The sequence below is a fragment of the Xenopus laevis genome, chromosome 7L (assembly GCF_017654675.1).
Source record: "Xenopus laevis strain J_2021 chromosome 7L, Xenopus_laevis_v10.1, whole genome shotgun sequence".
In the NCBI taxonomy this organism is placed as follows: domain Eukaryota; kingdom Metazoa; phylum Chordata; class Amphibia; order Anura; family Pipidae; genus Xenopus; species Xenopus laevis.
In genome coordinates this window covers 127474823-127546911 of record NC_054383.1, presented here as the reverse complement: position 1 = coordinate 127546911, position 72089 = coordinate 127474823, and the positions used below count along the sequence as shown (strand labels likewise).

At 39.0% G+C, this 72089-nt stretch overlaps 2 protein-coding genes across 3 annotated transcripts in view; one reads left to right on the top strand and one right to left on the bottom strand.

Annotated features, from left to right (window-relative positions):
* The window catches only part of LOC108697053 (phospholipase A2 inhibitor and Ly6/PLAUR domain-containing protein), a 14250-nt gene extending 13856 nt beyond the window's left edge, over positions 1 to 394 (top strand). Inside the window, exon 5 of the mRNA XM_018226725.2 lies at positions 1 to 394. This exon is cut by the window's left edge and continues 213 nt beyond it. The gene's annotated coding sequence lies outside the window, so the exon portion shown is untranslated.
* A 14497-nt stretch (positions 395 to 14891) lies between these two features.
* Positions 14892 to 57582, bottom strand: LOC108695927 (phospholipase A2 inhibitor subunit gamma B). 2 transcript variants are annotated; one of them, XM_041569676.1, is made up of 8 exons: positions 57477 to 57582; positions 56586 to 56666; positions 52840 to 52947; positions 50730 to 50879; positions 48121 to 48228; positions 46382 to 46522; positions 18964 to 19080; positions 14892 to 15781 (listed from the first exon to the last, which is right to left on the bottom strand). In XM_041569676.1, the coding sequence occupies exons 1-8, from the start codon at positions 57526 to 57528 to the stop codon at positions 15648 to 15650; spliced, it is 891 nt and encodes a 296-aa protein (XP_041425610.1). In that variant the 5' UTR covers positions 57529 to 57582; the 3' UTR covers positions 14892 to 15647. The 2 variants fall into 2 exon arrangements, with proteins under 2 accessions (XP_041425610.1, XP_041425609.1); XM_041569675.1 differs by lacking the exons at positions 14892 to 15781; positions 18964 to 19080 and adding exons at positions 38852 to 40150; positions 41625 to 41741.
* Positions 57583 to 72089: the final 14507 nt, after the last annotated feature.

Below are 72089 nucleotides of genomic sequence, written 5' to 3'. Positions count from 1 at the left end.
GTGGGTGGTGGCAATAAAATGAATATTGATGGTCTTGTAACAACTCAAAATGTGATTAGTGGGAGAGGGATTTTAACTAACTAGGTGATGGGAAAAGTCTTGCTCCAGTGGCAACTGGAGTACCAAAAATGGCAGTGATGGAGATAACTCAAGCTTTATGGCAAATAACACAAGCAACAACCACACTGTTCTGTAGAAAGAAGCCACACTTCAGAGTAAACTGCAACTCAAACTGTCCTTTCAGTAGTTTAATTTGTTCTTATAAATATTGATGAGTGACATTTTTGCCAGGTTTTGCAGCAAAAATAATACCCATAGACTTCAATGGGTGAAAAAAATTGTCGCTTGTCAAAAAAAATAGTTGTAAATAAAATTGGAAGCCTATAAACTTCAATGCTTTTTGGTGCATTTTCACTGTTTTGCAAATTTTTAGCAATTTTCAGACTCGCCCATCGCTACTTATAAAGCAATCCAAACATTGCTGGTAGAAATGAATTAATAGTGCTTGAACTGCGGTAATTGTGATTCCAAAGATTTTGTTTGTGGTAATCAAAGAGCCTAAAATATTTGTATATCTATATACACAACATCATTTTTTTTTATGTTCTCTAAAAATCTTTATAACAATTTTAAGTTTCTTGTTTTTTCCAAACTTTATTATGAAAAAAATTTCCAACTAAAGCAGTTTTTTGTGTACAGAAAGAGTCAGATCAGATTGTTTCATTTATTTATACTACTCTGACTGGGAACTTGGAAATAAAAGTGGCTTTGAATAGAAATGTCCTGGGTTTATGAAAAACCAAAGCATCTGCAAGCTCCAAAAACAATTTCCGTATTGGATCTCTATTAGACCTATTTGTGTCCAAAGGGATAAGGATCCTAGTATCAGCAAAGGTGATAGGGCTTTGCAAAGTTGGGGCCAGAAGTGGGACTGGTCTGGTGGAACAGCTTATAAAGCCACATGATGGCCAAATTGCAATCGCTTGGATTAAACGAGAGAGGAGGAGGAAAGCATGTACACAGAGTAGCAAGTGAATTCTTAAAAATATGTAGACTCCAAAGAGCTCCAGTGGCTCAACAAGGTGATGCAGGACCAGTTGAATATGAGCACAGGCAGATCCTGACACAGACATGTATCTAGGATGTAGGAGGTAAAACCAGACCCCCCACCCAACCCTAACCTGCCCTCCTTCCACCTGCCCGCACCCGAGGCTGACTTCCAGCTTCCATTTATAGACCCACGCCGACCCACCCTGCCGATGACATCACAAAAGGAGCGGGAAGATCAGGCATGCATCTATAAAAAAGGAAGCCAGAAGTCGGAAGCCGGCAGTGCAAGGTGGCAGGCGGGGAGAGCAAGATGGAGAGCTCAACACGGAGCCACCCACCACCCACAAAAAGGGGGTTCGAGATCAGCGTGACCTGCGGGTTTACCTGTAGGTATTGGGCCGGCCTGCACATCACTACAGAACATAGTGAATGCCCAGGGTGCACATATAGTTCAAAATTCCCAGCATATTCCCAGGCAGCCATTTGAGTTAAAAGGTTTATCTAGTACCCTCCCCCATTCTAAGGATGATAGTATGTTATTTACGGATGCACAAAAAAATACAGCACGAATATACTTGAGATCATTCTTTGGAACCCCAGATTTGTTAAAGAATAAAACTGAGAAAAGTCGACAAAAAAAAGCTGGTGAGGTTCCACTGGAATCCATGGGAATTGTCTGTAACAACTTTAATTAGATATTTATTTTCCCAGTTCATTAAAACATTCAGCCTCGTTGAAATAGAATGGAACGATGCAATCTCGCTGATGTGAGAAAAAACATGTGCTGGAAAATTCCGTTGCAGTTTTTTTTTTTTAGGGCTTGTGTTTTTTTTTTCTCAACCTCAAAAATGAGTAAAAAGCCTCCACAATTCTCCTGTCAGCAATAGCTTGACAAAATGGAGCACATCATTAAAACCAGTTATCTGCCTGTTCTGTGGTCTGGAGTAATAAATATGGCAAGAAGTTGATGAAGATGTCACGATATATTATAACTCCTTTAATTCTGGGTAGCCTAAGCAAGAGGTAACATTGATACCCCTGACGTACAAGCTATTTTAATTGACTGTTTAATAATGGCCATGAATCTGAAACATAGAAATTAAGTAATGACTGCCTACCCTGACTAGAGTTGCCACTAGGCCGGTATTTTACAATCCTACCTGGTAAAACACCAGCCATGGCTGGGGCTTGTATCACAAACTTACTGGCAATATAGTTAGCCAGGAAATTTGTAACATCCTCTCCATTCTCCCCTGGCCTGTACCAATTCTTGTTTAATGTGTCTTCTTTGGCCCTACCAACTGCCGGTGCTGGACTGGACCCTGCCGGCCCAGACATGATCCCACGATCGGGTTCCCCCTAAAAAAATACTTGCACTGCTGCTCCTCCACGCAAGCGTGAGTTGCACTGGTGTTTGTACAGGTGCAAAGAGAGAAGCCACAAGGGGCCCCCAGTGACTGTCTGGAAGGTCCTTCATGTGGCAGTCCTGGTGGGCCCCCATTGCTACAGTCCAACCCTGCCAACTGCCTTTTCAGTTCCTGATCCTCCCCTCACGTCATTGATGCCTTCATATGTAATTCCATGTCATTGACATGCCCTGGCTGGTATTTCATTTTAGAAAAGGTGGCAACTCTAACCCTGAATAGCATGACAAAGCAATCCATTCTCAGCATTGTTATCTTGTTTGGATGCAATTTCAGAACAGGAAAAGCCAAAACGAGTCACGGTAGTTCACCATAACAATGATAATACAGGTATAGGAACTGTTATTCAGAATGCTCGGGAACTTGGGTTTTCAGGATAAGGGGTCTTTATGTAATTTAGAACTTTATCCCTTAGATCTGCTATACATGAAATAATCCCAATATAATTGTTTTCCCAAAATCAGGATTCATTTTATCTTAGTCTGGATCAAGTATAAAGTTATTCTGCCCCAGCAGTTAATTGTTTTATTATGTTCAATATGTATGTTCAATTGCTTATGTCATTATACCCATTGTATGTCTGCGAGTTCAGCTCTCTGGCAATGATTGCCCTCATTGTTACAGCTCCATGCAGCCCATGCAGAGAGATTTCATATGGAAATCAGTCATTATCACAGCAATTGGAGACAGAATAGTCAAAAGGAATATAGTTCTATAACCCGTTGATACAGTGTATGTTCCATCAAGTCCCCACTCACTGGCAAGTCATTTATATTCAATCTGCTGCTTAATGCAGTCTAACAACTCCCTGCAAGCACATCGTTATACAAGCACATGCTGTTCCCTGTGACTGTTCAGAACTGTTTTATGCAACTGGATTGTGTTATTGTGCTGCTTAAGCTGCTGTATACACTGCTTATGGAATAGGACTGTGCACTGCATGTCCATTCTTTGACATCCCATTAATAGTGATGGGCGAATTTATTCGCCAGGCGCGAATTTGCGCGATTCGCGGCAGGCGAATAAATTTCACCGAAATGCGCGCGAAAATTCGAGAAAAACTTCGCCGGCGTCAAAAAAATTTTCAGAAAAAAATGGACGCCGGCTCCAAAAAACCGTTTCGCCGTTTCGCGAATTTTTTTGCAGTTTTTCGCGAATTTCGCACGAAATTCGCACGAAATTCGCAAATTTTTCGGCGAATGAAACGACGCAAATTCGCCCATCACTACCCATTAATGATACAGCTGATTTAAGAGACTGTATATTTCGCTTATCTGCTACCTATGAGTGTTATCAGTGGCTGTCTGCTAAATTACATAAGAGACCTTCTTAAGAGACACTAATATAGAGAAATCCTAAGCAGATATAACCAAAACTGAAGCCTTAAAACAAGAGAGGGACCTTTTGGTAAAAAGCACTGAAGAAAAGGCAGAGCTCAGGATTATACACTTGCAGGAGACCAGGTCTCACAGATCCACATCATGATGGCTCACATTACAATCTTCTAAAACCTCTCATTCTAGGAAATCAACACTTAAGTGACAAGCGTATAGAGGACCATGCTAATATGGCAGCAGCTAAAAGAGAGGCGAGCCTTAAAGCAGAAATGCAAGCTGAGGCTGCACTGCAGTAATCTGAAGCAGCTGCTGAGGCCACACACACAAGCTGAGGCTGCTTGTAAACTGGCAAAAATGGAAGCTGCATTAGAAATTCTTCAAACAGAAAAGGAAAGGGCATTAGTGATGGGTGAATTTATTCACCAGGCGCAAATTCACAGTAAATTTCTGTGTTTCACCCCATCCATCAATTCGCGAAACTGCAGCGAAAATTCAGTGGCAAAATTTTGTCTGTGTCAAAGTTTTTTGACACTGACGACAATTCCGATGCCGAAGACAATTAAACAGCCGCCCTTTGATTGGAATCGGCCTCTGCAGAGACTTAGTAGTGGTGACAGCCCCCTGGACAACAAGGCTGAGGGCTGTCATGTTGATCCTGCAACAGGATTGTCACAGGGCCGACCTAAAATTGCAAAAAGCAGCATCTGCTGCACTTTCCTCCTGCTTGCTTCTGTTTCCTCCTTCATCTGCGACACCCAGTAAAACAACGGCTATCCAAAAGGCGGATCTACAGCTTTACTGCATTGCAGTAAAACAACGGCTATCCAGCAGCTGGATCTGCAGTTTACTGCTTGCACAGTAAAACAATGGCTATCAAGCAGGCAGATGAACTACAACTCACTGCATGTGCATACAACATTCTAGTACAGTGATTCAGATACAGCCACTGCTATCAAGTCATTGCAGCACAGAGAAGCCACTACATCTAAGCAGACAAAGGCTTATTCAGTGTTACACAATGTCACAGGAAAAGACATCCTCATTAATAACCAGATCCCGAGTTTCAGGCTCTTCTCAACGCTCATCTGTTACTAATGCTGCCGCCATTGCCCACGCAAAAGCAGAAGCAGCAAAGGCCTATGCTGCCTTCGCAGAGAGGGAAATGGAAGCACCGTAAAGAAAGCACTGTTAGGAGCAGAGAGTGTACGCTTAGAAGCAGAAAGTGCACGCTTAGAAGCAGAAAGTGCACGCTTAGAAGCAGAAAGGAAAGCAGAGAGTGCACGCTTAAAAGCAGAAAGGAAAACAGAGAGTGCACGCTTAGAAGCAGAGAGTGCACGCTTAGAAGCAGAGAGTGCACACTTAGAAGCATCTCAAGAAAAACTGGTCATAGAGAAGGAAGCTGCAGCAGCTATGGCAGAAGCAGAGGCTCTAGAGATGATTTTGTACCCTGACAGTGAAAGACACAGCAAGGTACCCGATCTGGAGATTGAACCCCAAGATCCACTACAACGCACTAGAGAGTACGTCTACCAGCACTCCAATCAGGACACAAATTCTCTTTCAGCACAGCAACCAGGCCAACATTCTACCCCTAAGCCACCACAAGGATGCCATAAACCTCCAAAGGCTGTCAGCAAGCTGCAATTGCATCAAAGAGACCACGCTGAACAAGGCGATCCCTCTTACAGCACCTACTTCAGCCAGGCACCCAGGCCTATGGTTAACCCTGCACCTGCCTCCTCTGCTATGTTAAAGCGGTATGTCACAGACCAGCCTAAAGGAGAACCTTCAGACAGGTATGACTACACAACACCTTCTCACTATTATATGCAACCACCTACCTATCCTGGTACTAACCAGGTCACAATGGACTTTGCCAAGTTCTTTGCACGGCGCAAGCTAATCACAAAAGGACTTTAAAAGTTCAACGACTGCCCAGAAGGCTTCAGAGCCTGGCGATCTTCCTTTCAAAACACTATCAGATACTTAGACCTTTCATACAGCGAGGCAATAAACCTCATTATCAAATACCTAGGAACTGAGTCTGCCGAGCATGCCAAAAGGATCAGGGTAATCAACATAAATCACCCAGAGACTGGTCTCAGAATGATCTGGCACAGACTTAACGAGTGCTATGGCTCAGCAGAGGTTATAGAAAATGCACTTTTCAAAAGAATTGATGACTTCCCTAAAATTTGTAATAAAAGTTACCAAAAACTTAGGGAACTAAGTGACTTGTTAATGGAACTACAGGTAGCCAAAGCCAAAGGGGACTTACTGGGGCTTGCATTCCTTGATACAGCCAGAGGTGTTAACCCCATAGTGCAAAAGTTGCCTTACAACTTACAAGCATGGTGGATGGCACATGGGTCAAAATTCAAAGAAGTGCACAATGTCCCATTTCCTCCTTTCATTGTATTCATGAACTTTGTATACCAACAAGCCAAGATGAGAAATGACCCCAGTTTTGATTTCACTCTGCCACATTCCACACCTGTAGCACCTAACCCTCGCAAAACTGCAGTAACAGTACACAAACCAAATGTTTTCTCTCCAGCTTCTTCCTACAGGTCTTTGAGACAAAGAACAAAGACCCTGTTAAGCAGTGTCCACTACACCAGAAACCTCACCCCCTTCTAAAATGCAGAGGCTTCAGAGAAAAGTCCATAGTGGACCGCAAAGCCTTCTTAAAAGAAAACAACATCTGCTGCAAGTGCTGCTCATCTACAGATCATCTTGCCAAGGACTGTAAGGTCAGTGTAAAATGCACAGAATGTGACAGCACACAACACAAAACAGCTTTACACCCTGGGCCAATACTTTGTATACAAACACACTGGAGAATGGTCGCCCCTCTCTCTTCCAACCATGTCCAAATTGTTTTCTGATCAAAGAAACTCAGAATAACTCTCCGCTAACCAACTTCTTAGGAAACCCTCGTTGTAACAGCCACACTTGCAGTGAGGATGAGGATCACTTAGGCTGCAATGTCTTCCAGAGTTCCAAAGATGACAACCAGCTGGCTCTATCCTTTGAAGACAAAACCTTCCTAGAGATCATGGAGCAAAGTATGTTTAAAGACAATGCCAACAGCTGGGTAGCTCCTCTTCCCTTCAAACCACAAAGACATTCTCTTCCTAATAATAGGGAAGAGGCACTCAAACGTTTCACTTCTCTCACACGCACTCTCCAAAAGAAACCAGAGATGAGAGAACACATCTTTACATTCATGAGAAAGATATTTGAGAATGGACATGCAGAAGTAGCTCCCAGTATTGAAAGGAAAGAAGAATGCTGGTACTTGCTAATCTTTGGGGTATACCGCCCAAAGAAGCCAGGTCAGATCAGAGTCGTGTTTGACTCCAGTTCCAAATATAACGGAATCTCCCTAAACGATGTACTTTTAACAGGTCTAGACCTCAACAATAAACTCTTGGGAGTACTCATACGCTTTCGTAGAGACTCTGTTGCTTTCATAGTAGACATCCAGCAAATGTTCTATAGCTTTCTTGTGAGAGAAGACCATAGGAACTTCTTGAGATTCTTCTGGTTCAAAGACAAAGGTATCTTAGAGTACCGCATCAGGGTTCATGTGTTTGGAAACAGTCCTTCCCCTGCAGTAGCAATATATGGACTCTGCCCAAGAAGAAGAAGTAGACTATGGCAAAGATGTTAGAAAATTTGTAGAGAGAGACTTTTATGTAGACGATGGTCTCAAATCATCACCCTCTGAGGACACAGCAATCAGTTTACTTAAGAGAACACAAGATATGCTGGCCTGCTCCAACCTCAGACTTCACAAAATAGCTTCCAACAGCATACAGGTAATGAAAGCCTTCCCATCCCAAGATCATGCTAGTGACTTCAAAGACTTAGATTTGGGAACAGACACCTTACCTGTCCAATGCAGCCTTGGCCTAAACTGGGACTTAAAATCTGACACGTTTACATTTCAAGTGAACAAGGATGAGAAACCCTTCACACACAGAAAAGTACTTTCTACAGTAAATAGTTTGTATGACCCTCTAGGGTTTGCAGCTCCAGTGACCATTCAAGGCAAAGCTCTACTCCAGGAGTTAACAACAGAATCTCGTGACTGGGATTCACCGCTTCCATCAGAAAAAGAACAAGTATGGATAGATTGGAGAGATTCTTTAGAGACACTGTTTACCATACACATTTCGAGGAAATACTCTTCTATTCTTCCTGCAGGAATTAAAGAAAGCAAACTCTGTGTATTCTGTAATGCGTCAACCAAAGCAATAGCTGCTGTGGCTTACCTTAAGACAGTTGACTACCAAGTTCGGTGCCTTATAGAATTTGTTATGGGCAAAGCAAAACTAGCCCCACAGCCAGAGCACACTTTACCCAGACTAGAACTTTGTGCAGCTGTTTTGGCAGTAGAAATGGCTGACCTCATCATTTCAGAAATTGATCTTCAACTAAGTGAGGCTGAATTCTACACAGACAGTAAGGTAGTGCTAGGCTAAATCTGTAATGAGACCAGAAGCTTCTATGTCTATGTCAGCAACAGAATTTTGCGTATACAGAGATCAACACACCCAAAACAATGGCACTATGTACCATCAGAACAAAACCCAGCAGATCATGCAACAAGAGCTGTACCAGCAGTGTGTTTAAAACAAACCTCCAGGTTTACAGGACCACCTTCTTGTATACCCCTGAACATAACCACTCTGATGAGCTGTATGAGTTAGTTGAGGCAGCATCTGACCCAGAGAATAAATCCCCGCTGGAGATTCTCCTGAATATAGTCTTTCATGGTGGAGGTCTCCGCAGGAGAGAGAGGATAGGATTTATTCGTCCTTCTACCTCTCCGGCAGGGGCTGGCATCTTCTTTGTGTAGAAGAAGGATGGTGGTCTGCGTCCCTACATAGATTATCGTGGATTTAACAAGATTACAGTTATGAACCGATACCCTTTGCCCTTGATCGCTGAACTATTTGACCAACTGAAAGGGGCAAAGATCTTCACTAAGTAGGATTTACCCGGGCATACAACCTAATCTGCATTCGTGAAGGAGATGAATGGAAGATGGCATTCAACACTCGGGATGGGCACTACGAATACCTCGTGATGCCCTTTGGCCTTAGCAATGCTCCCACTGTCTTCCAGGAGTTCATGAATGACATCTTCCGGGATCTCTTAGGGAGATTTGTGGTTGTGTACCTTGATTACATTTTAATTTTCTCCAAGGACTTGAAAGTCATCGTTCCCAGATGAAGGAGGTACTCTCTCATTTGAGGATGAACTCCCTCTTTGCCAAGATTGAGAAGTGTGTCTTCGAACTGACCAAGATCCCTTTCCTCAGTTATATCATCTCTCCTGAGGGTTTTGAGATGGATCCTGCCAAAGTCTCCATGATCCAGGAGTGGCCCCTTCCTTTGAGCACCAAAGCGATACAAAGATTTATTGGATTTGCAAACTACTACCGACAGTTCATCAAAGGGTTCTCCTCCCGCATTGCTCCTATCCTTGCTCTCATCCAAAAAGGGGGTAAACCCAATTCATGGCCTCCTTCAGCTATAGAAGCATTTCAGTCTCTGAAGGATGCCTTTATCTCTGCTTCTGTTCTCCGTCATCCTGATTCTACGTTACCCTTCTTCACTGAGTTGGACTCATCCGAGGTTGGAGCTGGTGCTATCTTGTCCCAAAGACATCCTGCAGATGGGAAGTTACATCCATGTGCTTACTTCTCCAAAAAATTCTCTCCCACAGAGTAGAATTAAGACGTTGGGAATCGAGAACTCTTGGTAGTTAAGCTTGCTTTTGAAGAGTGGTGTCATCTTCTTGAAGGATCTTCGATCCCGGTCATTATCTATACTGACCATAAAAACGTAGAATTTATACAATCTCTCAAGAGGCTGACTCCCCGACAGGCAAGGTGGGCTCTTTTCTTTCCCATTTTAATTTCGTCTTGACCTTTCGCCCTGGCTCCAAGAATCAGCAAGCTGATGCACTATCCCGAAGTTTCACTCCTGTGGATCATTTCCCTGAAAGGCAAGAACCTATTATTCCTCCTGTTGATTGCATCTCTTTTCCTCAATTTGCCGAACAAATCCTGGCTGGCCAGTCTTCCACTCCTACTGATACTCCTATTGGGATGGCATTTTTACCCTCTGAGCTTCGCTTGCCCATCTTACAACAGATCCATTGTTCTAAGCAGGCTGGTCATCCTGGTCCAGAAAAAAATCTAGAACTTATGCGAAGCCTAGTCTGGTGGCCCACTATCCACAAAGATTTTAAAAACTTTGTCGCTGCTTGTACTATTTGTGCCACTTCCAAAGCTAGCCATACTCGCCCTAGCGGGTTGTTACAACCCCTACCCATCCCATCTCGTCCATGGACTCACTTAGCAATGGACTTCATTGTAGAGCTTCCACCCTCAAGAGGGAACACTGTGATCTTGGTGGTTATTGACCATTTCAGCAAAATGGTACATTTCATCCAACTTCCCTCAGCAGTGGAACTATCCCAGCTCTTCATCCAATTTATTTTCTGGTTGCATGGCTTCCCTGTTGAGATAGTCTCAGACAGGGGGTCTCAATTTACAGCTAAGTTCTGGCGTTCCCTATGTAAAGACTTGGGTATTACTCTTCAATTCTCCTCTGCCTATCATCCCCAAACCAATGGGGCAGCGGAGCATGCGAATCAAGCTTTGGAGCAATTCTTAAAGAATCATGTTTCCCTCTGTCAGGATGATTGATTTGATCTTCTCCCATGGGCAGAATTCGTTCATAATAATGCATGCCACACTTCCACTGGAAGGTCTCCGTTTATGTCTGTGTACGGACAGCATCCTCAAGCCTTTCCACAAGACTTCATTTTGTCTGACATCACTGCTGCAGACGATCATGCAGCTCATATGTCTGCTATTTGGGCTGCAACCAAATCGAGTTTGGAAAAGAGTGCTCTTGTGCACAAGACTTTTGCTGATCGGAGACACAGGTCCTCTCCTCCATACAAAATTGGTGACAAGGTATGGTTATCCACTAGAAACATTCGTTTAAAAGTGCCCTCTCAGAAGTTGGGTCCAAAATTTGTTGGTCCATTCTCCATTGTGGAGATTGTCAATCCCGTGGCCGTTAGACTTCAGCTTCCCCCTGAGATGCAAATTCCCAACGTGTTTCATGTCTCCTTGGTGAAACCAGCAATTTCCAATCACTTTTCTTCTGGTCAATCTCCCCTTCCAATTAAATCTCAAATTCCTCATTAAATGGATGGGCTTTGGTCCTGAAGAATGCTCATGGGAGGCACACTCTGATGTACATGCCCCTCGCTTGGTAAGGGAATTCTACCACCAGTTTTCCCAGAAGCCAAGGCTTGGTGGTCCTGAGGCCCCCCGTGGGGGAGGGGGTACTGTCATGAGCGCCGACCGATGCTTCCGTTTTCAGCGGCGCCGCATTGGGAACATGGGAACTGCGGCCAGCGTATTGGCGCCGGCGCAATGACGTCACGCACACGGCGGGAAATTTGAATTTAAAAGGCAATCCGGGACACGGGTTCAATGCCCGATTATGGAATCTGTTTGTCTGCATTCCTGGGTGCTATTATATTACTTCTCTATTGTTTTTTGGATTTTTAATCTCTGCTTTGTTCTGGACTTTGACCCTTCACTGCCTGCCTTGTGAACTCTTGCCTGTGACCTGACCACGTTTCCTGTTTAACCCTTTGGCTACCATGACCTGGACTTTTGCCCCTTGGCTTCCTCCTTTGTCCGGACTACTCCCACTGGGAGCCGATAGGCCCCCTGACATTTATAAATACAAAGGAATTGACAAGTAAGAATTCTGATTCCAAGCACCATGTCGGGTATCTTGCTGTTATCTCACATATAGGGACAATAATGTCATTTTCTTCTTCATTATATTACACTGGAATCAAACATAGTAATTGTGAGAATACGCCATGCTACGCCAGCTGTAACTTCTCCTGAGTGTCATTGCGGTTAGCACACACTTCAAATATTTAAAGAGGCCTAGGGCAATAATCACTGCTCTATAAAGAAAGAATTGTTCAGTGTACCTTCCTAAAAAAGCAATACGTTTTCCGAACGAAAGAGGTGTGATTACCAAAATAATGTGTTATAGAAATGAAAAGAAGTAAAACCCCTCTCTATTCAATTGACCACCAATTAAAGAAAATTCAAGTATTAGTGCAGCAGTGTCAGAGTTTATTAACAGTTTCGTTAAAGGTTACTAACCCAGTGTTGCTTCAATTATTGGGCAGCCATTGCTGGGTTACCCAATAAAGTGCTATGTGCTAGGTGCTAATAATTCATCAGCAATTAAAAATCATGTAACAGGATTAATTAATATTGTGCTATAAAGTGCTAGTGCTTCAAATGAAATTAAGAAGTTAACTTAAATAACCAGGATTAAATTGACCCAAGTGAGATTAAAGTTAATTCGTTATTATATATCACACATTAAAATCCATTCATTATAGAAGATTGTAAATAACTGATTAACTGTTAAAAAGTAAACTTAACTAAATTCATTAAAATTGCTGAAGATCAATTAAGGTAACCTTTGAGGACTGCATAAAAATTGGTGAGTAATAATTAATCCATACACCCCCGTTAAAGTTATAGGGTGTTAAAAAACGTTTGCATAAAATTATTCAAAGGAGACCAGCATTGAAAGAGAAAGGAGGAATAGGAAAATTGTTAGAGGTGGAGAAGTCCCAAGTTCTAGCTGCCTGTATTTTTCTAAGTCTGGGACCCCACACGGAGGAGAAAGTAGGTCACTGGGGACTGTAGTCTCAATTTTACCTTGCTATCTTATAATTCGGAGAGCTAATCTTCCCTATAAAACTACAAATCCCACAGTGCCATTGGATAACAGATAAGATTATAAAAGAAGAATCAATGCGGTCGCAAAGGTTTAAAATCAATAGGAAATTATTTTGCAATAGTAAAAATAAGGAAAGCGCCCAGGAGACTTCACAAAAAGCGCTTCCCAGTGACAAAGCCAGCAGGCGAAACACGTGTTGGCACACTGGGAAGCGCTTTTTGTGAAGTCTCCTGGGCGCTTTCCTTATTTTTACTATTGCAAAATAATTTCCTATTGATTCCTATTCCCTGAAAGGTTCAGTGGAGACCATAGCAGGTTGTTTGCATTGTGGGAGACTTGCAAGCTACATTTTGTGTTTCTACGCCACTCTGTACCCCACAGAGGAGTCAAGGGTAAACTTCATAATCACCTTGTTGTAACTTTGGGCATTCAGCTGGTCCCCTAGTAATCCAGCCCGTCTTTCACTTGAAACCTTCTTCAAGGCTATGGCCATTATTTATGATGATCCCGACTGTACTGCTTCTGCCGCTGCAGCCATTCCTGAACGTAATCAAGCTAAACAGTGGGTCGAGGATTCTTGTACAGAATTCAGCCGATTGGCGATAGAGACATGTTGGAATGATGCTGCTTTACATAGCCAGTTCAGGGTGGGGTTGGCCATGGTTATTAAGGATAGTCTCGTTCATTTTGCTGCTCCATCCTCCCTGGATTTATTAATGCATCTGGCTATTCATATAGATAAGAGACACAGGGAGAGACATCAGGAAGATTCCACTATGGTTGCCTCTTCTAATACTTCCTCTGGGTTTGCATCTATTCTCAGCCCCCAGGCCCTCTGAGGAATCCAAGCAATTGGGATCTACCCACTTATTCATTGAGGAAAAGGGTCATGGACTGAATAATGGTTTGTGCCTATTCTATGGGGTTAAAGGGCACTTTTGTGATACCTGTTTCAAGAGGCAGGGAAATTTCAGATCTGGGGAGTCCTGTTCTACTCCCCAACAATTCTCTTCTTAAATATTGATGCCGGTCTTCTTAAACTAGGATGTGTTGCAGGACAGCCTTAAATTCTGGGGCAGCAGCGAACTTTTTGGACATGGTATGTGCATAGACACGGTATGCCCATTAAACCTCTTGTTCCATCCCTCAAACTATTGGCTATTGATGGTAGTTCCCTTGGGTGTGGGTTGGTATCTTCCCAGTTCAAAAATATCACTGTCCAATTGTCTTTGGATAATAATGCTGAACAAATTTCCTTTTACGTTATTGATTGCCCTCAAACTCCTGTAAATCTAGGCCCCCCTTGGTTGCAGAAACAGAATCCCTGGGTTGATTAGCTCACTAGCAAGATACTACAATGGGGTACAGGTTGTGAGCTTTCACATTTAAAATCATTTCATACTCTTGTAGCAACTTCACTAGAGGCATTGTCTTCTTCCTATTCTTTTCTCTCTGACGTTTTCTCTAAAAAAGCTGTGGAGACCTTTCTGCCTCACAGGCCCTATGACTGTGCCATTGATACCAGGTTTCTCTCCTTATAGGTGTAGGACATACCCTCTTTCTCTTCCTGAGTTTCATGCCATGAGGAATATATTAAGGAAAACCTGGCTTCATAAGGTCTTTCTCTTCCCCTGAGGCTGCCAGCTTCTTTTTTGTTGAGAAGAAAGATGGGGGCTGAGCCCATGTATTGATTATAGGGGCCTAAATAAGATCATGGTTAAGAATTGTTACCCCCTTCCTTTGATCTCTGAACAATGTGATAGAGTTCAGGGTGCTACAGTATTTTCTAAATGTTATCACTTTTAAAAACGGGTATGTCTCTACCTCTCTAAAAAGAATTTGGAGATGTCAGATTACTATATATACCAATTTAATGTGCATTTTGAATAGCCCTGTGAATATCAATTCTACATTCATAGATTTAATATCTGCTGTATGTATATTTAACCTTTATTTAGTAGTGATATGTTTAGCAGCACTTTACAAACAGCATTCTTAGGGGAGGATTAATGGCTGGTGGGGTCCTGGACGATGCCTCACCTCTGTCTCCAGATACGTCCTCTGTTCAACCAGACCTGTCCGACGTCTGCCCCTAACCTACCAAAACGTTATCCCCTTTGCTGATAGCAGGACCCTTATTCCTATAGGCCCGGAGAGGTCTAGTAGAGATCAGTCACTGAGAGTTGCTTTAATTCATTTTTGGAGTATCCAAATGTTTTGGTTGTTCTTAAATGCAAGACACGATCATTGTTCACAAGTAAAACTTTTCCATTCAAAGTCACTTTAATTTCCAAGTTCGCTGTCAGATTTGTACAAAAAGATAAAACAATGTGATTTTGTTATGATCACATTTTTTAACGCAAATACGTTTTTCAGATTTTAGTCTTTTCATGCAAAAAAACTGCTTTAATTGGATTTTTTTTATAATGTTTTCATACAACTGGAACAAAGAAAAATTCCTGCCCATGTAACTTAAAACTTTTCTTGGATTCAAAGGAAAAAAAGAAGCATTTGTACATGAATTCACAACTATTTAAATTTTTCGCTCTCTTATTACCACCACCAAAATCTTTGGAATCACAATTACTGCAGTTCAATCACTATTATTGAACAAAATTTGGATGCCATTTATTACAACAAATTAAACTGAAAGGCAAATTTGAGTTGCTGTTTACTCTAAAAGTGCTTCTTCTTTGTATGAAACAGTGTGGTTGTTGTTGACAGCAATGACTTCCCAAGCTCTGGGTTTCCTCTGCAGTCGCCATTTGTGTTATTTGCCATAAAGTTTGAGTCATCTCCACCACTGCCATTTTTGTTACTCCAGTTGCCACTAGAGCAAGGCTGCTCTCATCACTTAGTTAGTTAAAATCCCTTTTCCAGCACTGCATTTTAGGTTGATACAAGATCATCATTGTTTATTTTAGTGCCACCACCCACGACAGACTGTTTTCCCCTAAACTCTACGTTTGATATTGCCAAAGCTTCTTTACGATTGTTAATGTAGTTCCACTTCCAAAATCTTAGCGGCTGGTCTCAACAGCCTTTTCAGTGCATTTTGTTTTCCCACCATCTACTTCAAATGTTATAAACGAATTCCTTGGATCACCACAGAGTTCTTTTGAACCACACCCACGAATAATTTTCTTTTTTGGTCCTGCAACAAAGAACATTATTTTAGTAAATCTGGATAACTGAAATTTTTTTTCCAAGGACTGTTCGCAAGTTAAACATAGATATGTCAGTAGTTTCTGAGGCTTTAAAGGAGTAGTTCACCTTCCAAACAAATTTTTTCAGCTTTTTTTCAGATAGTTCAATTTACTTTCATTTTGGAAAAACAGTAAAAAAAATAAAACACTGAAAGAATTTTTTTTAAAGCCTTTATGTATGGTGAACAAACTGAAAACAACATCAAAACATGTTTGGAAGATGAACAACCTTTTCAAAGAGGCACTGAAGCCTGAAAAACAAATATGGCTACCAAAGTCCAAAGCCACCAAAGTTCTACAGAAATGAAGATCCATGTCTCTAAAGGTTCCCACAGTAGTTCTCCATCTTTGGTCTTGCCAAACTTCTGCACATGCTTATGATCCACTTAATCACTTTATATTCCTTCTCCTCCTCTAACTCACTTAGCCTCCTCCCTTGGGAATTTACTTTGGCTGTTGCCTGCTGGGCATTCTCAGTTTTACTCAACTCAGCTTACCAAATATGCCCCACCAATCTAGCAGCCAATGAAGAGATGGCATTGCTTGTTTCCATAGAAACTCTGCTCTAGCTGTCTGTTCCTTTTTTTTCTTTTAACCTTCTTTCCTGAGCTCAGCTGAACCATTAGGGCCCTTACACATTAGGGCCCTTACACATTAGGGCCCTTACACATTATGCATTTCACTTGCCCTGTGCTTAATTTTCTTGCATTCCACCACAGGGGAGCACAGGATGAAACACATCCTATTCTTTCTTATTAGGCAGTGTTGACACAGGCACATCTAAGCGCCAAACGCAGATGGAATACATCAAGTACAAGGTACTGTTTTATTATTAAAGAAAAAAATGTGAATTATTTGAATATAATGGAATCTATGGTAAATGGAGTTTTATAGATAATGGGTTTCTGGATAACAGATTCCATACCTGTATAAATAATGAGAGGAAGATGTGCCCAACAGATAGTAGATGGTGTGTAAATTTCACCAATTACATTCACTAGTTCTAGGGGAAATGTGTGTTGGAAATGCAACATTTTGTTTGTCAGATTTAGAAGGCTGGATAATGGGTCCCTGAGTGAGTGGAAGGAGAATAGGGTGGGCCCTCCATTCTATATGCTGACCAGAGTTTGTATCTGACTAGCCAGGTAGCTGATTAATTAGCATACAGTTGTGCAGGAGAAGCCGGATCCCTGGTAAATAGGGCTTCAGTTGGAGAGCCTGGCTTTCTGTGCCTGGGGAAGCAGAAGCTGCAAACAAGTGGGAGAACCTGTTGGAAATTCTGTGTTTTTTTCCTAAAACTGTATTTTGTTTATAGGGTTTGGTGCTAGGCCTCACCCTTTAGGGCTCACACAAGCTCCCCTGAGTTACACTTTCTTCCGTTCAGCAGCAGGGGAGCGCAGGAGTAGACGCACTGAATTATTTTCGAGAGAGAGAGAGAGACTATAGTGGTGCACTCGCAATACAAGCAACTGCCTGGGTGCTGGTTATAGCATAGTATAATAATCCAAACAAAAATATTCAAAAAAATATATAAAACCGCACTCCAAGGTCTTGAAATAGTGAAGACCTTGGAGTGCAGTTTAATATTTTTTTTGGATTATTATAGATAGCTTAGATACATACAGATAGCATAGATACATACATATATATAGATATATACATCCAAAGAAGATCAGCACTCTCAGGGCTTATATATGTATATATATATATATATATATATATATATATATATATATATATATATATATATATATATATATATATATATATATATATATATATATATATATATATATATATATATATATATAAGCCCTGAGAGTGCTGATCTTCTTTGGATGTATATATCTATATATATGTATGTATCTATGCAGCATGCATCAAAAACCAATTACTAGCTAGTCATGCAGGATGTGGATTCAATATGTGGCTCGTATTAATATCAACTATTTATATTGGGATCTATTTACTAAATTATGTGAGCATCTCCTATAGAACTTTTCAGCAAGAAAACTGGACCCCTTACAAAGATGCAATTTACATAATTTATGAAAAAAAATGTACTTTACCTTAAGAGAGGCTTACTGAATGTATTCGCCAATGAGAAAGCAGAGCAGTGTGATAGCGGCTGGCAGGATAGTAACGTTTAAACTTACAGCAAATCCAATGCCCCCCAATGAACTGATTGTTAATTAGCAGTGATGGGCAAATTTATTCGCCCGGCGTGAATTTGCAGCAAATTCCTGTGATTTGCCGCCGACAAAAATGGACGCCGGCGTCCAAAAAAACCGACGCCGCCGTCAAAAACGGATGCCGGTGTCAAATTTCGCAAATTTTTCACGGTTTCGTGAATTTTGCAGGAAATTTGCGAATTTTTCTTCGAAATGCCCCAAATTCGCCCTTCACTATTAATTAGTACATTAATTAATAGAACTATTTTATATGAACTATGAACACTTGTTTACATGGGGGGACATATCAATAGATTGTACAGGGTTACAACGTTTTGGATGGTGGCCCTGGTACCTGCAGTATTTTAAGAGAATTTTGAGCACCATTTATAAATGTAGAAAATCAATCAATATGAATTCTGTCATGCTGTCAGTGTCAGACTGGGACACCAGGGGCCCAGCAAAAAACCTTAGACAAGGGCCCACCCAAAAAAGTTCGACCAGGGGCCCACTTTTAGTACTATTATTCTTCCTCTCCTCACTTAACCTCTATTCTCCTAGTCTCTTTTCTTTACATACTATAATCTATTATTCCATCTATTTAGCCTCTTTGTTCTCATAGAAATAGTTAATTGCCATGAAATAGGCCAAATGTTTAGAAGCAGGAGGGCCCACTCACAGCTGGGCCCACCGGGAGTTTTCCTGGCATGCTGTATACAATTTGCATTGGAAATGAAGGATACAGCACTGAACAGTACCATCTCTTAACCCAGAATTCTGACATACTGACTCATGGTTTTTGTACGATAAATGCATCAGTTTGTTAAAGCAAGCTCTGACCCTCAGGACTAAAATAACATTCTTAGAAATCTCAGCATTTTCTCTCCACGTTTCCTGCCAAATCAGCACAGTCTTATTAATGGAAAAAACAAACAGCTAATAAATGATATTTATACAACCTGAAACAGTGTAGGTAAAACAATTGTTTGCTGTTCCCATGCACTCATAATCAGTTGTCGTACACTCCATGGATCCTTCCTTAGTGCAGAATGGGCACATTATTCCATTTCTGAAAACTAAAAGTATCAAGAGGTCAGAATGAACTCACCCTTTGAAAAATACATCTCCAGGTTCACTCATTGATAATATGCCCTATAGTACTAGGTAATAATAGTAATAGTAGTATCATATTGTGGATATTTCTTTCTAAGGGGAAAATATAGTAACTCTGTAATTTCGTATTTGTAATTTTGTATGCAGCATAGATGACAATAAAAAAAAACATTCAGGAAAGCTTCCTATAGCTTGGGATAGTGGAACTGATTGAAGAGTAAGTATTTTCAAAAGTTAAGTCAAGTTTGTATAAATTAAAGTCTCTTTTGTGTAACTCCTATAGTAACCCACCAAAAGGATAAATGAATCCAGTACCCCCAGCACTTATGTAGGTAGAGACCCTGATTGTGTGTGATTTCTTCTTCTTGGCAGTTTTTTTTCCATATACTAATGGGGCAGGGCATGGGCAGTACAGAGGGCAGGACTTGGGTAGAAGATTGAATCCACCCCTGGTTGGTTTTAGGGTTTTCACTGACTCCTAAGGCCTAGTGTAGGAGCTTTGGACCCCTAGACAGAGATTCTTGCCCAATGATATCAGTTGGCTCTTTTATGTGGGTCCAGTGCTCCCTACCAATAACAAAAAAAGGAGCTTCGTACCAAGAAGTTTAGAGAGGTTCTGTTATCAGGTAAGGAGTGGGGCCATGGAATTGTTTTGCCCACAATTGCATGGCATGGCAAAGACTAGTCTTTTCATATTTATATAGGAAACCCATCACACGCAACACATTGTTACACTCCAAAATTGCTCATCTGGTTAGTTGCCTGAGAGGCATTCCGGTGGGCCAATTTTTAAGGTCGCTCCGCATATGTTCCACATGGGATAGTTTTCATTTTAGAGCCATGCAATTGTGGGATCGATTTATAGAAAGAGGCTACAAGGTTGAGGATATTAAAGCAGCCTATAACAGGGCAGTACTTAGTAACAGATTGGAATTATAGTTGAATAAGAAAAAGGGCCCAAAGAGACATAGGAGGGAGATCAGTCTACAATACGCTACATTTAATAGAGGTACTAAATGCATTGAACGAAGTGTGCGAAGACACTGGGATGTTTTACTTCAAGATCCGATATTGGTTCAATATTTGGGGAATTAACCCTCTTTTGTATTTAAAAAAGGCTATGAATTTAGGATCCAGTTTGTCCAAGAATGTATTTAATTCAGATAATAGTGAAGGCACTAAAAACTGGCTAAAATATCGGGGTAACTATGTTTGTCGAAGGAACAGATGTAAATCTTGCCAATATATCAAAATATCGAAGGAGTTCTCCAGCATGAATACGGGTAAAGTATATCAAATAAGGAGCTATTTTAATTGTCTAGCGAAAGTAATAGTATATTTAGCAACATGTGATTGTGGTTCCCAATATGTGGGAAAAACCATGCGATGCACAGGAGTGCGTTTTTTTGGAACACCTTTTAGCTATAGATAGGAAAGATACCAAATCAGCGCTATCTAAACATGCGTGGGACAAACATGAGGGCATTAAAAGTGTTACCTTCCAGATTATAGACCAGTTTTCGATCAGGAAAGGAGACTCCGATAAAAGATTATTAAGGAAGGAGGCGTTTTGGATTTACCACCTGAAAATCTTGGAGGCATGAATAAGGAATGGGAACTATCATGCTATTATTAGATAATGGAAGCTATGGTATTTATTAAATTGTAATACATTGATATTTAATTTGTGTATTTATGGAATGTATTATGTAATTGCCAAGGGTAGATGTAGATCTGATTTAGAGTGTAGATATGGAGTCTTTGAGCTTCAAGTGGCATGTAATGGTTAATGTTTTTTTGGGTGGGACTGATGGGTTTTTTAACTCGATGTGTGTTTGGGATCATTAGATTGTTTCCGAGAAAGTGGCAAGATGCCACAAAATGTGTAAAGCGTAGAACCACTTGTTGTACTACAATACTGGAACATTTTTAAAATGGACTACTAAAAGTGATATTTTATTGCCATTGCCTGATGCTCCGTGTGTTATAAAATTTCACGTTAATGGATTTCCTGTGAGGGACAGGCTACACGTGCAGCACAGATAGGAGCGTTGGACGAGAGGTATGATACTCCCGATCTATTTATGCAATTGTCACATTTTTCACCTGTTCACACTCATACAAACTGCTGAAGGGGCCCCAGCACTGTGTCACTGTATGTAGTACATCTTACAGTGGTCCTCATAGGTTTCCCTGTCTCCTGCTCTGTTCTGCCCTATGCTCCCTGTGTGTGTCATACTTTGCCTGCTCTATGCTCCCTGTATATGTCTTACTCTGCCCAGGGCACATACTCCCTGTATGTGCCCTGGTCTGCCTGTGAAACATAAGTCTGGTATTTGTTCTGGGGTTTTATCATTTGAAAATTATTGTTAGGGGCCCCTATGGTGGTAAATCACGTGCTAGGGGAGCTGTGTTATCCACAGTGGACAGTTGCGGAACTACCAGGGAAGTTCAATTGTACCAGGGTCCGCACCCCCTGCAAGCCTGCTGGCAGTTCCCTCGAGTAAAAAAATGCTGAAAACAACTCTTCTGGACAGGGCTGCACCAGGGCCTGCCACCCCATAGTTACATTACTGCCAGGGGAGGTGGAGGCATATGGATTTAAGGATATGTTTTTAAATTACTTACATTTTTCATATATGAGTGATAAATGATATCCCTGCAGTGATTTTGTGGTAACATGGGTGTGGTTTAAAGTGGGTGTGGTTTAAAAACAGGGAGTGGTCAACACTGGCTTCCATTATTGACCCTCCACCATGTAGGCCAGAAAAATTCCAGCCCTCTGTACCACAGAAGTTGGACAGCACTGCTTTAAGTTATTAAAGGAGCAACATACTGCCCTTTTTGACATGAGGTGATTCAGTAGGGCTTATGTAGGCATGTACATAAACACATACAAGAATAAACATATGTATTAAATTTAGCTAATTAGCATATTTCAGTACATACCGTTTTGCTCGCGTGGCGAACAATATGATGAATCACAGCAAGACGTAAAATTTGTTACTTTAATACCATTTCAGGTACAAGAGGGGGGTTGTGGGTGCACTCCTAAGGCCATATAAAAAAATATATAAATACAATAATCCCCTGTCTAAAAAAAGAAAAACAGGGTTTTTTGTTACAAAGTTATGATCATAAAATTGGTAAGCCGCCATACCACGTCAAGGTAAACCCCATACGGCGGTCCCTAACCTGTTTACCTGCGATCAAAATTTAAAACCTTGGTTTCAATCTGGACTAGATCCTCCCCCGCCACCTGCATATGCGGCCTTTAAAGGGGAGACTGCCCAGACCAACGCCCATTTAAAAAAAATGTGAATGTGAAGAGACTATAATGAAGGAAAAGTAAAGTTGTATATATAAGTGCACACTTGTGTGTGTATGTGTGTGAGTATAAGTACAGGTGTGAGTATAGATTTAGAGGGAGATGAAAAAAGAAAAGCTAAATGTGGAGTGTGATAGGTGTAATGTGTGTGGGTCTGTGCAAGTGTTACCTAGTGATAAGTGCAACAAATATAATGAGTGTCTCACAGGCGTTGGTGATAAAATGGCCAAAGCCTCACCAGCCGCTAGCATTTGTGGCTTTTAAGGGAGAGAAACTGCCCAAACCAAGGATATGGGGTTTACCTTGACGTGGTATGGCGGCTTACCAATTTTATGATCATAACTTTGTAACAAAAAACCCTGTTTTTCTTTTTTTAGACAGGGGATTATTGTATTTATATATTTTTTTATATGGCCTTAGGAGTGCACCCACAACCCCCCTCTTGTACTTTAATACCATTCACAAGTTGGCTAAACGATTGGCCACACTGCTCCTTATTGCTACAAACTATAAATAAGAATTTAATGTTGTTTCCTAAAAGAAAGAAAAATTAAATTCAGTTAATTACAAGAAATTAACTTAACTTTAAATTTTTAATTAGAATACAACCCTGATGTTGCAGGATTACAGCTCCCAGCATGCTTCAACCTTTATTCTGTGTTATATTATTCTGGGATTTGTAGTCCAGCAATAAGTAAAGTTTGGTAGTGCAGTGCAGTAGAGTTAACAATCCCTTTAAAGCAGTTCTAAACCCAACCATGAATCTCTCCCACTGCACTACCAAGTTTTCTATTGATGTTGATGAAAAACACTTATTACATTACACAGAAAACCATTGGCCAATGGGAATTCTACTCAATAGAATCTACTTTAATAGATCAGCTGGAGTTCCCATTTGAGGATTCTTTTGCATTTTAATACAACCTGGGCCCTGAAAGAGGAAGTAACCTCTGCTGCACTGCTCAACCAATCGCTACTTAGTTGTGGCTGGACTAGAAATCTAGAACAATTTAACATATAATGAAGGTTGAGGCATGCTGGAAGCTGTAGTCCAGCAAGATCAGGGTTGTATTGTTAAAGCAATATTGCTCAATAAATCTTACCAAAACCTTCCTCCAAATCACCACAGACAATGGCTGCATTAAAATGAAGAAAATCCTTCAATGAGAATCCCAGCTCACTTTTGTTTGATGCGGCAACTACAGTTGTTCAGAGCTGAGAAACTTAAAGTAGAACTAAAGCTTAACTAAAGAAGTAACTAGAAATGTTGTACATGATGTGTTGTGCTGCTGTCCCAGCCCAAGGCAACCACAGCCCTTTAGCAGTAAAGATCTGTGTCTCCAAAGATGCCCCAGTAGCTCCCCATCTTCTTTTCTGCTGATTCACTGCACATGCTCAGTGCTGCTGTCACTTACTGAGCTTAGGGTCCCACTCACAATATACAGTACACATAGAATAGAAATGTCACAATATAAGGCTGATAAGTAATTAATACAGATAATTACTACATGGCAGCACAGAAACCAGTGCAATTAGCATCAGAATTTAATTATCAGCAAACCTGTAGCATCAGCTTATATTACAGGGGAAGCTCATTTTCTGCTGGATAATTAGTGACGAGCCCTAAGCTTAGCTTCTCAACAGCCAATCAGAGCCCACTGAGCATGTGAGTGTCACAGACACAAGATGGTGACCCCCCTGTGACAAGTTTGAAGTCCTGGATCATTGCTGCTATTGACAAGCTGAAACTTTAGGCTCGTGCAATAAGTTCTGTATATAAAATATGACATTTTAAGCCATATTCACTTTTAGGGTTTACTTCTCCCTTATAGGGGATGCAAATATAACTGTAATGCCATTCCACAGCCCCTCTACTTTTCTATAGAAGTTTCTGGAAACCGCAATTATAGATGCAAGAAAAATGATGAATAAGAATTCTACTGATCAAAATATGTTGCATTATAAATGCAAAAGAATTGACCAGTAAAAATTCTGATTCCCAGCACCATGTCAGGCATCTTACATATAGGGGATAATTATATAATTTTTCTTGATGATATTACACTGGAATCAGACATGGGGATAAAGGATAGACTTGTTCAGTGCTGGGAAACTGGGCTTAAAGTTTCCAATTCCAATTACAGGAACAAAGAACAGGGAGGCAGATTTATACAGATCAGCTGGGATTCTCATTGGCTGTGGAGATTTGGGGAAACAATTTGGGAAGGTTTTATTGTGAAATATTTCTTTAAGAATACAACCCTGATATTATGGACCACAGCTCCCAGCAGTCTTTATTATATGTTAGCAGCCAGCAACTGCTTTACAATGCCAAAAAATGTCTTGTTAGATAAGATTATGGGTTTTACAATAAGATATTATCTGAATCTAGGAAGACGTATTATATAACACAGGCAGGGTCAGACTGAGGGGCCCGGGCTCCATAGATTCTGCTACTTCGGGCCCCCTACCATTATGCATTGGGTGAGCCAAAACTAAAAGATTCAACTGTGTGTAGCTTAGACACTGTAGCATTTCTGGTGAATGACAAGTGAAAGGCAGTTATATGTACAGTATCTGTATTTAATCCATTGATGTGCAAACAAAGATATGAGACCTATTTACTCAGTATTTTATTTGCCACAGTACATACCAACTTTTGAAAAAATTCCCATGCAGACGTCTCCTTCTAAACATGATTGTGACAGTGAACAAATTATTCCAGAGGCAAAACAAGCTGCAAAGAAACAGAATAGTTAAAATAGTTAAAATGACAGATACAGAAATTTGTACATGTACAAATTTCCATGTATGAACTTTATTATCATCCTGCCATTCATTGTCATTACATTGCATCATTTAAGATCTATTAGCTGGATGCAGTTGTCTAAAAATAAAGGAACTGATATAAAAATCTGATGTGTAAATTAAATACAGGTATGGGATCCATTATTTGGAAACCCATTATCCAGAAAGTTTTGAATTACAGAAAGGCTGTCTCCCATAGACTTCATTTTATCCAAATAATACAAATTTTTCTTTGTTTACATGATTTTCTAGTAGACTGAAGATCCTAATTATGGAAAGACCAATTATCCAGAAAGCCTCAGGTCCTGGATAATAGGTCCCATACCTGTACAAGATTTGTCAGCCAGCACAACAGGGCTGATAGTACGGAACACTGCATGGTGGGTAGCAAAGGATCCTTTGCTAAACCAAATACAGAATGTAAAATGCAATTTCCAACACATTCAGCCATTTTTTACCCACAATGCATTTCACCCCACAGTTCCAGCATTATTACTGCCACAAGTAAGGTTGTGTCCATGCAATTGCAACCAATGCATCAATGCAAGTGACTTGTGCTTGGGGTTTTGATGCATTTCAGATAAAATTTGAATTGACGAGTAGGAATAGGGGACAGATTGACAACAAATTGTAGCAATTTATGCAAAGACTGCATCCATTTTGGAGCAACTGTAACTGGGTGGTGCCAGGATAAATACATTTATATGCCCAAACAAAGGTTTCTTTTCTAGTTCTGAAGAACCAGAAAAGATATGTACCCATCCATTTGTACAGTGCTCTTGGCTTCTGAATACCTTATAAGTATATAGTGGATAACAGATAACACCATTATGTTCTACAGAGCTTATCTGCTGTGTAACCTGAGCCTTTTCTCCTTTGAATGGCTGCCCCATTACTCCACAGCAGCAACACTGCATTATATTACTTTATAACACTTTAATTTTTTGATGTTACTGTACCTTCAAAGGAGATGTAAATTCAACTATAATGCCATACCACAGTGCCCCTAGTTGTCTATTGAAGTTTCTGAACCCCATAATTATAGATGCAAGAAAATTCACATATAATAATTCAACTGATCAAAAACTTCATTATAAATGCAAAAGAACTGACTCCCAGCACCATGTCAAACATCTTGCTGTTATCTTACATATAGAGATCATAGGCATCGGAACCAAGGGACCACAGGGTCCATAGCCCCCCAGAATTTTCCTCCTCTGGGTTTGGAAAGTTTTTTTTTTTTTTTTACAATTTTTCTTTGCCGTTTTTTTTTTTTGTGTGCAATTGTGTGAGCCCCAGAAGAGGAGACAGTGGCGGGCGGGCTGATGGTGTCACTACGGGGGAGCATGGGGAGAACTTGCACCCGGGCCCGCTCACCCCCTTCCCCTGCGGCCTAACTGAGATTGTGCCACAGCCCCGACTGCCGCAGAGCCTGGAAGAGGAGACAGTGGCAGGCTAGCAGCATAACTTTGGAAGAGTATGGGGTAGAAGTTGCACCAGGGCCCATCTCCCCCCTTCCCCCATGGCCAGACAGAGATCACGCCACAGCATGAAAAAGCCAACTGGGATTCTGTGGCCAACTGGGATTCCACCTCTCCACCAGGGGCCTTGTGAATCATCCTAGGTGAGGGTGAGTAGCTGATCATCATTACCAATTTCTCAATATACTCTCTATTTGTCTTTTCTCCGACTATAGGCAGTGTGGGGTATTTATACATGGAATTGCCCCTTTGCCATCCTGCTTTGGGTTCTGGGGGTATTTATACATGGAATTGCGCCTGTGCCACCCTACTATGAATTCTGGGGGTATTTACACATGGTATTGCACCTGTGCCACCCACCATGAATTCTGGGGGCATTTATACATGGAATTGCACCTGTTCCATCCTACTATGAATTCTGGGGGCATTTATACATGGAATTGCACCTGTTCCATCCTACTATGAATTCTGGGGGTAGTTATACATGGTATTGCACCTGTGCCATCCTGCCATGAATTATTGGGGTAGTTAAACATGGCTTTGCACCTGTGCCATCCTACTATGAATTCTGGGGGCATTTATACATAGAATTGTGCCTGTGCCATCCTACTATGAATTCTGGGGGTAGTTATATATGGAATTGTTCCTGTGCCATCCTACTATGAATTCTGGGGGTAGTTATACATGGAATTGCACTTGTGCCATCCTACTATGAATAGTTATGGGCGCAAATTTGAGCAATTTGCCGGCGGCAAATAAATTCACGAAACGGCCACGAAAATTCGCTGGCAAAAATTCACCAGCGTAAAAAATAAATTTGACGCCAGCATCCGTTTTTTGGACGCCTGCGCATTTTCAACAAAAATGCGAAAAAAAAAAACAAGACACTGGCGCCGTTTCGAGAATTTTTTTGCCATTTTGCGAAACCGCACAAATTCGCCCATCACTAACTATGAATTCTTGGAGGCATTTATACATGGAATTACCATTCTGCTATGAATTCTGATGGTATTTATAAATTAAGTTGCCATTCCGCTATGATTTCTATGGGTATTTATAGATGGAATTCTACTGTGCCATCCTGCTTTCTGGGTGGGGGGTATACAGAAAATACAGGGTTAAAGATCTTAGTATAAAGTTAATCCAGAAAATGGTCCAATTGCATCTTGGAGTCAGGAAGAAATTTTTTTAAAGCAAATTGGAGAAGCTTTAGAATGGGGTTGTTCTCCTTCCTTTGTATCAGCTAGAAGGTAGACAGGTTTTACTTAGGCCTAAAGGCTAGACGTCTTTTTTCAACCTAAATTACTATGTTTATATATAATTATTATGCTGGTGCAGTGGGTTTGGAGAATGTGTACAACGGTCCCATTATAATATAACATTGTCTAACTAGCATAAAAGGGATCCATGTAGTGAGAGATATTTGAATTTTTCACATTACTAATGCAGTCACTGCATGGCTTTCCCTACAACAGGTTACACAGTGCTCCAGGGCTACAACACTTCATACCTTGCATTTGAGGCATCACATCTGGAGGTGCTAGAATTTATAGGCTTGGAGTCCCTGTGCTCACTGATTCTTACTATATAATGCATTCTTGTTCTTATACCCACTTTGTTTTATTGTATATTGTGCTTGGCCTCTCAGTATTCTCTATATCTTACTGTTTGTGGTGCCATTGTCCGTTGCTCTCTATGTATGTATTTGGTGTGCCAATGCCCTCTGCTTCTTAATTTATAATGTTCTTTATAGTGCTTGTGGTGCCTTCTCTATATTATGTTCTTGGGAGATCAGTACCTGCTGCTCCTTTGTATGTCTTTTGAGTATCTCACAGTCTCTGCATGAAATGTACTTTAGGTTACAGAATACTTTTCCCCCTTTTCCCCATAATGTGCTTTTAGTGCAGCATTCACTTGTACATGTGATGTTAATACCCCCTTCCTGCAAACAAAACGTTAAACAAATTTTGCCCCCCAATGCTATCGTTTGATAGCATTGGACAAAAGGGGCGTGGTCAAAATTGTGCTACGCGTCCTGTTTACGTCTTCTTTGCCCCCCCCCCCCCCGCCATAACCATCTTCTGCTGCCTATGATAGAGATAATTATATAATTTCTTTCCCTTGATGATATTACACTGGAATCAAACATGGGGATAAAGAACAGGCTTGTTCAGTGCTGGGAAACTGGGTTTAAAGCTTCCAACTCCAATTTCAGGAACAAAGAACAGGGAGTCAGATTTATACAGATCAGCTGGGATTCTCATTGGAGGATGTTTTGATTTTTAAAGCAGTTGCTGGCTGTGGAGATTTGTATGATATTTTATAGCTAAACAGTGAAATGGCAAAAGGTAACAAGATAAATATTACGATAGCAGTTATAGCTGGTACATATATCCATTATGTTGCAAGCTGGATTTACCATTTTATATTCCAATTAGTAACTGGTCCACCATTCTTCGTTTATCAAGGATCCTTGATAAAGATCCTAAGAAGGATTGGATTTCTGGATAATGTTGGATTTCTGGATAATGTGTGCTCATTATGCGCCTGTGTGTGATGTCATCTTGTGAGACTTGCATACACAGCCCAAACTATAATGTGCATACACATAATGAGCAAGTTTCACAAGATGATGTCACACACATGCGCATAACTCGCTCATTATGCGCATGCATATGTCTCAACGTGGCCATCCACACAGGGAGCTCCCACATGTTGTGGGTGGTCTAGAGCTGGTGAGGGAAGGAAGAAGAAAAAAACCAACAACTTCTTGTATCCCCCAACTGGAGTACTGCCTCTCCTGCAACTCTGGGGGATAAAAAAAATTCAGGGTGACTGGTGCCCTTTAAGTGAACTTTTACTATGTTATAGAATGCCTTATTTATAGCAACTGTGCATTTGGTTTTCATTATTTTTTTTTCATATTTTTTTTAAATAAATGTCCTTCTCCTGCTTCTTTGCAGCTTTTAAGTGGGGGTCACTGACACTGGCAGCCAAAAACCACTGATGAGAGGCTACAATTTTTGAATTATTTATTATTTTATTGTTATTATTACTTATTATGAATTATTGTTCTGTGTAGGCCAACTCTTGTTCATATTCTTGTCTCTCTTTCAACCCACTGCCTGGTTGCTAGGGTAAATGAGATAATAGCAACCAGAATGTTGTGGAAATACAAAATTGAACAGGTGCTGAACGTAAAGCTAAATAACTGAATTGCAAATTGTTTTGGAGTATCAATGTCTACATCATACTAAAAGTTTTTCATTTAAATGAGAACTAAAGCTTAACTAAAGTAACTAGAAATGCTGTAGATTATGTTTTGTGCTTCTGTACCAGCCCAAGGCAACCATAGCCCTTTAGCAGTAAAGATCTGTGTCTCCAAAGATGCCCCAGTAGCTCCCCATCTTCATTTCTGCTGATTCACTGCACATGCTCTGTGCTGCTGTCACTTACTGAGCTTAGGGACCCACTCACAATATACAGTACACATAGAAAAGAAATGTCACGATATAAGGCTGATTAGTAATTAATACAGATAATTACTACATGGCAGCACAGAAACCATTGCAATTAGCATCAGAATTTAATAATCAGTCCTGTAGCATCAGATTATATTACAGATCAACCTCATTTTCTGATGGATAATTAGTGACGACCCCTAAGCTTAGATTCTCAACAGCTGCTCAGAGTCCACTGAGCATGTGAGTGTCACAGACACTTTCCAAGATGGTGACCCCCTGTGACTAGGGATGTAGCGAACGTCGGAAAAAAAGTTCGCGAACATATTCGCGAACTTGCGCAAAAACGCGAGCGGTTCGCGAACGGTTCGCGAACCCCATAGACTTCAATGGGAAGGCGAACTTTAACATCTAGAAAAGACATTTCTGGCCAGAAAAATGATTTTAAAGTTGTTTAAAGGGTGCAACGACCTGGACAGTGGCATGCCAGAGGGGGATCAAGGGCAAAAATGTATCTGAAAAATCTGCCTGTGTGTGCTTGGAAGAGATAGTGTAGGGGGAGAGCTGTTAGTGATTTCAGGGACAGATGATAGTAAGTTTGCTGGCTAGTAATCTGCTTGATACTGCTCTGTATTGGAGGGACAGAAGTCTGCAGGGATTTGAGGGACATTTTAGCTTAGGTAGCTTTGCTGGCTAGTAATCTACTGTTCTCTTTAAACAACTGCCATACGTTGACCTTGTAGGCATTGTTTGCCCAGTTTTTTTGGACGCAGCCACTGAAGCACAGTTGCCAGAAAAAATATGCCATATAAATGCTGAAAATAGTAATTTTTCGCCATACGTTGACCTTGTAGACATTGTTTGCCCAGTTTTTTTGGTTGCAGCCACTGAAGCACAGTTGCCAGAAAAAATATGCCATATAAATGCTGAAAATAGTCATTTTTTGCCATACGTTGACCTTGTAGGCATTGTTTGCCCAGTTTTTTTGGTCGCAGCCACTGAAGCACAGTTGCCAGAAAAAATATGCCATATAAATGCTGAAAATAGTCATTTTTTGCCATATACGTTGAGTCAACGTATGGCAAAAAATGACTATTTTCAGCATTTATATGGCATATTTTTTCTGGCCTCTGTGCTTCAGTGGCTGCGGCCAAAAAAACTGGGCAAACAATGCCTACAAGGTCAACGTATACACTACTACAGCGGTGGATACGGATTACGTAAAATATATGAATGCTGCTTGAAAAAAAGTAACTCAAGTGGTTTTTCTAGAGACGATAATATTATCAATATTTAGACAAAATGTGAACAAGCTCACACAGCTAGATGGCGGGTTGAAGAAAACAGTGTGCAAATAATGCCTACAAGGTCAACGTATACACTACTACAGCGGTGGATACGGATTACGTAAAATATATTATGGCTGCTTGAAAAAAGTCACTCCGGTGTTTTTTCTGGAGACGGTAATATTATGGATATTTAGACAGAATGTGAACAAGGTCACACAGCTAGATGGCGGGTTGAAGAAAACAGTGTGCAAATAATGCCTACAGGGCAAATAATGCCTAAAAGGTCAACTTATACACTACTACAGCGGTAGTAAAATAAAAAAAAGTAAAATAAAAAAAAATGAATATTAAAAAAAAAAAAATTAAAGTTGGTGCTGCTGAACTACTAGGAGCAGCAGATTAGCACACCAGTCCCACTCCCCAACACTGCTAGACTAATAGCACTGGGCTCTTATAGTAGTAGTAGTAGTAGTAGTAAAACAACAAAAAAATAAATAAAAGCAGTCCTTACAAGGACTACTGTTATTGCAGCAGTCAGCAGATGAGATCAGAAGCAGGACAGCTGCCCACTGCAGCTACATACAGAGCACTGCAGTAGAAGGTAGATTACTAGCCAGCAAAGCTACCTAAGCTAAAATGTCCCTCAAACCCCTGCAGACTTCTGTCCCTCCAATAACAGAGCAGTATCAAAACGATTACTAGCCAGCAAACTTTCAACTGTCCCTGAAATCACTAACAGGCAGCAGCTCTCTCCCTACACTATCTCTTCAGCACACACAGGCAGAGTGAAAAAACGCTGCAGGGCTTCGGTTTTTATAGGGAAGGGGAGTGGTCCAGGGGAGAGCTTCCTGATTGGCTGCCATGTACCTGCTGGTCTGGGGTGAGAGGGCAAAAAAAAGCGCCAACAATGGCGAACCCAAAATGGCGAACGTCGCGCGACGTTCGCGAACTTCCGGCGAGCGCGAACACCCGATGTTCGCGCGAACAAGTTCGCCGGCGAACAGTTCGCGACATCTCTACCTGTGACAAGTTTGAAGTCCTGGATCATTGCTGCTATTGACAAGCTGAAACTTTAGGCTGGTGCAATAAATTCACTACATAACATATGGAATTTTTAGCCATATTCATTGTTACGGTTTAGTTCTCCTTTAAAGGTGAACCATGCCTTTTCGCTGTCCAAATGGTCACCTATGAGATGTCACGGTTTGAGATATCTATGCAAATTGATACTGGGTGGTTGCTGACACCAGAAATTAAGTGTTTGTACTGACTTCTGCTGCCTGCTAGTCTGAAGTTTACATTAGCTACCCATTTCCTACTGTTTTAACCTCTACACAGACACATATGAATTGAAGTTGAAAATTACAAACTCACCTTTTAGAACGACAAAAAAACAGATGAAAATTAGCACACTTTTCATTTCGGCTGAATTCTGTCTGAGCGTGTTCTAAAAAATATATTGTGAAATTACATTGGTAGTTCATTTATATATTCTCTGTGCCATGCTTAATTTAAATTTGAAATGAGAGGTGGGGCACGTTAATTTATCATGATTAGTATGAGTAATAATGACTGCTTCACTTTCATGTTGTTCTTTTAAATTAATTAATATTTTCTTTGATTTTTGTTCATGATATCTATAGAAGAGGTGAAAGGGGCCCAGCCATAACACCGTCCCACAACACCCCCTAGTTTTCTGTAGAATTTGCTGAGAGATGTAATTATAAATGCAAAAGAACTGAGAAAGTTGAATCCCAGCACCATGTCAGGCATCTTGCTGTTATCTTACTGTAACCCTTTCGACACCCCTTTGTCAGTGTTACACTCCACATGTGTCGCTTACCTGATGGCACGGGACAAACCTGAGTCACTCCACAGTGGTATGGGGAGAGACTGGGTACCTGGTACTTACTAGCGCAGTGCCTCCTCTTAGTGGGATCCGGGAATGCACCTACGGGTGGCCCCACTAAGAATACAGTAATAACAAACACACAGTATTAGTTAAATGAATAATGGTTTATATAAAATAACTGACCAACAAGTACATGCAGCACTAACCAGTGGCAATATGGCTTCACTAACTAACTTGCTAGCGCCAAACTGTCTACCTAACTAAGAAAAGGCAAAGTCCTTTAATACACAGTCTCTTTATTCTTCAGCGTTTCCTTTGGGTACTGTCCCTTTAACCAGTATACTCACAAATCCTCTTTGGAATACTTTAGAGTTCTCTTCAGGTGAATCCAGCACATTCAGGCATACAGTGCGATTACCAGCCCCTTTGGATGCTCAGATAGGAATCTCCTGCTGGCTATTCCTCCAGTCTGGATTCCCTTCACACTCTCTGTCTCTCGAGGCACAGTATGTGGCTTCCCTGTGCCAGCATGATCAATGAATGCTTTTGGTGCAGCCTCTCAGCTCTCTGGGCCCACCAGCAGCTCTCTGGCCTCTTTCTCTGTCCACCATGCAGCTCTCTATGCCAGGCTCTCTTCTTTTGCCAGTCTCTGTGACTTCCTCTTCCTGCCAGCCCCTCACTAGCTGCTGTGTCACCTCCTGTTGCACTGAGATCACTAAATAGCTGGTTGCTAGGTAACACCTTACAGCACACAGACACAGGATCTGGGCTTCTACCCTTACAGGGATATGTGCAATGATTTTGCCCCGATTCCCTACATGACATATAGAGATAATAATGTTGTTTTTATTCTTAAAGATATGACACTGGAATCAAACATGGGGATAAAGGACAGACTGGTTCAGTGATGGGAAACTGGGCTTAATGTTTCCAACCCCAATTACAGGAACAAAGAACAGGGAGTCAGATTTATACAGATCAGCTGGGATTCTCATTGGAGGATTTTTCGCATTTTAAAGCAGTGGCTGGTTGTGGAGATTTGGGGGAAAGTTTTTTGTGCAATTTTTCTTTAAGAATACAACCCAGCATACCTCAACCTTCATTGTATTTTGCATTATTCTGGGATTTGTAGTACCGCAACAACTGAGTAAAGTTTGGTTGAGCAGTGCTGCAGAGTTTACTACCACTTTAAAGATACTGGGAGATGAAGTCTAGCACCATCAATGTTGTATAATTAAAGGGCAAAATTGCTTCCCTCTACCAGATGTGCAGGCTCCTATAGTCAGAACTCCGGTAGGGGAAACAATACTCTATTTGGCAGAAAATCACATATTGAAGTCTATGGGAAAAAACTGGAACTGAATTGCTAATTGTGCTTTATTGCCACAATATGTTTCGGGCTCAAGGCCCTTTATCAAGTGTTATCACTTGATAAACGGCCTTGAGCCCGAAACGTGTTGTGGAAATAAAGCACAATTAGCAGCAAGCATTGCATTGTTGGCTGATTCTCTCAGTAACTCCAATATGCATTGATTTACTTTACACCTGAGGTGGGGGTGTACACTCAGAGTGAATAAGCCTATTATACTACTCTCCCAGAGCGCAGTCATCTCTATAGTGTGGTATCTGTCCCGATGTGTAGTGCCGCAACATAGCAGCAAAGCACTTAGTAGGGGCATATTCTGCCCAAAATAGTATTGGTTTCCTCCAGTATGTGGACTCTATTAGACCACACCTCTAATAGACTCAACAGCAAGATGCCTGACATGGTGATGGGATTCAACATTCCTATTTGTTAGTTCTTTTGCATTTATAATAAGTTTTTGAACAATAGAATTCTCAATGGTAAATTTTCTTGCATCTATAATTATGGTTTTCTGCAGCTTCTATAAACAAAACTAGGGGGTGCTGTGGGACGGTGTTATGGTTGGGTTTACATCCCCTTTAATAGATAAGGTAGGGAAATACAGAGATGCAAGTATTTGATGTTACTAGCCCTTTAAGTGCAACTAAAGTATCCTGGTTGGACATTTTTTTAGTTGCACCCTTATTATTCCAATCCATGTTCCATCATGCTTTTTTATGCTTTCCCAGGAATTCTGTCAGTACATGTCTTGCCCTAAGATAAATGGCAATTAAGTTACACTCTCTCCTGTAGATTAAAGCATATCAATAATAATGTTTCACTGGCAACTTATTAGCAAAACCTGGTATGTGCCCATTAGTTAGTGACTGCATTACAATCCCAGGTTTGGAGCCCTTTTGTTTACTTGTGAATAATGAATACATTTATGAGAGTTTCATGCGAATCAAGAAATCAGCATATTTTTTCACCTGATGCAGTTTCGAAGCTCAAACTGTAGTTTCAACAGGTGAACATTTCACAATTCTGAGGCAGAATTTCGCCATTCAGCAAAATGGATTTGGCAAAGCTTGGTAGAAAATGGTAGAGAAAAATGCAGTTGAGGAGGTACACATCAAGTCTATTTGAGATTCGTATTTTCACAACCGATGGAATTGCTGTATTTCAGTTTCTGGATAACAGATCATAGACCTGTAGAGATTTGCCAAATTAGGGATAAAGAGTTCTCTTCTCATTCTTATTAAACTATTCTAGTTTTTTTGTATGAAAATACTGGCAATTTGGAAGATTCTTCAACCTTTTGAGAAGATTTGGGGATTTTTGTGCATAATAAACTGTGGAACTTTAGACAGTGGCTTCTAAAGCTATTTATGTGCTGTCTTGAATACCAAAAAAAAAGATAATTTAAGGGATGAAAACATATTTCTGGCTCTTTATAGCCCCTTCACCTTGACTATCAACACGTGAGTTGTTTTCTCTGGAGAAAAGTTGTTTTTGAGGGGACCTTTTGCTCTACAAGTATATTAGATAACATTATAGACATATTGCAGTGGCTCTTTTTTCACACAGAAAGAACAAAGAACAGGAGCCCCACCTATAGACTTAAGGAAACTTAACATTCATTTGAAGCAATAAACGTGATTCTTCATGGTGAGGCCAATGAGTTTGTAAAATACCCTGCCAGGTGTATTGGATGTTGTGATAGCAAATTCTATTGGGTTAAACTTGATTGACTTTATCAATATGTAAACTATGACTAGAGATGTCTCCATTAGTGATGGGCGAATTTGCGCCTTTTCGCTTCGCCGAAAAATTCCTCTCTCAGCATCTTTTACTCTTCATTCTCTCTTCATGCAGCAGTTGGGTGTCAGATTGACAGTTAGATCCAATATACCTTATAGGGAGGCTCCTTTCCTAGCAGATGTATTAGAGCTCATTCAAATTACTGATTCCAGTACAAACAAAATCTAACAAAATAACTGCCTTTTGCACAAATCCTGCATGTAGAGATGATGTCTGGTGATTATAGAGTGAGCGCTAAAACATCTTCTAGACAAAATGATCCCCCCTATAAGATATATTGGATCTAACTGTCAATGAATATCTGACACCCAATTCCTGCATGAAGACAGAATGAAGAGAAACAGATTCTGAGAGAGGGATAGTGAAGATTAACTTGATTATTTCAGAAACGATGCAGAATATTTAATTGATTGTTTACAGAAAGGTTCTTATTTCAGTATGATGAAGCTTATATTAAATTTTCATTTTGCCAATACTTTAAAAAAACACACCAGACAGGTTCAAAAGCAAAAAAATTAAAAAAACAAACAAAAACAATCAGTGCCTGCAGGCTTTAGGGAAGAAGTAAATAAAGAAAAAATAATAGAATGTATTATTTCTAAACACACTTATAATTTTTATGCACTGTAGAGTTAATAGTGAGGGAGGGTGTAGTCCCCCTTAAATCTTTAGTCCGTTGAAACCAATGTGCAGGGAGAAAAGGCAAGTCCTTAGTAATCCCAATTAAAGATGTCCAATGTGAAGCATAGTAAAACAGACCAATCCTTAAATCAAATGATTGCCTACTCACAGGCCAAGCTATAGTTAAATTGCATGTGGTTAGTTCTTCACTTCTCTAGCCTGCATCATTTTTTTAACGTGATGGCAGATTAATGGTTGATTAAAATCAACTGTTTGAGGATCTCCTTTATACCAATGATTCAAGCGTTACATCTAAGTGTGGGAGAAAGCCAGCGTTCTTCACCCCCTGTCTTTGCTCGCAATCCCGTTTGAAAGACTGGCCAAATTGGGGATGTTCACGCTGGAGAAGAGGTGCTTAAGGGGTGATATGATGATATAAGGGGATCATATAATAATCTCTCTAATGCTTTATTTATCAGTAGGTCTTTCCAGCTGACACAAGGTCACCCATTCCGATTAGAAGAAAAGAGGTTCTGCTTAAATATTCGGAATGGTTTTTTTACAGTGCGAGCTGTGAAGATGTGGAATTCTCTCCCTGAATCAGTGGTACTGGCTAATACATTAGATAGCTTTAAGAAGGGGTTGGATGGCTTTTTAGCAAGTGAGGGAATACAGGGTTATGGGAGATAGCTCATAGTCCAAGTTGATCCAGGAACTTCGACTTCAATACTTCGCCAAATTAAACCTGCTGAAATGCTATGTTAGCCTATGGGGAACTTCTAGAGCAATTTTCTAAGTTTTTGGAAGTCGAAGTAAAATCGTTCGATCGATCGCTGAAATCCTTCGAATTTTTCGATTAGAAGGATTTAATCGTTCGATCGAACGATTTTACTTCGACCGCAGGATACCCAAATTTGATGAAAAAAACTTTGACTCCGATATTCGAAGTCAAAGTATTTTAATTCGATCGTCGAATTTCTAAGTATTTTTATCTTCAAAATTCGACCCTTGATAAATCTGCCCCTTAGTGCATTAAACCATTTTGCCTGAACTATTGCCATCTACAGTATCATTCAACATCTTCATTCTGGTTTATCAGCTAGTGTTGAAGAAAAAAGACCATGAGATTTTTATTAGAGATTTTAATTTAATTAACAGTGTATACATGAGTATGGTCTCATAGGTCAATCTTACACATATTCACTGACAAAGAATTATTCAAGATATCTAGTGAATTAAATAGTCAGTCCCAGTACCTAGTTTGTGTGAATGCAAGAAAACTGTAAAGTTCTTTTAAGAGGATGAAGCATTCTCCACATCTACAATACTTGTCTTTTACAAAAATTTATTAGGTTTTTTGGGTGTCAATTTATCGTCTGAGTAATCTGAGAGTAGAATGCCTCTTTATTTTAATATAATGTGTATAAAGCACAAACATTCCAATCTCGGTTATGCAGAAGGTCCCTTTGCAAAAACAATTCTACCTTGGTTATCTTTTTCATATAAGTTTTCAACAAGTAACGACTTATTGAAGAAATTTTTTTTTCAATTTCTTAGATACCAAATCTGTTAAGTGGGTTTCTTGTGACATTGCTTCGTCATTTTAATGTTTTAAGTTTATTCAGGATTTCCTTCCTTTTTATACAAGAGTTTAGACCATTCACATTCAAGTAGGAATGTGCAACATTGTATATTTTACCTAGACGTTTTATATGTACTGCAGGTTCCTCTATATAAGAAAAGCTTTTATTAATAAATGAGCAGATAAAATTACACAGGCATTTGCTAAGTTATGGCGTCAACAAATAGAACAGATTAAACAATCTGCTGAAAAACAACATAATTATTGTGCACCAGAAAGCTGTTGCTGAAATAATACCATGACACATATCCCACAACATGTTATATTCACTCACTCTTTTCCGTAGGAGAAAAAAAGCAAGTGTAGATGTCTCCCAGGCATGTTATTTAAAAGTTAGTTATGGTACCCTTCTTACCACTAACAAACTTTGAAACCGTATATATCTTAATTGTTTTTGATTAATTTCTACCAACAAAATTTGGGTTGCTTTTATTGCCACCATTTAAATTACCAAAAGAAAAGTGAGAATAGCTGAGTGCTGTGCATCTTCTTTCTATAAAACCGTGTAGAGAGAAATCGCAAACATTTGAATGGTTACCATTCGCCACGACCATTTTTGTTACCTTAATTGCCAGATTTTTAATAGCTACCACCAAGCTTGAGTGTTTTCCACTATTTATCTTTCACAGGAACTACAGCTTGGATTAATGCTATAAATACTTTTTGAGATGTTGAGATTCACTTAAAAAATGGGCAGTAGTGCAAATTTGTAAAAAAAAATTTGCAAAAAGTTTGTACAGATGCACCTGTCTCTTTACGCAGCACTACATTAAGAATTAAGAGAACTGGTCAGTATAAGGACATCTTGGGGAACCAGGGTGCTGGGGAAACAAAGCAATAAGTATCCCTATATTCACAGACTGTTTATGGCAGTTGTTAAACACAGGACTCCCTTGCACTAAATGGCAATGTGCCTTGGAATGTATTTTTTAATCCCTTATTAAAGCCCTACATAAATCAGTGCATTTGTTTTCCTACAGCCACTAATACTGCCACACTTTGAGTTTCCAAGCTTTGTGTTTCTTCTGCAATAACCATTGTCATTAAAGTTTGCTATTTGTATTGCTCCAGTTGCCACTATGGCTGCTTCCATTCCCGAATAAGTTTACAGTCCCTCTCCCACGCCTGCATTTTAAGTTGATACATGATCATCAATGTTCAGTTGTTTGCCGCCACCAACTACTTTTCCCCGAACTGTTCTCCGGATTCTTGTAAAGCTTGCAATGCTGGTTGGCTTTCACCTCCAATATCTCAGTGGCTGGTCCCAAGAGACTTTTCTGTGCATTCTATCTTTCCAACACCATCATCAAATGTTTTAAGTGAATTCTTAGGGTTCACACAAATATGTTTTGAACTGCAACCACGAGTAATTCTCCCTTTGGGCCCTTCAAGGAAGAGATTAGTAAATATGAACTGGAAAAACTGCACAAAGACAAAGCAAGTAAAAATCTAGATATGTCAGTGGTTACTAAAGGTGAAAGTGATGAAATGAAACTAACATCTAAGAATCTTGTGCACCACAATATAGTGTTCAGCTGAAGCCAACCTACTTCCATAACTACATCCAAGCACAATCCACTAGCATGCAAACATTGTCAAAAGCTTGCATTCTGTTTGCCTGTCACAGTGCACAACCTCACTCCACAAGTCTGTTACATATATATTCTACAGAGAATTAGAAAAACTATTTTCGTGTTCTGGTTGGAGGCAGCTGATTCAGGGGGGATTTACAGTCCAATAGCAATTGTGTTAGCAGACATAGAGGGGAATATACTAAAGGGCGAAGTGGCTAACGCTGGCGAAAATTTTGGCACTTTGCCGATTTACTAACAGTAGCTGGCGTAATTTCGCAAAGGAGATAGACTCTGGCACAACTTCACACTCTTTCGCCAGGCTATCGCCAGACTTGCCTTCACTAGTGATGGGTGAATTTATTCGCCAGGTGCGAATTTGCGGCGAATTTGCGCGATTCGCCGCCAGCGAATAAATTTGCGAAACGCCCGCGAAAATTTGAGTCAAAAATTTGCCGGTGGAAAAAAAAAATTTCCAAAAAAACGGACGCCGGCGTCAAAAACGGGTGCTGGCGTCAAAAACGTTTTGCAAATTTCATGCGAAATTCGCTAATTTTTCGGTGAAGCGAAATGCCGCAAATTCGCCCATCACTAGCCTTCACCACCAGGCGAAGTGCAATAGAGTAGATAGGAGTTCCTCAAAAAAAGTTGAACATTTTTCCCGCTGGCATTTTTTCCCATTTAAAGGGTGATAGACTGAAAAAGATCGTAAATTTATTTTGGGGGTACCCTCCTTCCCCCCTACATTTGCTAACATATGGCACCTAAGCTATATTGTGGACATATGTGTAGGACATTATAACAATTTTATATCATTTTATTAATGTTCCCTGGCCTTGTGTAGTGTAATGTATTTGCTGCAGCATATACATCCATTGTACTTTAACTGCACGCCGTAAGCTAATTAGCCAACGCTAGCGTAACTTCGAACTGCTGAGCGTAATTTTGCTTGCGTAAATCTCCAGCGTTCACTACCTTGTGCACAACTTCGGATCTTCGTGAATTTTCGCCGGTTAGTGAATTTGCCCCATAGCTACCTATACTTGTTAGGAGTAGACTTTGGGGACAATTTATTGATTATTTATCTATGTTCAGTTTTTTTACAGAATTATGACATTTCAGTCATTTTGCTTTTCTGTGCTGGAATGTATCTACTGCCATAATTATTTAAAGCTTTTTATAATGTAAGTGATTTGCATTGGAAATTAAATATCTAGATGGGAGTTTGTACTCAATGGAGTTAATGGAAAGGTTAAAAATTTAATCTGCTAATAAATATTTATACAACCTGGAGCAGTGTAGGTATAACAATTGGTTGCTGTTCCCATGCACTCATAATCAATCGGGGTACACTCCATGGATCCTTCCTTAGTGCAGAATGGGCACATTATTCCATTTCTATAAACTAAAAAGAAGGAAGGATAGAGCTGAGTGAAGCAGGTAAAATGTATTCCCTATATAAAAATTCATAATGCATTGGATGAAAGTAAGGTAAAGTGTAGGACTCTCAATGGCAGGTTCATTTTCAGCCACAACCCTATCTGCAAGCAGTTCTATGTTCTCTCTGCATGGGTTTAATCCCACACTCCAAAAAACATACATGAAGGTTATTTGGCTCTTGATTAAACTGCCCATCATGTGTATGTGATAGAGACTTCAATAGAGACTAATGCAGGGACTGATGAAAGATCTTTCTAAATTGCTTCACAACAACTCAGCCAACAATAAAATGTCCTGATATGGGTGAGTTTGGAGAAGCATTGTGTACAATTTATGGAGTGTAGATGAATATCCAAGTACCTGGAGGAAACTCAAACAGAAGGTATAACATACATATTACATATTTAGTGGTGGGCACAACATTCCCTTTTGCTGCTAGCTTGTATTAGAGATGTTGTTAGCTCCTTTAGGTAAGTCCCTTGCTCTCTGGCTGTGTAGGCCTCCACATCAACCCTTTAAAAATAAAACATTTTGAACATTGCCCGAGGAAACCTGTCTAAAAGCAAATGTCTTATATATTGTTATTAAATTGTGCACTGGAGCAAACGTTGTGCATTGTATTACATATGGGGCTGTCAATTAGTATTTGTAATTGCATAACAAAACATGGGTTCACTGAACTAAGCTATCTTTCAATTGGTTTGCAAAATACATTTTTTGAATACAACACAAGTACAAGTACTTCCATTTTTCTTTGTCAAAAATATGGAGCACTTCTTTTTCTTTTAAGAATGTCTATGCGTCCACTGGCTTAGTTAGTAATAGTTAGTTCTTGTTCGTTTCTATTTTATTTTACATATTACTTCATTGTAAGTTATACATTCTGTATAATATGTCATTGTATTAATCTTCTTATTCTGCATACTATTTGTTATCATTGATTTTTATGGTTTATTGTGAAAACCAAATGAAATATTTCAAATCTAAAAATATGGAGCAAAATAATGTTGCCACTTTCATGCTGTCTTTTTGAAAAAACAAACTTAAGCTGGCCATAGACTTGTAGATTTACCTTCATATCAGATGAACCTGCCCCAACCTGCCACTAACCATTCAGATCAAATAAAGCAGTAAAAGAACAGATCAGCTGATGTTCTGCCCCTGACAGCAATCGTACGAAAGTCATGTCCGACAAAAACTGGTGACAGTTTCCCACTGATATCGTCAGATTGGCAATACACGCAGAGATATTATCGGCAGCCAACAGAAATTTTCTAACTTGTCTGATCAACTGAACGACCGGTCACCATCTCACAAAAATGTTGGGCTACTCCACACACATAGTTACATAGTTACATAGTTAAATTGGGTTGAAAAAAGACAAAGTCCATCAAGTTCAACCCCTCCAAATGAAAACCCAGCTTCTATACACACACCCCTCCCTACTTTTAATTAAAATTCTATATACCCATACCTATACTAACTATAGAGCTTAGTATCACAATAGCCTTTGTATTATGTCTGTCCAAAAAATCATCCAAGCCACTCTTATAGTCATTAACTGAATCAGCATCACAACATCACCCGGCAGTGCATTCCACAACCTCACTGTCCTGACTGTGAAGAACCACCTACGTTGCTTCAAATGAAAGTTCTTTTCTTCTAGTCTAAAGGGGAGGCCTCTGGTACGGTGATCCACTTTATGGGTAAAAAGGTCCCCTGCCATTTGTCTATAATGTCCTCTAATGTACTTGTAAAGTGTAATCATGTCCCCTCGCAAGCGCCTTTTTTCCAGAGAAAACAACCCCAACCTTGACAGTCTACCCTCATAATTTAAGTCTTCCGTCCCTCTAACCAGTTTAGTTGCACTTAGTCTCTGCACTCTCTCCAGCTCATTTATATCCCTCTTAAGGACTGGAGTCCAAAACTGAACTGCATACTCCAGATGAGGCCTCACCAGGGACCTATAAAGAGGCATAATTATGTTTTCATCCCTTGAGTTAATGCCCTTTTTTATGCAAGACAGAACTGTATTTGCTTTAGTGACCACAGAATGACACTGCCCAGAGTTAGACAACGTGTTATCTACAAAGACCCCTAGATCCTTTTCATTTAAGGAAACTCCCAACATGCTACCATTTAGTGTATAACTTGCATTTATATTATTTTTGCCAAAGTGCATAACCTGCATTTATCAACATTGAACCTCATTTTCCAGTTTGCTGCCCAGTTTTCCAACTTAGACAAATCACCCTGCAAAGTGGCAGCATCCTGCATGGAACCTATAGTTCTGCACAATTTAGTATCATCTGCAAAAATAGAAACAGTACTTTCAATGGCCACCTCCAGGTCATTAATAAACAAGTTGAAAAGCAAGGGACCTAGTACAGAGCCCTGCGGTACTCCACTAACAACACTGGTCCAATTAGAAAATGTTCCATTTACCACCACTCTTTGTAGTCTATCTTTTAGCCAGTTCTCTATCCAGGTACAAATACTATGTTCCAGGCCAACATTCCTTAATTTAACCAGTAACCTTTTGTGTGGCACTGTATCACACGGTCTGAAAATCGTACGAAATGGAGATTCGTATGATCAAATCTTTACGTCTATGGCCAGCTTTACACAAGCTTCAGATTTGTTTATTATGTAATTCCAGATTTGAAATCTAGCACTCCAATTTACTATACCAGCATCTTGGAACAACAATTTAACAAAAGCAATGCATTTACAAAATGGATTAAAAGAGATGTAACCCCTAAAAGTTAAAGAGGATAAAAATGCCATATTTTATATACTGAACTTATGGGGAGCTACTGCGGCATCTTTGGAGACACAGATCTTTACTGCTAAAGGGTTGTAGTTGCCTAAGGCTGGTACAGAAGCCCAAAACATAATGTACAACATTTCTAGACTATTGATTTAGTTCTCCTTTAAGGCTTTTGTGAATTTGTGATTTTGTTTTTACTTCAGTTTTACTCCAATAATGGTCCATATTCAATTCAGTGAGAAAAAACATTTATCATGTTAAAACTCATGGACGAGATTAAATTTTAGGTGAAGAAACGTTTTCCCATAGACTTCAATAGAGTTTTCACATGATATACTGGGCCGCATTCAACTCAGTGAGAAAAAGGTTTATGACATGAAAACTCACGTACGAGATTCAATTTGAGATGCAATTCATTTCAGAAAAAACTTATCTGAAAGTTTATCGTGTGAAAACTTTATTGAAGTCTATGGGAAAAAATCTGAAACTGAAATTGGAGAAAAGTTTTTCATCCTCAAATTAAATCTCAGCCTCATTTCACGCGATAAATGATGAGATAACTTTTTCTCACTAGATTGAATCTGGCCAACTGTGAGATGTTTTTTTGAATTGAATTGCATCTCAAATTGAATCTCATCCATTTCACGCGATAAACCTTTTTCTCACTGAATTGAATCTGGCCAAATGTTTATTCACTTGCACCCTTATATACTTTGTTTTTCATTGGGTGATTTGAAGCATGCTTGGAGCTTCAATAAAAAAAAGGGTAAATACATAGAAATGTACGGAAGAGCACTGGGGCCAGCAAAACCAGCAAAAAAAAAAAAATTATGGTGAATTATGACTTTTAAAAGTCATAATTATGACTTTAAATCTCATAATTATGACTTTTATTCTCATAATTATGACTTTAAATCTCATAATTATGACTTTTATTCTCATAATTATGACTTTAAATCTCATAATTATGACTTTTAAATCTCATAATTATGACTTTTATTCTGATAATTATGACTTTTAAATCTCATAATTATGACTTTAAATCTCATAATTATGACTTTAAAAAGTCGAAATTATGACTTTAAATCTCATAATTATGATTTTAAATCTCATAATTATGACTTTAAAAAGTCGAAATTATGACTTTTAATCTCATAATTACAGAAGAGCACTGGGGCCAGCAAAAAAAAAAAATGATGGTGAATTATGACTTTTAAAAGTCATAATTATGAGATTAAAAATCATAATTTCGACTTTTTAAAGTCGTAGTTATGAGATTTAAAAGTCATAATTATGAGATTAAGTCATAATTTCGACTTTTTAAAATCATAATTATGAGAATAAGTCATAATTATGAGATTAAAAGTCATAATTTTGACTTTATAAAGTCATAATTATGAGTTTAAAAGTCATAATTATGAGTTTAAAAGTCATAATTATGAGATTAAAAATCATAATTTCGACTTTTTAAAGTCATAATTATGAGAATAAAAATCATAATTATGAGATTAAAAGTAATAATTTCGACTTTTTAAAGTCATAATTATGAGTTTAAAAGTCATAATTTTGACTTTTTAAAGTTATAATTATGAGAATAAAAGTCATAATTATGAGATTAAAAATCATAATTTCGACTTTTTAAAGTCATAATTATGAGTTTAAAAGTCATAAGTATGAGATTTAAAGTCATAATTATGACTTTTAAAAGTCATAATTCACCATAATTTTTTTTTTTTTGCTGGCCCCAGTGCTCTTCCGTAGAAATGTGCCAAATAGAAACGTATATACAGTAAATATATTTTATAGTCAGCCAATAAATGTATTAAAGAACGTACTGTTTTCCTCTGGACTACAATAATTTGTGTCACAGCAAGTAGTAAAATTTGTTTCTTTCTTGCCCCGCACGAGTTGGCTAAATGATTGGTCACACTGCTCCTTTTTTCCACAAATTTTGTCTAAGACTTTGACGGTGCTTCCTAAAAGAAAGAAGAAATGATTGCATGAAACATATTTCAGTTAAGTACAAGATATGATCTGGCATAAAATGACAGTTTGACATTAATGTATAAGGGTTCCTAAATGATAAACAATACATAGGGTTTTAACTAGGGATGCACCGAATCCACTTTTTTGAACCAAATCCAAATTTGCATATGCAAATTAGGGGTGGGAAGGGGAAACATTTTTTACTTCCTTGTTTTGTGACAAAAAGTCACGCGATTTACCTCCCCGCCCCTAATTTGCATATGCAAATTAGGATTCGGATTTGGTTCGGCCTGGCAGAAGGATTCAGCCGAATCCGAATCCTTCCTGAAAAAGGCCAAATCCCGAACCAAATCCAGGATTCGGTGCATCCCTAGTTTTAACCCTTCAGTTAATCAACACAAGTCATGGTAAGGAGAGCAATTGTTTTTAGGCTTACCTAGGGTTTTTTTTTTTTATTAGAGTCTGAATGCCAACAACTCTATAAATTCGAGTTTTTTTTACTATAGAATCTGAATTTTTTTGGGATTAATTATACCTCTGCGGATGAAAAAAGTCAGAATCCAAAAATCCAGCATCTCAGACCTACAGAGGTTGTATATAAGTCAATGGGAGAAGTCCTGAAGATATCCGGATCTGTGTTGGGTTTTGCGCAATAATCCAAAGATTTTGTGGCATTCGTGCAGAAAATCCAAAAAATGTGTACAATCCTAATTTTTTTCATACATTGTGAATGCAGCGCTATGCAAGCTTGATACTCTGTGCAGAACTTTATTTCTATGTTTATTATTGTGTAAGGAATGTTTATTACTTTTTCATTATTTTATAAGATAGCCTTCATTTGGAGGGGTCGAACTAGATGAGACCGAATTACCCATTAGGCACTTACTGAGACCAGCCTAATTAAAGCCCCCTCAAGACACCCTGAGAATGATGAGATGATCAGCCAATCACTGATAGCCACTTCATATCGTCACCCCATGATGTCACCACCCCAACCAGTGATGTCACTACCCTGCCACCTGCTTGAGTTACCTGTGGGGAAAAGTGGCAACCCTAGATAGAACAAGTAAAGGGAGAGTGAAGATAGAAGGGGTCTTATTTTGCCTTTCTCTAGGTCAACTAGCAGTTAGGCAGGTTTTTATAAAGGCATGAAAGTTTGCTGAAAGTGTGTCTTTTTTTCAAACTAGTTACTCTGTTACTACGACTATACCTAGATCTATTTGCCCGGCTTTGTCCAGACATGAATAGATTCATAAGAATCCAGGTAAACCCCTTTCCTTATTAGGTCTAGGAATCAGGCCTACCCCATTTGAATTTGGCCAACTGCGAGCCTTGTCATCTCAATCTAAACCATGTATCAGGAGGGCTGCGTGCCTCTGGTTCTCTCCTGCCAGGTTTCCCACATGCAGAATCAAACATTGTAACCACATTACAATTTTTACAAATGGGGTGACCCAAAAAATAGCTTTGCATTCCTGGTGAATGCCAACGGGAAGACAGTTATAAATACCTTTGCATTTGACCCATTAATGTGCATGCATTGATATGAGACCTATTTACAAAATGTTCTAGTTGCCATAGTACATACCAACTTTTTTCAAAACCGTCATGCAGACTGTTCCTTCAGGACATGGTATTGTCTGTTTACAACCATGAGAAGAGCAGTCATAGCACATTAGTCCATTTTTAACCAAAGCTGTAAAAAAACACACAATTGCTCAAATTAACAGATACAGAAATTGGTGTGTTAGTTTTGTGCATACCCCTTTAATCATTTTATTATCATACACATAATCATTATCATAATAATGACAGACAGAACTGCTATACAATGTCTTTATATTGCTTAATTATTGAGTTACACTGTACTTTGATATAATGTTGGCTGCTTATATTCCTTCTGGCATGTCACTGGATCTACCAAAAAGATATAAAAGGGGAAAAACTTGTATTTTACGCAGAGAAAGAAAAAAAAATCTAAATTGATCCAAATAAATGCTTATAATGGTTGAGCTACATTGTAGGTTTACTAGAAGGGTTTGGACTGACCAGATAAAAATGGTAATTTATTTAGTGATAATGCATTTCCAACATGATCCACCACCTTTTTAATACTTTTTATACAATACTGCATTTTTCCTATTCTTTTGACTTTATTAATATGTTATATTTTTCTTGGATTTGTAGTTCAACAACTGCTCAGGAAGATGTGGTTGAGCAGTGAAACAGGGTTTAGACACCTTTGTGTCCTATAAAATAAACAGTGCATAATCTTAGGCATTATTCTCGGTATATGTTATGAAACACCCTGTTCTCTACATAAAATATACAGGCGCCTTTTCCATATTTAAATTAATATGGGCACATCCTAAACATCAGTACTGTATCATGTTGGGGTGGGCTGGAGGCTGTTAATTATGAAATATTTTGTGTAGGGTGGAATCCTATTTGATATGGGTGTGCATTGCCTTTTTGAGTTATATATTCAAGTACAGTTTGTTTTCTGAAACTATAAACCTGATTTTGGCAGCATTATCATACAATTGCTTCTGCAAGTATCGTCTTGCTTGTTTGACTTGGGGTTTATTATGTTGAGTCATTTTTACTCTGTTATTGGCCTCACTGAATAGAGAAAATAGAAGGCATCCAGGCACAATTCCACAAACCATGACTAATGGTGGCCATACATAGCAGATTTAAGCCACCAATTCAGATCCTTTAGACCAAATGCCGCAACTTATCTGTGTATGGAGCTCTTTGATGGGTTTCCCAGACCAATATCTGACCACAAATGGTCCAGATCTTGATTGAGCAGGTTTGATTTCCCCCCCAAGATCGAGGACTGCATTGGGGAAAGATTCACTTGTTTGGCAACATTGCCAAACAAGCAGATCTTATAGTGTATGGCCAGTTAAGTGCCCTGGGAGACATGAAAGGCATCGGGCCAATGGAGATGTTGGCCTTTTCAATTAATCTACAAAATAAATATATTTTTGTACCATTTTTTTCACTGCCCTTGTTGCATGTTGAGTTCCTAGATGCCTGCTATTTTCTTCAGTTGGTTTAGCCTCTCCCCATGTTGAGGCTCTGTGGTCAATGCACATGGACTAAATACATGCTTATGTGGTGAGTGCTTCAGACACTGATTCCTGTGCTCCTATTGGTTGTTTTGTGGTATGTGGTTGCCAATTCTTTTGCATGTAAAGTGAAGTTTATAGAATTCTGGAGAATTTTTTTGCATCTATGATTACAGTTCTCAGCAACTTCTATAGAAAACTGGGGAGCCCTGGGGGGTGATTTGTCTGGGTTACAACCCCTTTAATATGGCATGCATTTTGGTTAGTTGACCAATAGGTGGCAGTCGAGCCATGCCATTTTAGGTAAGTTGTTCTTCACTCATTTAGCCTATAGGTGGCAGTGTAATTAGCAAAGTGAGTTAGATATAACACCTAATCCCACTAAGAACATTACAGACCCAAGGGCTTAAAAGGGCACCCACACACTGGTTCAGGGTCTTTGATGGGAGGGAACAGAGAATGGAATAATGGAGATGGAGACGAAGACCAGACAAGTAGTGACAGTCTAGAATAGGTAAGTGGAAAATGCAGCAGATACTGGGGGGCACATTTCCTAAAGGGCGAATTGTGGGTTTTTTGGTGAAAATTCTGCAAAATAACAATTCCCACAAATTCACCGATTTACTAAAAGGCGAAGAGGACAATTCACTAGCAAAAAAGCTTAGCGCTAGCTGTTTTCGGCAGCTACTATTCTCTAGCAAAGTTTCTCCAGCGAAAATTCTCTAGCGAACTTAATAAAGGGTTATGTAGTATGAGCCGCCTACAACCCCAACAAGCAGGATTTTCCTGAATTTTAGCAGATTAATCATTGCTTGTACTGGTTTTACAGTTTCCTGATTTAACACCAAGAATTAGCACCTGCTTGAGACTTGTATAAATATTAGACCATATCATGGCACAAATAGAGTGGTGTTACTACTACCATACAGCAGACTCTGTCAACTGGTGTCAGCTGATTGGTTGGTTGATGTGGGTTATTAGACCAGTAGCCAATCTGCACCTTTTATTACATTACCCTTTAATAATGCAATGTATACTGTATAGTCTAGTCTTTATTGTCTGAAATCTTTAATGCGCACATTTGTGACGGTCTCTATAGAATAAAATCAGTATTGCTTACGTAAATTACAGTCAGGAAAATCACAGCAGCTTGTTCGGGTAATGAAGCCGTCGTTTTGATTTATAATAGCTTGCGAAGTACAAGACGAGACATCGAACCCACAAAACTTGTGCACAAAATACGAAGACCAGTAAAAGCGTCTGTCATATTCTATAAAAGAAAAAAATGAAGATTTAAGTTTCGAATTATTTTAGTGATTTGTAAGTTGCCTTCCCATGAATCTTCCCCTCTTGAAAACATAGATTCTATATGTAGCACACCCGTAGGTGTATCTTAAACTTGTGTTTATGCTCCGGCAATGTAAGACACCCTGTAGATCCAGTAACCAGGCACAAAGCGCTGCTCCAGCAGACTTCTGCACTGAAATCCATTTCTCAAAAGAGCAAACAGATTTTTTTATATTCAATTTTGAAATCTGACATGGGGCTAGACATATTGTCAATTTCCCAGATGCCCAAAGTCATGTGACTTGTGCTCTGATAAACTTCAATCCCTCTTTACTGCTGTATTGCAAGTTGGAGTGATATCACCTCCTCCCTTTTTCCCTCCAGCAGCCAAACAACAGAACAATGGGAAGGTAACCAGATAGCAGCTCCCTAACACAAGATAACAGCTGCCTGGTAGATCTAAGAACAACACTCAATAGTAAAAACCCATGTCCCACTGAGACACATTCAGTTACATTGAGAAGGAAAAACAGTGCAGGCACAAGTCACATGACTGGGGGCAGCTGGGAAATTTACAAAATGTCTATCCCCATGTCAGATTTCAAAATTCAATATAAAAAAATTTGTTTGCTCTTTTGAGAAATGGATTTCAGTGCAGAATTCTGCTGGAGTAGCACTATTAACTGATGTGTTTTGAAAAAAAACACGTTTTCCGATGACAGGATCCCTTTAATACTGCAATAACAGCTCAGTAAGAATAGCTCCTAGTATAACCATGGTGTGCACACCTTAGTAAACCTTACTTCTAACATTACTTGCAATGTACATTCATTATTTATTTTTAATTCCAAGATATTAAAGGATACATGTAATGTTAATAAATCGATTAATTTTGTTACAACAACGCCACCTGCTGGTCAGTTTCTGATCTGTCTAACGACCAAGTAGTCAAGGAAGTTGACTAGAAAGAAAGAGGCTGCTCTGATGTTCTTCTGCTTAGGAAAAATTTGAGAAATGTTTCTAATTTTTTCTCTTTTTTTCCTAAGCAGATGAACATCACAACATATTATCAAGGTTAAGGCATGCTGGGAGCTTTATTCCAGCAACATCTGAGCTGAATTCTTAAAGTAATATTGCACAATAAAACTTCCCTCTCAAGGGCCAGGGCCACTCTCCAGGGCCAGCAGAATCCATCTGTGATCTGCCTCTCTGTTCTTTGTTCTTACAATTGAAGCTTTAATCACAGTTTCCCAGCACAGACATGTAAGTCCTTCTCATGTTTGATTCCAGTGTAATATAATGGAGCTAAAATAACAATGATCTCTCCTATGTAAGATAACAGCAAGATGGCTGACATAGTTCTGGGAATCAGCATTCTTATTGGTCAACTCTCTTGCATTGCAAGTTTTATTAAACAGAATTCTCATTCTTTAATGTGTGGTTACATTTATCATCACCTTTTCTATGGAACAACCAGAGGATACAATGGGACAGCTTTATGGTTGGATTTAGTGTCCCTTTAAAGGAAAACTATACCCCCCAAAATATATAAATACTTAAGCAACAAGTGGCATATTAAAGAATCTTGCCAAACTGGAATATATATAACCTGAAATGTATGGTTGGTTTGGTTTGTTTGTGTGCACTGTGAATTATAGTATCCCTGGGGTTGGCTCTTGTTTCTTAAAATGGCTATTTTCTGTTTAGGATTACCCAGTGACATGTACTACTAAAAAAGTATATTATGCATTTACATGAAGCATGGTTTTACATATAAACTGTTTTATGCAATACATTTTTTTTTATAGAAACCTTCATTGTTTAAGAGTTTAGTTTTCCTTTAATAAATACAATTCAATAATCCTTCCCAGTAGCTGCAGCATTGACCTGAAGTATAGAAGTATAGTCAGTCCTGTCATCAAGAACCAAGGCAATAAACTTACTTTGCACTATTTGACTAACACAGAAGTTCGTTCCAAGAGGACATTTAACCGAAGGACCTCTGCAATCTCGTTCCATACGTATACACTTAATACATGTAAAAGGCTTATCTATAATGGGAAAAAAAGAACATACAGTATATCATCAAGTGTATTTCATCTACAGTATCTGTGTATGTCTTTGTGTGCATGTATATATATATACATATAGTGTAAGGTGCAGGATCCACTTTTCTTCTCTTTAAGACAGTTTATTTACATACAGGGATGACCATTTCAGGATACAAAACAAATCATAAAAATAACTCCTGCCCACTGGGCTCTACCTTTACACATGAAGCGTTCCCTTACTACACTGGGCCCCTTGTGGACTACCAGTAAGCAAACACATAAGTTGGGGGTCACTCCTGTACTCACTGTTCTCCTGGGGGATTGCTCAGCCTCCTGGCTTTCCTCAGTGAGACAGAAAGACCCTCTGTCACTTGGTCTCCTCTCTCTGCACCTTGGCAATATTAAATGGCACCCCCAGCCCCTCTGGGAGTTCCTCACACAGGCAGGTGTCCTTCCTGCTCGGAGTCCTGCTCTGAGAGACTTTCCTAACAGGCTCACTAGAACTAAATACCTTTCCACAGAACAGCCTTCCTGTGGAAGTTGAGCTCTAATCCATGAGCTGGACTACTGGACCTGAGTACCTGGCTTGCCTGTTCTTTCCAGAATACTCCAGCTTCCAGGACCTGGCCACCAAATCCTTTAAACAGAGAACCTATTCTCTCTTTATGAACACCCTTCCTGGTGCCTACCTCTCCCACTAAGGAGAACTTAAAGGGAAAACACATATTTTCCCACATTGTTTTGGTCACTCTACCACAATATATATATATATATATCTTACACGTATATAGGTCTTACCCAGGCTGGTTTTGGGTAGTAGCAGTAGTCTGAGGAATCTATTAGCTCTTGCTCTTCCATTTACAAAAAATCATATTATCTGGACACAGGGATATGTTCAGCCTGTCTGTGCCGTACTCTGCAGTCTGTCTGTATCCACTGTATTGCTCTGGGTTTTGACACAACTTGCACTAGCAATAATACAACAAGCAGAACATGCAAGATACCACAACTGCTCACAAAAAATAGTCACTGATGTGTTTTATTGGAAAACTGCCACTGTGGTTGCAGTGATGTCTCTATGTATTTAATATTTCCCATATGCTTCTGTGAACTGGCATCAAGCTTTGAAAAACAGTAACTTGGTTATATTAACTCCATTGCATTTGTAGCGCTATAGTAAACTGACTTTGCTTTAGTCAGTTTAAGCTACTATCGGTGTGGGGTAATACCACATATGAAGCCCTCTCTCTCAGGGGTAAGCCCTCGTAGCGGGGTGGAGGCAGGGTGTAGTGCAACTGTAACCAGGTGCAAGAGCACAATGATGGGCGCCAGTAGTTCTTTAACGCTTAAACAATGAACTGTCTTTATTTAACATAGCACATATCCACAATGGAGCTTAAAACAATCAGACAGCATAAAGGTAGCATATAGTCACAGAACCAGTATAGGCTGAATCCCTGCAGGCCAGAGAATATACAGCAGAGAGAGTTGCAGCTTGTGAGGGGTATTGCCCAGTTTTCAGGATCTCTTTGAGTGGCAGTCTATGGGAATTCCTACCATCCCTAGTCTCAACACTTTAGTCCTTACTCTGGGTCAGTAATACCCTGGGATCTTAATCCCTCTAATATCCTCGGCGGAGCCTGGAGCTGCTCAACTATATAAACTCTCTATCACTCCTAGAGTGATCTAGAAAATAGTATGCTATCGAATTACTAGGGCCAATGCGAATAGGGTCAACATGTACCCATTCCTTTCAAGTTTGCTTGGTTGGGCTAAAGTAATGGACCCAGACCTCATGGTTACCAAGACCTTTATACTCTGACACAGTGCCATCTGGTGTACACTGTGAGAACTACAGGGGTTACATAAGCACAAGGTCCCCCATCAGGACCCACTTAGGCGTCTGGATTACTAGGGATGTGCCTGTCAGTAATGTGTAAGGGTGTCTAAATTTTCACATCCCTACACATTTAAATAATGAATCTCTCAAACATAGGGATAAACAGCGGGTCTTGTTTATAAAAGTAGAGCAGCTCATATCAGCATATTTGGTGGCAGAGCAAAATATACGCTAGGCAGTTTGCTAAAATTGTGCTTCCATGGCTGCCTTAAGAAATCATGGGGCCCCATAAAACAACATTTTCTGGGGGCTCTGGTCTCCACACACCCACCCACCCCAACCCAGCCCCCAAGCCCAACTCCAGATCCCAGCCACCCCACAAGGCCACAAAGACAGAGCTAAAACTGGTAAGCCCCCCATATACAAGTTATAAAAAGCCTTTGGTGTTCAGGACGGCATTATAAGTTTAAAAAAAAAAACATTGGCAGGCACATAAAATGTTTTAAAAAACGTTGGTGGTCAGGGCCCCCCTATAAGTTAAAAAAAACATTGACTCCAGGGCCCCCCCATTATTTGAGCAGCGCTGTAACTGATGTCACACTCTTGCAGGAAATGTAAATAATTTCCCAAGTTGTTTTTAGTATATACTGTACATGTACAGGACCTGTTATCCAGAATGCTCAGAACCTCGGGGTTTTCAGATAATGGATCTTTCCATAATTTGGATCTTCATACCTTAAGTCTACTAGAAAATCATGTAAACATTAAATAAACCCAATATTCTGGTTTTGCCTCCAATAAAGATTAATTAGTTCTTAGTTGGGATCAGGTCCGGACTGAGAATTAAAATAGGCCCTGGCATTTCAGGTACACAGAAGCCCAATCAGCCCACACAGAGGCCCAAATAGCCTCCACCAGCCCGCTAAATACTGACTTTCTATGGGACCTTATAGCAGCCCCTCTGGCATTTGCCAGAACCCACAGATTGCCAGTCCGGGCCTGGTTGGGATCTAGTACAAGTTACTGTTGTATTATTATAGAGAAAAAGGAAATCATTTTTAAAAATGTAAATTATTTGTATAAAATGGAGTCTATGGGAGGCAGCCTTTCTGTAATTCAGAGATTTAAGGATAACAGATCCCATTCCTGTATAAACCTATATACATACATAATTACAAATTCTTATATTATGTTTAAATTATGCACCTTATCTGTACAAGATTCAAAATACAGACAAGATTGTTGTAGATTCGTAAAAGATACCAGACACACAATGGTATGTTAATTGTTTATGGTATAAAGCACATTGTGTGAGTTGTTCTGCACGTCTGACGAAGGGGCACGCCCCCGAAACGTTACATCTGACGTAATAAACGTGCAGGGGTCACCCCCGTTACACTTGCCATCGTGTGTCTGGTATCTTTTATGGATCTTTAAGTAGGAGAGGCGCCGACCTCTCTAACCAGCACCGGCCTTAAGCTAAAGGAGAGGTGGGGAAAAGAGGACCAGTGTGAATTGTGAAGATTGTTGTAGACCATTCCCACTTTTTGACCCCTCCTTGTTTCCCCTCAGTATATTTATGATATAATATACCGATATTCCGAGTATAATGCATTTTTTAAATATTGCCATAGAGGAACCAAGCAACATTTCCAAAGTATATTTCATGTTAACCATTCACAAACATTTCTGTTACATTGGCTCAGTTTGTGGCTCATGTTTATAAACCAAATGTATAGAAATATATAATCAGCGCCATCTTCCTGTTAAAGGATAAGAAATAACATTTATTCCTTACCGGCATCTGTTTCTAATCCAGTCTCTGCTCTTGGGAATTTCGGTTCAGCAGTCGGTATGGCAGTAGGGTGCACTGACGGTACTGCATAAAAGAAAACAAAAGATGGATGAAGAACATGTAAATGTATATAAAGTATATATGTTAAAATGAAATATATACATATATATATATATATATTCATTTTAAAAGGATTAAGAATTATATGAGAAAAAGGTCTATTTGCTACCCACTATCCAGATAACTGTTATACATTTCTGTACTTTTTGTTTTTTTCTTTTGTTTTCTTTTGATCTATTTTTTTTTTTTTTAAATTATAAATAAAAAGATTTTTTTAAAAAAGGATTAAGAATCCCATTAATTAAAGGGGTTGTTCACTTTTAAATTAACTTTTAGTATGATGTAAAGAGTGACATTTTGATGCACTTTAATTTTCTTATTATTTGTGGTTTTTGAGTTGTTTAGCTTTTTATTCAGTAGCTCTCCAGTTTACAATTTCAGCAATCTGGTTGTTAGGATCCAAATTCCCCTAGCAACCATGCATTGATTGGAATAAGAGACTGGAATATGAATAGGAGAGGGACTGAATAGAAAGATGAGTAAGAAAAAGTAGCAATAACAATACATTTATAGCCTTACAGAGCATTTGACGGGGTTAGTGACCTCCATTTGAAAGCTGGAAAGAGTCAGAAGAAGAAGGTAAAATATATTAAAAAAAACCTAAAAAATGAAGACCAAATAAAAAATTGCTAAGAATTGTTCATTCTATAACATACTACAAATTAACTTAAAGGTGGACCACCTCTGTAATAGTTAAAGTGCACATCCAGTACAATCAATGCTGCAGGTAGCTGATGGACATAAATCTCATGTATAAGAGTTAATAAAACTTACCATTGCTTAGAAACAAAGATCCCCATAAACACACAATGTAAAGAGAGATCATTGTGGTTGAATTCAGAAGAATAATCTCTGCTTTATGTATGACAACAAAGACAAATAGCGTATTTATATCACATAAGGAAATATATACACCTTGCATTCTAATTCATTAGAGTAGGTGGGGGAGCATTTGCTATTGGCTGGCTCCACACCTTATACAACTATCTGTGTATTCACGTTATGAGCAAGATTAGACTTGTACCTTTTGTTTTATATATTTTGTGAAATAGCAGAATAAATATTTTTTTTGTTACTCCTGTGTAGTGATTGAAACGCATTGAAGTCAATGGGCATTTTTTCTTATGGCGACTTTTTTGTCCTAATGCATTAAAGTTAATGGGCGATTTTCTAATTGCGACTTTTTTGTCCAAATACATTAAAGTCAATGGGGGTTTTTTCTTATGGCGACTTTTTTGTTCTAATGCATTAAAGTCAATGGGCGTTTTTTCTTATGGCGACTTTTTTCCCCAAATGCATTAAAGTTAATGGGAGATTTTCTAATTGCGACTTTTTTGTCCAAATACATTAAAGTCAATGGGCTTTTTTTCTTATGGCGACTTTTTTCCACCTGCATTAAAGTCAATGGGCGTTGTTTCTTATGGCAACTTTTTTGTCCAAATGCATTAAAGTTAACGGGAGATTTTCTAATTGCAACTTTTTTGTCCAAATACATTAAAATCAATGGGCGTTTTTTCTTATGGCAACTTTTTTCCACATGCATTAAAGTCAATGGGCATTTTTTCTTATGGCTCCTTTTTTGTCCAAATGCATTAAAGTTAATGGGAGATTTTCTAATTGCAACTTTTTTGTCCAAATACATTAAAGTCAATGGGCGTTTTTCTTATGGCGACTTTTTGTCACTGCAATTTTTTTGTTGCAGTGAAATTTTCTGCTGCAAATGCTTTCTGCAGATTTGCAAAAAAATATGCAAATGGAAAAATTTTGTTGCAAATCCATAGCTGGCGAAAAAATTCGCTCATCACTAGGAAAATGTAAAATCAGGGAAATGTATTACGCATAATATATAGGTGGGAAAACTTGAAATCAGGGGTTGAAAATTTGAGGTTCCACTGTATTATAATTATTATTTCCACACATATGATACAGTATCTAGGGTTAAGTTTTTAAACTCTTCAATAGACAACAATTTAAATTAAACAAAGGGTTAATTCATTTAAAACAATGACCAGGAACTAAGTGAAGCAATCATGTTAATTATGCTAGTAATGATAGATTATGGTGCCGCACCTCTCCTTTCAATTTTAATTTTTGATAATCACGTCACAGGGAATATATAAACCAACTGCCAAACTCATTTCACCCAGAATGTTTCTTCCAGAACACGCTAAGCCAGTATTGAGCCGGAATGGAACGCATGTCCACTTTATTCTGTGTTTTTGCCTTTCTGAGAGTGACAGGTGAGTTTCTAATTTTATGATTTAGTAAATGTATTTCCTTTACAAGTTAAACAGTTAGAAATGTAAAAAAAAATCAGACTAACAGTCAGCAGCCCACAAAGTGAGTAGTGAATATGAGCACTTACCTTCTGGTGACCTCTCTAGATCCAATGTGCACAGATATCTCAAGCCAGGTAAAGATGCCACATTCGCTTCTGTTCACTATCTGTCAAAACGTATTTCTTAGATGAAATGAGGTCTGTCTAACCATAACTCTACATATATAATTTATCCCTGATATATTTATTTTTAAGGACTGATACCATTTTATTATTTGTAAACTTACTGGATACTAGGATATCACCTAAAGCTGGTGCTCTCCTGACTGCTATTCTAGGTCCCTCATGTATTCATTAATTTGTTCATCAGTTTGCAGAACCCTCCAATGCCTCTTAATGGTTTTCACCCATCCATTGTTGTATGGTAATAAAGTGCATATTCTCTCAAACACTATACAGTACTATTTTGTCCTGCATAAAGACTGCATTACACTACTAATCCATCAATTTCTTTAACACATCTGTTGTGTCCTTCACATAGGGTGATAGTGCCTCCATAAATGGACATTAAACTGAATATATATATATATATATATACCGTATATACTCAAGTATAAGCCGAGGTACCTAATTTTACCTACGAAAACGTATTGACTCTAGTATAAGCCTAGACACAACTACAGCTCTGTCTCCCAGCAGCACACATTCCGCCAAAGCGACCCCCTAGCGATCAACTGGACTTCTTTGCAAAGTTGATGGTGACAGAGAATTGCCAAACGGATTACTGTGTGCATTGTCCCACTGTCCCACTACCATGTGCAGAGGGTGCTGTTTGATATTGCCATCACTGTTATTCTTTCATATAACCAACAGATGGCGCTGTGTGATATTGCAGTCACTGTTTATCTTTCATATAACCAACAGAGGGCGCACTGTTATTCTTTCATATAACCAACAGATGGTGCTGTGTGATATTGCAGTCACTGTTTTTCTTTCATATAACCAACACAGGGCGCACTGTTATTCTTTCATATAACCAACAGAGGGCGCTGTGTGATATTGCAGTCACTGTTATTCTTTCATATAACCAACAGAGGGCGCTGTGTTATATTGCAGTCACTGTCATTCTTTCATATAACCAACAGATGGCACTGTGTGATATTGCAGTCACTGTTATTCTTTCATATAAGCAACAGAGGGCGCTGTGTGATATTGCAGTCTCTCCCCAAGTGAGAGACTTGAGGAATGATTAAAAGTGACTGCAATCTCAAATCTCAGCTACTGCCCTCTGACCCGAGTATAAGCCGAGGTAGTCTTTTTCAGCACATTTTGGATGCTGAAAAACTCGGCTTATACTCGAGTATAAACGATATATAGATATATATATATATATATATATATATATATATATATATATATATATATATATATATATATATATATATAAAAATAATGCTTTTTATTAATTTACCAGCCATTTCTGTTCCCTTCAATTTTATTCCACTAATTTCACAAAGGCGTGAACTATTGGAGCCACTGACAAGGGAGGAATATGTGAATTTTAGATCACTCTAACCCACTCTAACAGTTTATTGCTCCTTTAACCAGTTCACTAGTGATGGGCAAATTTGTCCCATTTGGCTTCGCCACGGATTTCCTGCGAAATTCGCGAAGCTGGTTAAAAATTCACGAAATATCGATTTTGATGCCGGTGGCCATTAAAGTCAATGGGCATCCATTTATCGTCCGGTGAATTTTCGCGGCAAACTCACAAATTTTTTCACCGGTGGCGAAACGGGCTAATTCACCGCAAATTCGCGCCTGGAGAATAAATTCACCCATCACTAAAGTTCACTAAATCATTCTCGTATCTTAATTCTCCTAACATTTTTTGCAACAAACCTATCCAGTAGGGGTGAATCTACCTTCTTTTTCCTATTAAACAATTAAATATGAATTTTCTTGCAAAAAGATTTATGTTCTTAAAGGGCACCTGTTGGGTAAAAATGTTATCCCCAACCAATGGTGTGGGCTAATAGAGCCCCCCGCCATAGCGAAGCTACCAGCACCAGGAGGGAGCTCCCAGTGCGAGCAGCCATGTTGTGTCAATCGCATGCACATAACGGGCATGTGACGTGCACATAATGAGCAATTTGTGGCACATTTTTATTATGCACATGCGAGTGACTGGCACCTAGTTGAGAAGCAGGAGACCATGTGACTAGGGATGGGTGAATTTGACCCATTTCGTTTTCGCCAAAAATTCGCCGCCGGCGAAATGTCGCGGACGCCCATTAAAGTCTATAGGCGTCAAAAAGATTGATGCACAACGCCATAGAAGTCTATGGGCGTCATTTTTGCGGCGAAACAAGGCAAAAAATTCACCCACCCCTACATGTGACCTGGATGAAGCTGACTGAGGCAAAATGCAAGTTTCAGGACTGCACAGCACTATTGGAGGCAGCTGCCTATCAATAAAAAGGACTACCTTTTTATGGAGTGTAAATTTCACGAAAAACTCTAATACAAAACTTCAGCAAGTAAAAGCAGGCAAAGTCTATAGTATAGAAGTGAGAGGGAGCTGTGTTGATTCTTTTGGACCTTTTAATAAATTACATGGCATTTGTAAATTTTAAAGACAATGAATTTATTCATGGTTAGTGATGGGCGAATTTGCGCCGTTTCGTTTCGCCGAAAAATTTGTGAATTTCGTGCGAAATTCGCGAAATGGCGAAAAATTCGCGAAACGGCGCTGGCGTCTAGTTTTTGACATAGGGGCCAGTTTTGGGCGAAAAAATGTTTTGGACGCCGGCGAATTTTTGCAGCGAATTTTTGCAGGCGTTTCGCAAATTTATTCGCTGGCGGCGAATCGCGCAAATTCGCCGCGAATTCACGCCTGGCAAATAAATTCGCCCATCACTATTCATGGTTTAAAAAACCTCTAAAACCCGTAAAATAAGAATGTTGATAAATGGGCCTCCCCACAAGTAGGGAACCTGAACTGTAACTTGGGTGCACCACACACGAAAGAAATAGTTTATAACTAATGATGAGTGAATCTGCCCTGTTTTGCCAGAAAATTCTCAAAACTGCTGAAAAATTTGCAAAAGGCATAAAAGTCGACAGGCGACTTTTTTGGTAGCAATTGTCGATGGTTGTTTTATACTCGCTAAATTAAATAAAAGTTAATGGGAATTTTTTTGAGTTTTCTTTTTTCTTGGCAAATGTTTTCGCAGTTTAGTGAAAAAAAATCAGATGGTGGCGTAATCTGTACTGGAAGCAAAACATTCCTATTGGATTCATATAGGGGCACATTCACCAAGCTCGGGTGAATGAATAGAGGGAAAAAAGCTTGAATTCCAAGTAGTTTTTTTGTGCTCCTCGACTATTGAATTGGCGTAAATTCGCCTGAGTAGAATGATTTGAATAGATCGAGCGCAAAAACGCTGCGACTATTCGCCCATTTGATGAAGCTCATGCAAAAATTCGCTGCAGCGTTAATTTCGATTTTAACTTATTTTTTCGTGAATTTTTTGAAGTTTCGCAGATTTTGCGAGAAGTTCGCAAATTTTTCGGCAAAGCGAAATGGGAGAAATTCTCCCATCACTGACAGAAACTACTAAATTTAGTCATTTGAAGCCCAGACACTGACTGATGGTTAATGTGCTTGTCATGATTGCTGCTTAAAAATAGGTGTGTAGATAACTTTGGATAATGTTGGAAGTTGGGGCCTTTAGGAGATGTACAATTTTTTTTTTGATCAGTTTTAATATTTCTTTTCTCCTTACAGCATCTATTAAAGATGATCTACGTTGCTACGGATGCAATCCTTCTATTGATTCTTATGATTGTACGCTGCATATAGATTGTCCTGAAGGAACAGTCTGCATGACCGTTTTATCAAAAGTCGGTATGTACTATGGCAAATAGAATACTTTGTAAATAGGTCTCATATCTATTCGTCATTCATTTCTATATTTCACATTAATGGGTGAAATGCAAAGTTCCATATAATAGCCTTTCAGTTGCCATTCACTAGAAATGCTGCAACATACAACAACAATAAATATTGTTTGGCTCACCCCATGTGCATAATGGTAACTTGGTCATCTGGCGCATTGGTGGCCCAACTGGGTTCCAAGCATTGTGGCCCCCACAAGTATGGGAGAACACTGGCACTCTGTGCCGCACCATATTTTTCTTTTAGGCCCAGCCACTAGGGGGAGCAGGTGGTACGTAAACACTGCTGCACTGCGCTATGTAAATAAGAAATCAATAAAAACTTTCCCCAGTTCTCCAGAGCCAGTGACTGCATTAAAGTTCAAAATAATCCTCCAATGAGAATTCCAACTGATCTGTATAAATCTGACTCCCTGTTCTTTGTTCCTGTAATTGGAGTTGGAAACATTAAGCTCAGTTTCCCAGCACTGAACAAGTCAGTCTTTTATTCCCAGGTATGGGATCTGTTATCTTGAAACCCAATATCCAGAAAGTTCTGAATCATGAGAAGGCCATCTCCTATAAACCTCCATTTTCATCAAATAATTCAAATTCTTAAAGCATTTTTTATTTCCCTCTGATATAACAAAACAGTTGCTGGTATCTGATCCCAACTAAGGTGAATCCTTATAGGAGGCAAAACAATCATATTGGGTTTAATTTATGTTTAAATAATTTTTTAGTAAGCTTAGGGGCGGATTTCGGATTTATCAAAACGTTAGATTAGAGCTGACCACAGAAACATTCACCCACTTTCTATTCATTACATGAGATTTTTTGAATTTCACTTATCAAATGGTGAACTCTTAGGGGCCGATTCACTAACTTCGAGTAAAGGATTCGAAGTTAAAAAACTTCGAATTCCTACGTTTTTTTTGGGCTACTTCGACCATCGAATGGGCTACTTCGACCTTTGACTACGTCTTCGAAACGAAGGATTCGAACTAAAAATCGTTCGACTATTCGACCATTCGATAGTCGAAGTACTGTCTCTTTAAAAAATACTTCGACCCCCTAGTTCGCCATCTAAAAGCTACCGAAGTCAATGTTAGCCTATGGGGAAGGTCTTGGCTAACATTTTTTTGATTGAAGGATATTCCTTCGATCGAACTATCTGCGCTAAATCCTTCGACTTCGATATTCAAAGTCGAAGGATTTTAGTTACTAGTCGAATATCGAATTAATATTTGACCCTTTGGGGCCGATTCACTAAGGGTCGAATTTCGAAGTTAAAAATACTTCGAAATTCGACCCTCGAATTGAAATCCTTCGACTTCGAATATCGAAGTCGAAGGATTTAGCGCTAATCCTGCGATCGATCGATCGAAGGATTTTTCGTTCGATCGAACGATTAAATCCTTCGAATCGAACGATTCGAAGGATTTTAATCCAACGATCGAAGGAAAATCCTTCGATCAAAAAATCACAGGCAAGCCTATGGGGAAGGTCCCCATAGGCTAACATTGACTTCGGTAGCTTTTAGCTGCCGAAGTAGGGGGTCGAAGTTTTTTTTAAAGGGGAAGTACTTTGACTATCGAATGGTCGAATAGTCGAACGATTTTTCGTTCGATTCGTTCGATTTCGTTCGAATTTGAACGAATTTAACCAATTCGATGGTCGAAGTACCCAAAAAATACTTCGAAATTCGAAGTTTTTTCATTCGAATCCTTCACTCGAGCTTAGTGAATCGGCCCCTTAGTGAATCGGGCCCTAAGGGACCCATTTTCTAACAATGGAATGTAAATTATTTCATTTTCTCAAAAAATTAGTAGTTTTCGTTTTTTTAAAAAAAGCTCTAAAAATTCAGGATTTATGAACTATAAAGACCATGAAAACCACTAATACAAAAAATGTTCCAGGTAAAAGTTGTTGAGGTTCTGAAGAATTCAATGGGAGCTGCACTGAATTTTTTTTGTCCGACAAATTTGAATTTTTAGATGTTTTCAAGGTATTCTTATTTAGCACATTATTTTCCATTTGTGCTTTTTTTTATTCTGATATTTTAATAAATCTCATGACATTCGTAGTTTTAGAGTTTGTGAGTTTAGTCGTAGTTTCAAAAACTAAAATCTGACCTTTGATAAAAATGCCTCCACCTTTCATTCATTGATAAATATGATTCTTAAAATCCCTAGGAATGAATAGAAAGTGGGTGAGTTTTTCTGTGGTGAGCTCAAATCTCACATTTTGATAAATCTGCCCCTTAAAGTAGGGTGATCCAAATTACTAAAGAAAAGCACAGGTCCCAAGTATTCTGGATAACAGGCCCCATACCTATATTTGATTCCAGTGTAATAGAATGAAGCCAAAATGGCACAATCTCTATATGGAAGAAAAGAGCAGGATGGCTGACATAGTGTTATGAAATTCTCATTGGTCAACTCTCTTCTATCTATACATATATTTTTAGTGAGTAGAATTCTCATTGGCAAATAATGCAATAAGGTTTTTCATCAACTTGTATAAAAAAACTAGGGGCACAGAGAGACAGCTTTATATAACTGGGACCGATTCACTAACTTCGAGTGAAGGATTCGAAGTTAAAAAACTTTGAATTTCGAAGTTTTTTTTAGGCTACTTTGACCATCGAATGGGCTACTTCGACCTTCGACTACTACTTCGAATCGAAGGATTCGAAGTAAAAATCGTTCGACTATTCGACCATTCGATAGTCGAAGTACTGTCTCTTTAAAAAAAACTTCGACCCCCTAGTTCGGCATCTAAAAGCTACCGAAGTCAATGTTAGCCTATGGGGAAGGTCCCCATAGGCTTGGCTAACTTTTTTTGATCGAAGGATTATTCCTTCGATCGTTGGATTAAAATCCTTCGAATCGTTCGATTAGAAGGATTTTATCGTTCGATCGAAGGAATAATCCTTCGATCGTTCGATCGCACTATTTGCGCTAAAATCCTTCGACTTCGATATTCGAAGTCGAAGGATTTTAGTTCCTAGTCGAATATCGAGGGTTAATTAACCCTCGATATTCGACCCTTTGTGAATCGGCCCCTATGAGTTAGAGCCCTTTAAATGCCACACCAACATTTAAATTAGAGTGTATTTTAATGATGCTTTTATATAATATAATCCTTCTTTCTTTCTTTTAGGAAGCAAAATTAAAGTCGTGGATAAAATTTGTGGAAAAAGGGAGCACTGTGCCCAATCATTTAGCCAACTCGTGAAGGGCAATAAAGAAACAAATTATACATCTTGCTGTGAATCAGAAATGTGTACACCTGAGCAAAACAGTATGTACTGAAATATGTTAATTAGCTCACTGATATATAATATATAAAATGGATATTAGATATTTACTTAATATTTTAGATTGCAGTCACATAGTAGCAGGGTGTTTTGTTAACAGAAGTGATGACAGATTTGCGTGCTCAATGTTTCTATTGTTAATATAGGTCATATTTATTAAAAGCTGAGCTCTCACATTTTAACCCATTAATAAATGTGCCCCTAAAAATCCAATAGACATTAAGGGGGTTATTTGTCAAAGTCCGAATTTATGTCAATATTTTCTGAAAAAAACTCTGACCAAATCCGCACAGGTTTTTTGATTTGATTTATTAATACACTTTCCCGAAAAAAAAATTTGCGGGAAAAAATCGTGAAAAATCAGATTTTTACTTTTTTTTCAGATTTTTCACCCAAAAACTCTGAATTTTGCCTGAAAACTTTGGGGCATTGCCAAAAACCCAGCGCACATCAAAAAGTTATTGCGGCTTCTCCCATTGACTTATATGCAACTTCGACAGGTCGGAGATGCTGGATTTTCAGATTCTGACTTTTCCCATCCTCAGGATTTAATAAATTCTGAAAAATTCATGATTTTTTTAAAAGTCAGATTTTATTAAAAAAAAAACCCCACACATTTATCGTGATTTTTGCATTCAGAGTTTAGTAAATAACCTCCTAAATGTGACTTGAGTAGAACTCAATGCCCAGCCCCCTTACCCACTACCCCACTATATACTGACAACCACTAAAGCAGAAAGGCTGCAGCTTTGATTTACTAAGGGGCAGATTAATGTGAACTCACCCACCTCCTATTCATTTCTATTTTTAGAATTGTATTTATCAACAGGTGAAAGTTATCTCACCATTTGATAAATACGGTCCTAAAAATCCCATAGAATTGAATAGAAGGTGGGTGAGTTTTTGTTGATTAAACTGACATTTTGATAAATCTGCCCCTAACAGTACAATACAACAACATAACACAGATCATTCTAACCCAAACAACATTTAAATGATGAAATATATTTGTAAATGTTTGTGTAATAATTAATGCTTAACATGAACCACACCCTGTCTAATCCGCTACCACCTCTGCGCCAAGACTATTCCTTACAAACCCCACCTGTACCCTAACATTAGGGCAGCCCCATAATGCCCCTTGTCCTGTTTTGACCCGTACACCCCGATTTTTAGAAGGAACTATCGAGGTCAAAGCCGACTGAGCATTTTTCTGAATTAGGAAATCCAGAAAGGACCTTATTGATGCAGAGTTGGGCCAGTTCCTGCATCATAGCCCCATCCCTGTGACATCACGATTGCATCCCTGTTACGCCTTCCAGAAAAATGTGGCCACAATATTACTAGGGGTGGCAAAAAGCTATTTTTTATAATGAAATTTAGCTCTTTTAGTGCAGCGAGCACAAAAGTAATGAAACCCCTCCCAGACCCACTCTGACCAGTGGAATAACTACAGAGGAAGCAGACAAATCTCCTGGTCTCCTTCCTCTGTTTAAGGGGCCCTTAAGGGGTGTCGCAGGTGACCTGTCACACATGTGAAATTGTGGGTCACCTCCAATTATTGTGTGCAGTGATGTGTTTTTTTTTGAGCATCACAGATGATGTTCAATTTTAGAGTGGCCACAAATCCAGCCCATAACCTGACAACGTTTTCTGCAGGTGAAAATTGCACCATTGACTCTGACACCAAAGAGGTAAAACTAGGACAGGTAGAGTAAGGACTAGGAGGGCAACTATTATTCTGGACAAATATTCCTTCCATTTATTACACATCTCCCAAGTGTCTTTCCAAACAAATACTGTTCAGAGATGGCTCACTTTGGATTGGACTGTTTTCAGCAGTTGCCTAATAGCATTGTGTGCATTTATATTCTGATTTCACCCTGACTCCTTGATACTTTTAGTTTTCAGAAATGGAATAATGTGCCCATTCTGCACTAAGGAAGGATCCATGGAGTGTACCCCAACTAATTATGAGTGCATGGGAACAGCAAATAATTGTTTTACCTACACTGCCCCAGGTTGTATAAATATCATTTATTAGCCGTTTGTTTTTACCATTAATGAGTGCTGATTTGGGATATTGCTTTTAATATCTACATTTAGGAGCTGATTTATCAAAGGTCAAATGTTTTTTTTTACCTCGAATCAACTCGAATGACCTTGAAATTCAAATAGTATATTATATTATATAATTATTTTATTTACTTAATATTTAAAACTCAAACTAGTTGTGAGTAAACTCACCCCTGGTGGTCTAGTGGGGGGCCGTCAGGGATGTCCGGAGCTCTCTTCACGCGCTGTTGTGCATCTTCTCTAAGCGCGTCCACCACTTCCGGGTTTTGATGCAGCGTGCATCTGACGTCATCGTGTATCACGCGAAAATTTAAATATTTAAAGCGACGGTGTACTTTTTGTCTTTGCCCAATGTAGGTCTATTGATATAGTTCCTGGGTGTTTCTGTCCAGTTCTTGACCCTGCCTGACCAAGCCTTGCCAGCTGCCTGTCCTGACCATTCTTTCAGTCCCTTTTAACTGCCGTTTTATTGTCTAACTGACCCATGCTGTGACCTTGACTACGCTCCTGCCGTCCGATTTTGTACTGCACTTCTCATTTGGTATTGACCTGGTCTGCCCTTGACTATGCTCCTATTCTCTGTTCCCAGAACTCTCTCCCTTGTTCTCCCGCATTAAGACCTGGTGGCATCTGAGTAGCAAAGAGCTCCACCCAAAGCCAAAGGCGGCTGCTACAGACAGAAAAGCAGGCTTAGACCAGAACTTTTGAGTTCGTTCTGGGTTTGGGATACCGTCACACTAATACCTTGATTCGAATTTGAATTTAAAAGGAACTCGAATTGAGTTTTTCTCTGAAAAAATGTCAGGAAGGTTATTAACATCTTCAAATAGGTCACTGGACCTCTGCCATTGACTTCTACATGAACTCGGCAGTACCAAGGTGTATTTTGGATTATTTCCAACTTGAATTTGTGAGTTTTGACTAAGGGGCTGATTCACTAAGGGTCGAATATCGAGGGTTAATTAACCCTCGATATTCGACTGGGAATTGAAATCCTTCGACTTTGAATATCGAAGTCGAAGGATTTAGCGCAGATAGTACGATCGAAGGATTATTCCTTCGATAGAACGATAAAATCCTTTGAATCGAACGATTCGAAGGATTTAAATCCAACTATCGAAGGAATATCCTTTGATCAAAAAAAGTTAGGCAAGCCTATGGGGACCTTCCCCATAGGCTAACATTGACTTCGGTAGCTTTTAGTTTTTTTAAAGAGACAGTACTTCGACTATCGAATGGTCGAATAGTCGAACGATTTTTACTTCGAATCCTTCAATAGTCGTAGTTGAAGTAGCCCATTCGATGGTCGAAGTAGCCAAAAAAAACTTCGAAATTCGAAGTTTTTTAACTTCGAATCCTTCACTCGAAGTTAGTGAATCGGCCCCTAAAAGTCCAACTCAAAAATTTGAATTCAAATAATAAATACTTAATAAATCGGCCCCATAAACTGACATTACCTCTCAATAATTCCATTAAACAAAAATACTTATGTATAAAGTGTATTTTATGGCAGTTCCAGACATTTGCTTTTAAATAGGAAAAATACACAATGTAGAGCATTGTCGTGATCTACTGTGTATATGATACATATAGAAAATACAGTAGTGTTACCAATAATTGTATAGGGTGTATACTAATATTTCGCCTACCATTAGGCAGAATTCATAGTCTTCAATACTTTAGGGCAAAGTGCCTCATACAATTCACACTCAATTTTTAATCTCAATTAATTTAGGCTCAATGGGAGCCACAATTATGGGGTTATTTATCAAAAGTCAAATTTTAGAGCTTTTTCAGAATGTGAATATACTCACTACTTAAATGATTTCTAATTTAAGAAAAAACTAGAATGTAAAATGTAGTCGGGGGAAAAACGAGAATACTCTAAGGGGCAGATTTATCAAGGGTCAAAATAAAAATTTGAAGTAAAAAAATTTTTTTTTAATTTCGAGCTATTTTTGTGTACTTTAATTATCGAATAGGCCAAGATTTAATATAAATTTGAAAAAAATGTACTATCTCTTTTAACTTCGACTTCGCCATATTTGGAGTCAATTGGTGGACTTTAAAAATCAAAGTTTTTTTTTAAAATACTTGAATCAAATTTGATCAAATACGATCTTACGTTTACTTTTTTGTTTCGAATACAGCTTGTTCACCCGCAGGAAAAAACTTTGGTTTTTTTAATGAATTTCAGTTGGTCTTCTTTTCTCCGAACTTTGAAGTTATGGGAGTTAAAAAAAATCCCATTACTTCGAAATTCGACCCTTGATAAATCTGCCCCTAACTAATCGAGTTTTCAGTGAAAAAAACTCAAATTGCTATGAATTTAATTATAATTAAATTATAATTCAAATATAATATGTTGTTACCCTGTAATAATTTTGTGTTTGATTAAAAGGCACTACAGGTATGTGATCTGTTATCCAGAATGCTCAGGACCTGGGGTTTTCTGTAATTTGGATCTTCATATCTTCAAAAGTCTACTAGAAAACCATGTAAACATTAAATAAACCCAATAGGCTGGTTTTGCTTCCAATAAGGATTAATTATATTTTAGTTGGGATCAAGTTCAAGGTTCTGTTTTATTATTACAGAGAAAAAAGGAAATCATTTTGAACATTTCATTTTTTTGGATAAAATGGAATGGAAGACAGCCATTCTGTAATTCATAACTTTTTGGATAATGGGTTTCTGGATAATGGATCCCATACCTATACTACCGTTTATATAAATTAGCTGCTGTGTAGCCATGTAGCCATGGGGGCAGCCATTAAGGCTAAAAAGGATAAACATTTATAAATAGAATGAGTTCAGTTTCTTACACAGTCCCATGACACAGGCCTGTAAGAGTTAATTAAACTGTTTAGTGGCTGTGGAATTGCGTGTGTTTGTTGTTTAACAAATAAACGCCCCAAATTCGCCCATCACTATTCATGGTTCTCTACAGGAGTATAGACTGAAAGCCTTTTTTAAAGGGGAACTCCAGCTTCTAAACCAAAATTTGATAAAGAGGTCGCATAACACAGAAACCCCTAATATACCTACCACCGTTATCGGTTTCTTCAAAAAGTATGAATAAATGATGACATTTTCTATGCTGAAATCCAGCTGTTTAACAGTTCTTCTCTTTCTGCATCATTTGAAATCTTGGCAGGGAAGGAGGGACTAAACACTGATGTTACAAATTGTAACAACTTCTCCACAGCTTACAGATAGCATGCAGGAACTACATAACCCACAATGCATTGCATTGGGATGTTCCTTTCCTTATTGAAATCACGTGTGCAGGGAATTGTGGGGTTTGGAGGATGCAGGCTGAGGACAGATGCCTGTTGATACAAAGTAACAGTAGTCAGTCAGCTCAGCAAAGTAGTCAGACAGATCAACAGGAGAGCAGGGGGCTAGGCTTAGGGAACTGGCAGAAACCATTAAAATCATGAAAAGTCTGCATATTTTTTAATTGATGTATATTGCAAAGTTGCTTCAAATTATGTTTACTTTTCAAAAAGCTTAAAGCTATGTTTTTGTGGTATTCCCCTTTAATTAAAATATTAAAAAAATTGTTACTGGTCCTTTAACAGTTTCAGAAGCTTGCTAACAGTCTTTGAAAAGTTTTTTTTCAGTTATCCAGATTTACTAAAATGATTATCTTTGTTGCAGGTCCGAAAGGGAAAATTATTCGTGGGTGCGGTTCAAAAGAACTTTGTGGAGAACCTAGGAATTCATTTATAATATTTGATGATGATGGTGGAAAAATACAATGCACTGA

Excerpts from the sequence above, each read along its gene's own strand:
- LOC108695927 (XM_041569676.1), bottom strand. The coding sequence starts at position 57,528 with ATGATCTCTCTTTACATTGTGTGTTTATGGGGATCTTTGTTTCTAAGC. Across the intron at positions 50,880-52,839 it reads TGTTAGTCAAATAGTGCAAA|AATATGACAGACGCTTTTAC; the intron begins GTAAGTTTATTG and ends TTTCTTTTATAG. Across the intron at positions 48,229-50,729 it reads TTTTCCTGACTGTAATTTAC|CTTTGGTTAAAAATGGACTA; the intron begins GTAAGCAATACT and ends GTTTTTTTACAG.